Genomic DNA, 72,089 nt, shown 5'->3' on the forward strand with positions numbered 1-72,089 from the left:
AATTTTTTTAACCATTTAAGCCATTAGTAATACCTTCTAACATGCCTTCAGCATATCCTGAACCTAAAATTTCTTTACCTCATTTACTTTCATCTCTATTTGGACCACTGCAATCACCTCTAAACTCATCTCCCTTTTCTTTTCTTATCTTTTATGTTCTGTTATCTGCAAAAAGGTTAAAACAATCTTCAACATCTGTGAATTAAATTCCTTGACTCTTCTACTCAATAACTTTCCGTGGCTTACCAGCATATTTGGAATGAAACCCACATTCTTTGCTGTGACAAAGACTAGTAATTGGCCTCCATTATCAATCACCTTCCTTTCCCGTCTTTCTTTTAAAAATATGGACACTGAAATTTTAGCTAGACAGTGGCTACATTCCCTAGTTTTCTTCATGGACTAATATAGATACAAATGTATAAAACCAAGGAGTTATACTATGTAGTATAAGTCTGTTTTCCTTTTTTCTTCTAATGCGATGAAACCCAAACACAGTGGATTAGTATATCACCGTTGGCAGGGCAACGTGTTTCAAAGACCCAGATGCACGATGCATCAGGGCCACCCACCAGCCTTTGATTGCTCATCTCAAGAACATAATAGGAAGGAAAAATAAATGTTTTCTGTGTCTCAACCACTGTATTTTGGAGTTTCCTACTTACAGTGGTATAGCCTGCACTTACTAATGTCCTGATCAAGATCTGCAGCTATCTACTATTCTTCTTTTGCCTTCTCTGAAATCAGTTTGTTGCAAGCACTCCAAATCAGAGACATTAACTTTTGTCCTCTATGTATACTGAATTTTCTGCATTATTTACAGGTTTCCTATAATTTCCTTATATGACGCTTCCACTTGGATAATTCAGTTACTAAACATTGATCTAGGCCAGCATCAAGTAGTCAAGAACACAATCCTATATGTGAGTAATATAATTAGGGGTTCTTATCAGCTAATAAGAGTGTCGGCTGTTAACAAAATCTGAGACCAGCGCAGTCATAAACAATGGGTCAAGCATGACACAACATAAGTAGGCAAGACAAAACAGGTGTGTCAACACAGAAGACACCCGGGATACCAAGAAAATGGCATGGAAAGTAAGACGAGTGTTACAGATTGAAACATGTCCCCCCAAGATTCATGTGTTGAATACATAACCTCCAATGAGCTTTTAAAAAGGTGATTAAGGCTCAATGAAGTCATTAGGATGGGGCTCTAATCCAATAGGTGTGGCATTCTTATAGGAATATGAAGAGACAAGAAGAAGAATAAGAGGAGAAAGAGAGCTCCTTCTCTTTCTTTGCCTGCTCCCAGAGGTAAAGCAATTTGAGGACACAGAAAGAAGTCAGCTGTCCAGAAACCAGGAAGAGAGGTTTCACCAGCAGTCAACCCTGTTGGTGTTTGTGCCTTGATGTACATATTCGTTACGTCTTTCTGGAGAATATTGGTTAGTACACAGCCCAAGTCAATTAATACAACCAGTACTCAGCATTTTTAGAGATACCCCCTTTATGTCATACATTGTCTTACATCATCTCACTTAACCTTCTGGACAACTCTATGAATAGATGCTAATGTTAGTATTCTGATTGAGGAAAATTGAAGCCTAGAGAGCTAGATAATATATTCAAGATCACTCAACTAGAAAATGACAGAGTTGGAATAAAAGCTCAGGGCCACATGGCTTAAAGTCCATGTGCCTGGGTAGTATGCAACTGCATCACCCTCGGACTGGCACACCGTTAGGGAACATGTGTATTAGCCTTCAGAAATGAGTGGCAACCTTAAAAAGATTCACACGTTTCCAGTTAAATTCCAAAATACAATTACAGCAGTTTTCTCTCTACGCATTTTATCATAAGTAATGAGCTCACATACATTTACTTAAGAATGTTAAGATTTCGCCTGTGCCCTTCTGTGGGTTAGTGCACATGAGGGTAAAAACCCCATATCTACTATTACCCTTATCAAACCAAGAATTTGTTTTCTGAACTAATCAACAACCTTTTCCTTTAGCTGTTGTCAAAACAGCAATGTGACCAAAGTCAGGAAAAGTGAGAAATGGACAGAATATGAGTCTCACCCTACTCTTAAGCTAACTGCTATTTTATGCCTATCTGATGTATTAACAATCACAAATAAAGTCCTGCAATTTAATAATTTGCAAACAGTTAATAGCATTTTTTATTAAATCAGTGAAGCAAGAGGTTGAGTCAAATTGTGATATAAAATTTGAGAACAAACAAATTTCAAACGATGGTTAAATGTTTAATCAAGGGGTTTCAGTGATGTTATAAATGTCAAAACAAGAGACTTATGCAGCCAAACCTTTAAAACAGCAGGGTGTCTTATTATTTTTAATACTTTTCAAAAAAACATGTATTTTTTAATCAACAGCTTCTATTACCTAACTTTATGGTTCATAAACTGTTATAGTTGTCAGAAGATCTACACATTTCTCTTTCTATTCAACTAATAAAAATAAATGAGAAAACTGAAGATATTTTTATTTTTGTGTGGTGTTATCATTGAAACTTTTAAAAACTTTTCCTTTCTCTAACTTCTCTCATAAATGCTTGTATTTGATGCAACACATATGAAATGAATGTTCTCATGGGATAGCATGTGCATTTCTTATATACTGATTTACTTAAGATTGGATAATTTTGCCTGAAAATAACTTAATTGTCTCTTTAGATTCTTCTATAGATCTAATAAGACAGTTTCTTAACAAATATAATAGCATTTACATTTGTGCCGTCAATTGCTTTCTGAATACTTCTACCTCCTTTCAATGTTTATTCTTACAACAAACTACTCAGTTAGATAAGGCAAATATTATTTTCTCCAATTTATATAGAAAAAATGACTTGTTTAGTAATACCTTAGCAAGTGGTCTATGGCTTTCTCTACCATTACATGCAAGTGTTCAAAAACAGGCTCTTTATTTTTTCATATAACATATTCTTTTTGCATTATATTTTTTTAAAATTCTACAACTACCAAGAAGGACATAGTTTTAAGGAAAAAATAATGAATTCTCCATATTATCTCTCATAATACCAGAGTTCCAGAAATACCTCAACCATCACAGTAGCTCATTTATTGAGTACTGAATGTATGTTCCGAACAATGTGCTGGTTGACGCTTCACTTAAACACATAGTTTCCAAAGTTAGCTTAGGTTGTTGAAGGAGAAGCCTCTGAAGTTGTCACTGTATAAGATAATTTGTTGGACTCAATAATTTGTACACAAAGACATCTTCATCACTTTATAGTTATCTACATTAATACAAATTATCTAAGGTATTAGTGTAACTAACATCTTTCATTAGGTAGTACAGGGCTACTACACGTACAACAAAAAGAGTAATTGTCACGATATTCAAAGGTCATTACTGGCTAGATGTATAGAAAAAAATTATTCAGATGATGAAAGCATTGAGATAGTCCTTGCTTATTTGTTTTATATTTCTCTGCTTACTCATCTTTCAACATCTGAGCCATCTCTGCCATTCACCTCAGTTAATAAATACTTGTGCCTGTCTCAACCAAGCAGTGCTCTCAGAAAATTCAGGAGGAAACCGGCTCATATAGCTGAGGTCAATCATTAGTCGATCAAGCATTGTTGTCATGCCCAGAAAGTTACTTGGATAGTGCCATAGGGCATTTGATAAAACAGTTCAAACATAAAATGCAGAATTGGAAAAATCTTACCTTTGCAATGATTCATATATTTCTATAAATGCTACTCATCCATACTTTAGTATAGATTAGCCCTACTATATTTATCTTAAAGGCATATTTTGTCTTCCTGGACTCTGGGTTAGAATACAAAATATTGTAATACATTTCACTCAATTGTGGCATATTTTAGTTTATTATAATTATTATCTTTTTAGTTTGCTTGAACCAAGTATCCATAGTGCTTATCTGCCTCAAGACATTTCTTATACTTTAATTGAATAACTTCAAAATATATCAGGACATTGTGCATAAAGAAGGATCCACAGTACATTGAGATGGTTCAAAAACTTTTCTACTTATCTCAGTTCAGGGACTTGTTCCTGTGAATAGCTGTGTAGAAATAGACATCCACCTAAGAGGGAGTGTCTTCTGTTGAATTTTGGAACATACTGAATATAGTCCACATGATTTTATCTACAAATCGACATGAAAAATTTAAGAATTTCTGACATTTTCCAGGCCATTCTGGTTCAAACCATAATATGTTCCGAATGTCTTATGTCTCACCAGCCCAGATGACTGTCTTACCTTGACCACTTAGCATGCATACCTCAAAATACGATTGTGATTATGTTCCCTCTCACTGGGCATTCTCTTTTCATGGACTCACACATGACTCGAGTGTTTAATTTTCAATATCACACAAACTCTGAACCCTCATCAAAACTGTGAATTTCCAACAGACTTACTGACATTTACCTATAATCATCTTTCAAATGAACTGTCATCACAGTCTTAATCTCTATTTGGCTGCCCTAATTGTTCCCACCTTACCTGCCAAGTCTTTCACTACTTGAAAACTTTTGCCAAGACTTTAAATTTATTCATCAGTGATGTTTTAAAAATCTGTGTAAAGGTATGTTACTCAGCTAAACATATAGAAGGCTTTATCCAAGTACTTCAGCATGAAAACAAGTTATAAAACGCCAAACATTGGATTCTGAGTCTATTGCCAAACATTCTACCTTCATCTAATTTGGAGGAAGAATTAAATATATGTAGCAGCTACACAATTACAAAAGCAAGCACAGTGATAATCAGTTATCCAGATGTTTTGCTGATTTGTTGCCCAAAGTCCACATGTTTGGAAATATCTATGATTGGCATGATGTAAACCACTCAAAGACTATTAGTCCAGTCTGCTGAAAGAAGTAATGCCACTCTCAGATCATCTATTTTGCTAATAATGCTTTTACATAATTTCCTACAGAGCTCAGTCCAAAAAACTAAATAAATAAAACCCAGAGATTCAAAAATACACATTAGCATTATAGCTGCTGCTGAAAGATCCTACTAGACATACACTTATCCTAATAGATTCTTTTTGTTTTACTGGCCTAGAAAATAACGAAAAAATAAATGAGGTAAGTAAAACTTAACAATCAGCATTTGTGTCACTGGAAAATATGATTTCAATATAATGATTTCTTAAATTCATTTTCAGGCCCAGAATGGCAGTTCCTGTTTTGAATACTTATAGCTAAAATCTATTCTTTTCTTAGTTATATTTTCCAGGAAATTTTGAACAGACAGTGCAAGAAAAAGTTTATATGTATCTCCTTGGCAGCTCCAAACATTATTCCCATTGTGTCCTTCTTGAATGAAAAATTTAAAGTGCAGAATTAGCACTGGAAGATTGACTGGATTCTAAATGAACTTTCTAATAGTAAATGTAAAACTAGAGGGAACAGAGCACCAATAATGAAGAGAAACACAAGGCTAAGTATTGCAAAGTAATTAGCGAGCTCATCACTGACAACCCTTTGATGGCCTGAATTGCTTCCAGAAAGATAAGAGTACATTGTTTAAAAAACAATTAAGTCCCACACGCACATTCGTAGAATTATTTTACATTCATATGCAAATAGAGAGGCTCATATTATTTGAACATACTAAGTATCAACAGGGAAGCATTAATATTTGGCATTGGTTTATGTGGGGGTGTTAAAAGCACCCGTGGTAAATACATACACCATAGACCTATGGATTTTATAAGGTCCCTAGGAACTCTGGTTAAACTTTGCAATTTAACTAAGGTCCACTTACAAACAGCATATGTGTAGATTTGACTAGGTTTCTCAGGAGGTATCTCATTATTTGTATGGACATCAGAAACAAAAGAATAATGGCAAACCTGCTATCAGTTTTTTCCCCTTTATGTTAATAGCCCTTATTTATATGTCAGTAGAATCTATGTGTATATGTTTAGTTAATAAAAACATGATATTAAAAATAGAAAGTAAAAACACTAATAGTCTGGGATCTATGCAAATTATTACAATAAAGTTGAAAACTCTTAGTCTTTTCTATGTCTAATAGGATCTTACCTATTCATCTTGGTAATCACTTTTCCTTCATAATCTGGTATTGACTCATCATTCTGATTCCATTTAAGCTCTTGTTTTCAACAAATCAATATATCGAGTTATCTAAAGTCACGCCTTTTCTATTTATTTATGCTATTCTTGTGCTTATATTATTATCCACTCTCTTCCTAGCCATATCTATGATGGTTTTGAAGGCCCGTGCCAAGCTTCATGGCTTACTGCTCTCACACTCCCTACATACCACATCACCCATGGATCTAACCCCCAACATCCCCTCTTCTACTTCTTGGTCAATGTTTGATATTTTCACGGGTTGTATTTTTATTATTTAGTATTTATTATTTCAATTCCTGTTTTTATTCACTTTGAGTGAATATATGTGTATTTTCTGGTGGGCACATGTATACACAGCAACTTATATATTCATTTAGGTTTTAAATGCTTGGCAGTACAATCAGTGTCTAACGTCTCACTTTTTTAGTCCTTATAATTCCTAACTCAGTGGCCTGTCCAAACTTATCTATTCAATAAGTATTTGGGTATATTTTCATATGTTCTCAAATTATTACACTTAAAAATGTGTAGCACAGAGCCAGTGACAAATGCATATTTTATTTAGAAATACATACTTTTTATTAATCTTAAGAATATCCACTTTAATGTAAACCAAGCTATTACTTCTGAAAGATTTTTATAATTGAGAGATTAGTGAATAATATTCAAATGTAAGAGACAGTCACAAAAACAAGAAAGAAGAGCCAGGGATAGTTTGCATAAATAATCTTAATTTCCCAACAGTAAAAATAATTTAGAATATGGAAGGAAGCTCAGTGACCTCCTAAATTAGGAGAAGAAAGAACTCTAGAAATAGGAAGCTACCTGCCTACTGCTTTGCAGTTTGCTGGAAGCACTAGTACTGGTTCTAGAACCATAGTCTGCTCAATCAGTTCACTCAGTTCAGTTCTGACTGAGTATTGTAGACTCTTGACTGTCCACTAGACTCTCAGTAACTACAGTTGTTTTCTTTGATTTGAAAAGTGAACCAAGAGTACCTCTGCTTCTTGTGCAAAAAGCCAGAGGCCTAGGTCTTCATTTTGAAATCTTCATACATACTGCAAAATCAGTACTCTTAACAGCCCCTCTCCTAGTGTCTCATTGCTGACGTCACACACATCTCTTCCACCTAATGTGGCTTTTCTTCTTGAGTCCTTTATCTCTGTTTTGTTGCTGGTTAAGTTTACCTTTAATCCCAATTGCTTAAGTTTACAGACCGTACCTTTCTGTGTTTCTTTCACACTGCCTAGGAGAGTGTTAGGCCTAATAGTCTACAATAAATATTTTGTTTAATTGCTTAATTTTGCATAGCTAATGTTTCTATCATTACTGCAAACATTCCTGCTGCAATGCCCAAACAAGAAAGTTAGTTTCTTGAATTAGGTGCTTTTGAAACCCTGTATTACATCCTCTTAACACACCTCTAATTTTGTCTGAAGTAAGGTGTTTACCTATTTTATGGCAGAGAGCTACATGAGATATTGAAAAGCAGCTCCTAGTGTATGAATGATCTTTAGTAGAGACTCGGTGTCTGCCAATTGGCATCAAAGACCTTGTGGCAGAATTCTTCATTATAAGCTGTAAACAGTCATATGCACCAGGCCATGACGTTGAGCAGACCTTGTAGCAACCATTATACGATAAAAATGTGCCCGGAGTGCACAAGTCAGTTATAAAAGCACTGGTTCCAAACGTTCTGCTGCACTCTCACCTCTTTCTCAACTCACACTTGTATTCTCTTGGGATTTTTCCCAAAATCAGCTGAAAGAAATGAAAAATTCCAGACCTGGATCAAAACCAGGACAGCTCAGTATGTTGGTATGAAATGAATCACAGTCTCATGTAGGGGTGATCCTAAAAGACAGTTGGAGAGATATCCTTATAGTGGGCATTAAAATTGATGAGAAACTCTCTAAGGAGGGAGACATGAATGAAGGGAGTACATGCAGAAGCTCCCAGGCAGTGGCACATGGGTTAGCCCATCAGTGAGGGTCCTGGAAGAAGTAAGATTAGAAAGTCAGAGACAAGGAGATCTTGGGAAGAGGCATATGGATAAGCTCTTGGAATCCAGCACATTGTGTACCAATATGTTCCTCTCACTTCAGTGGCCACCAGAAAGCATCACTGTGGAGGAGGCCCTTAACCATCATGTGAATATAATGGCCTGTCTACTGGCTGTTAGTTAGCACTATTCTCAGCCACTGCAGTGTTTGCAAATAGACCCTCGGATGAACTAGCAGTGGTTTCACAGATAGATACTCAAGATGAGCCCACATTTGGACTCAATTTCACCAAGCTGATACGGCTATTCTTACCATTAAATGTTGTGTTGTTAGCAACAGAGACATGGTGAGACCTAGTCATGACCTTATTTTGAGAAAACCAGTACACTGCCTGACAATGGATTCTATCAGTCTCCTCCCACCGTCTAGAGGATATCAATTTAGTCCTACCATACTTTTTTTCTCCTCAGGATATGATTGCATTTCCTGTTGGCCATGCCTATTCTGGCACCACTTTTAGACGGCTTACAGAACAATTCAGAGGACACCGCATACAATTGTCTCTGAATGAGGGATCTACTTTACAGTGAAGGTGATGTGGTAAGTTCACTTTCCACGGTCATTATGAGGATTAAAGATAATTAAATATATCACCTAACCTTTAGGAACAACTCATTAATGTTTTGAGTTATGGCAATAAGTACAATGACATGAATTATTTAGTGAGCTCTACATTAGGTGCTTTGGAAAACACTTTTTAAACATCAAAAAATAAAGGAAGTTAGTATATAAAATTAGCCTAAGGTCATGTAGCCAGTAAATGTAAGAACTGGATGTAAACACAATATCTGATTTCAGAGCCTAATATCTGTATACTGTACCACATTTCTCCTTCACTATAATACATCATTGAACAGATGCCATCAAAGCTGGCCATTTAACAATTTAACATTTTCATATATGAAAATGCATTTAATTGGAAAACCTTTTAACATGAAAAAAATTAATGATCTTAGATAAAACAATACAAATTTTTGCCTGTTGAAAGAGGGACAGATACAAAACTTTTAACAAATGAAAATTTACTATAATCATTCAATTCACTCTTTGACAGTTTCAAACTCAATAGTAAGGGCAAATCATGTTTACGCAAAAGTTTAGATTAGGTAAATTTGGTGACCGTCATAATTAGAATATCAGAAGGGTACGTAAAAGTTAACCTGGAAGAATGGTGTTGGTATTAATTCCCAGGGCCAGACTCCTACGAAACTCAGCCATCTAGGTTTGACCACATATTCAGAAGTTAGGATTGAGATCTGAGTGCACAGAGAGTAATATTGAAAATTTATAAGTCTTTGTAAGGTATGGAAGATCCTCTGTCAAGTAGGCAATTAAATATGAAATTAGTTAATATATCAGAATCTGTGAAGAGGAACTATGAACTGTGAGAAGCCAATGAGAATGCTAGAAAAAGACCACTTAGTGTAGGAACAAATGCTCCTAAAATGTACTCCTGTTCTGAAGTGCAATATAATCTTTATACATATAGTGATGATGCATACAAGTTATAGATTCCAATTCTCCTTAGCAATGTGTACAACGTCAGGATGTTTTATTTTAATGCACACATAAAATATAAGGCTTTATCTTTCTCTGTCTGTATACATATATATGCACTATATATATATGTCTTTAAGTCTTATGCATTTAAATATATATTTAAATAAACATTAGTATCTTAGAAATAGAATTTTGAAATGTTCTCCAACTTACTGGAGACATAAAGGAGCTACCCTACCTCATGAGTCCAGTTTTCAAAGGATTTTCCAAAAGACTAAAGTAATCACTAAAAACGTTCTGAACAAATACTAGCGCCCAGTTCTGTCTTTTTCATGATGTGGTTCAAAGGTTTCTGTTTTATTTTCCCCCCATTAGACTGGGGGCTGAGTATGACAATGTGACACAGAAGCCAAACCAAAAGATATGTGAAAAAAATGCAATGAATTTATGTGTGGGTAAAAGTCAATATGAAATATAGGTCATGTAGGACTGGGCACTTTTTCTCAGAAACGTGAATTCAAAGCTAAAGTAGTAAAAATGAAAATAAAATAGTGTTAGAATGCTTTAAGACTTGAGTTGCTCCCCAATGACCAGATTAGCTTTCCAAGCCCCTTCAGTTGTCTAACCTTTTTTTTATATTTCAGGATACTGATCAATAGAGTTCCCCTCCCTTAACTAAATAAGCCTCACAAGGTGACAAAAAAAGTCACTAAATTAATATTTATTTTGCAACATAAAAGAGGTAGTGCTATCTACAAACAGTATAATTAATTGGGATTAATTTCATGTGCAAATTTTGTCATTGCAGGTGTTGATGGAGCAATACATCAAAGGGACTTCACCTCTGTAAAAATCAATGCTAACATAACCTTGATTACTGTTCTTGTGGATGTCACATATAACACTAATCAGTCATGGTTTGTAGCAAACATCTTATAGAACAAATATAATTTGCTTTTTTATTGGCATTTTTCACGATGAGAGATAATATGCATTCATGGGACAAGCAATTCTCTCCAAGAATACAGTCTCTAGGGGAATTGGTAGAGACAGGATTGGTGCAGTGGGAATGGCTGAGAAGAAAATGGCATGAGTGTGAACAAAAATAATTATTCACACTGATATGGAAACTACTGATTCTGTTTTGTGAATACAAACTTCCAGGACACTTTCAGAAAAGCCAGAGACCTTCATTTCTATAGAAGAATAACCTTATGTAGTGCTTAAAGGAAAAAAAAAATAACCTAATTTTATGGTAACAGACTTCATTTAATCTTTATCCCTACTATTCCTAAATAACATAGATCTTCCATTGTATCAGATAAGGCCACAATGGAATAAATGAAGGATACACCTTCAATTGGTTTTGTCTTGAATTGACATTTAATGATCCACTACATAGTAAAAACTAGTGATAGTTTTCATATTTGTAGTTTTGAACATTTCTTCCTTTTAGGTGACCTTCATTTCAGCTTTTGTGTCATTGTCAACATTAAGAGAAGTATCAATGCTAGGACTATTATGCTAGAAAATCAATCAGCATATATTAAAAACCTACTGTACAAAGAAAATTATTTTATAATTAATAACATTCATAGATGGAATCTGGTGCATAGAGGTGAGATATGCAAGGCAGTAGAGGACTATGAGCAACTTAATGAGGCTGATAGGTGTGACTTGAAAGATCTTAAGCTGGGTCTTAGAAAACATTTTGATGAGTAGGGGAGTTTAAGTGAAGACATTGAGGTGAATGTGCAAACATTTTAGAAAGAGGATAAAGCAGAAACAAAGTCTTAGAGATGAGAATAATGTTATTCCATACTGTATATCTTCTTTTCCATTTTCTTATCTCTTCCAGACCTTTTTGCTTCCCATATGTTTCCACGTAATTGGAAGTTTAGAAGGCCAAGTTTCTAATTTTAGTGATAAGAGTAGTGCTAAAATAGAATGTTAGGAAAAAAGGCTTTACAGAAAGCAATTGTATTAAATACATTTAACAACAGAAGCTTTAAATGTTTTTCTTTTAGTCGCTTTTAATGATGACAGAAAAATCCTAGTGATATTTGCAGCAATTGCCTTTTAAGTCACTTTCCTCCAACCCAAGTCATTCCCCATCTGATCCCATAAATACATCACATAAACTCCTGCTTCTATAACCTCAATCTTGATTCAGTGAAGACTGTATTTGGACTTGGTCTTTTGGTATTTGAAATACACCATTCTGCTTTGAGTTTATGCTTGATGACTCCCTCCGGTTCTTGTATTCTAGGTTGCATTTAGCGCATACTCCATCCAATGTTTTATTAAATTGCAATCCCATCCACACGGCTGATACCTTGTCTAGAATGTCACCACGGGGAGGCGGAGACGCTCAGCAGAGATACCTGGAGTCTGATAAAAATCAGGATAAATTTTGATAGTGAACAACTTTGCAGTTGTTCAGGTCACCTACTTTTTTCTCACCTTTCTCTGCCATCCTCTACCAATTTTTTCAAACATCTTTTTAAAAAGGAAGGGAATGAGGAAAACACTGTAAGTTCTTACCCTTTCATCTTTTATCTTTCATCTTTTATTTCATAGGCATGCATGAATAAATCATTTGGAAATGTCCAGAGTCTAGAATATATGTTATAGTTAAAACTTTTAAGTTATGTGTTTTTCAAAATCATTTTTCTTTTGCACATCAATCTGTGGAATATGAAGGAGCAAAGATGATACTAATTTATATAATATGTTTTTATGAGAATTTTTGTTATTATTCCAAAATCAAGTATTGCCTTAACAGAGTATAACCTGAAGGGGCTACACTGTGGCAGAAGAAGCAGCTTCTCACTTTTCCAGTAGTTTACACCAGGTTTGTCTATAATGCTCTGAAACCAATTTGCATCTGAGGCTTTTCACAGTGATTAACTTCATGGAGACAGTAAATGGAGTGAAATCAGTGCCTCCACAATTGGGGCAATTCTCTTGATGTTCAAATACAAATAAAAGGTTGCCATGAAATTTCTCAGTTATTTGTGACCCAGGAACTGCTTAAAAGCAAGCCACAGTAAAATCAGCAAATATTCTCAGGGCAAAGTAAACACAGATGCCAAGCTTAGCCTTCTGGATTTCTGTATTTTCTGGGACCCCGGACTAAACATTTCTTACCAGGTATTAGTTTTTTCCAAATTTTGATAATTTTTGGAAGAAAACTTTTTTCCCTAGCTTTTTTCTTCAATTATCTTTAATAGGCAGATAGATTTAAGCCAAAATTTAGCAATCATATTAAATACAAATAGGCCAACTAATTCAGTTAAAGGAAAAAAAAAATAAAAAAAAAACTAGACATTTATAAGACACACATTTAAAATATGGAAATGTTGAAAGGATAGGGATAGAAAATACATAACACTAAGGCCATATAAAAGAAATCTGACACAATTATATTAATATCAGGCAAAATAAACTTTAAGACAAAAACTGCAATAATAACGTCATTTAAAAAGGCAGATAGCCTAAATTCGTTTGCATCAAAAATCATAGCCTCGACAAATTAAAATAAAAACTGGTAAAAAAAGTAAGATAAATAATTACATCTTCATAATTACATCTACAATCATAGTGAGAGATTTGAGCAAACATTTTAGAGCAACATATATTAAGAACATAAAATATCTTGAAGTAAGAAGGTAGAAGATTAAACGTATATTATTGGTCATATACAGAACACAGATACCCCAAGAATCCTTTTCTAGCACTCATGAAGTATTTACAAAAGATGATTATATACTGGCCATACAATGCTTTTTGTTTTATTTTGTTTGAAAGGGAGTTTCGCTCCTGTTGCCCAGGTTGGAGTGCAATGGCGCGATCTCGGTTTACTGTCACCTCCGCCTCTTGGGTTCAGGCGATTCTCCTGTCTCAGCCTCCGGAGTAGCTGGGATTACAGGCGCTCGCCACTACGCCCGGCTAATTTTACGTATTTTTAGTAGAGATGGGGTTTCACCATATTGGCCAGGCTGCTCTCAAACTCCTGGCCTCAAGTGCTGGGTTTACAGGCATGAGCCACTGCGCCTGGCATGAGCCACTGCGCCTGGCCACAATTCTCAACAAATTTCCAGTAACCTCTAAAAGGAGCCTAAAGCAAATAGCAAAAAGTCCTATTAAGAAATATACTTTTAAATGACCCATAGGATAATATAGAAGAATCACAGAGAAAATTAGAAAATATCTTCAACTTAATGATAACTGCAAATACTACATTAGAAAACTTAAGAAAGGTGATCAAAGTGGTACTTAACTGAACATTTACAGCCTTAACTGTTTGTGTGTGGGAGAAAAACCCTAATATATAAAAAGTTAAACATTCAAAAAGTTTGAAAAAGAAAAACAAAATGAATCCAACAAGAAAAAATGAAGAAAATAGGAAAGAAAATAAATGAGAAAAATAGTATCCATGTATCTATCTATATGTAATTATTAACAATGCTGAAAGTTCATTTTTTGAAAACACTGATAAAATTAGTAGTCTTCTTAAAAATCTGATCAAAAAGTCGAATAACTAGTATCAGACATGTTAAGAGGAGCATGATTATATATCCAACAGATAAAAAAAATAAAGAAATATTGCTCACAGGAAACTCTTCTGAAAGTATCAGTGAATGGACATACTTGTTTTTAATGTGACATAAGCCAGATCCACACAAAAATAGAAAACTATTAAATTCAGTCAATAAATAGAAAATTTCTCATAATCAAAAACTGTAGGCCTGGAGGGATTCACCAGAAAATTCTATAGAATATTTCAGAGGGAAATAATGCTTGGTTTTCACACAACGTATGAGATAATAGAAAAAGAGCGAGAACTCAATAGCTTATTTTGCGAGGCTGCAAAAAACATTGATATCGAACCAGACAAGAGCATTAAGAGAAAGAAACGTAAAAGTAAATATTCTCAATAATATATTAACAGACTGACTTTAGAGGTAAAATAAAACCAATACAATAAACACATAATGAACATGTTATGCTTAGTCTATGAATGCAAAAATGGTTTAATACTTAAAATTCAATAAACAAAATTTATTATATTTAACAAATTAGAGGAGAAAATATCTATTATTCTATTAATAGATATAGAACTGTATTTAACAACATTTAGCATCCAGTGTTTATAAAATCTCTTAACAACCTACGAGTAGCAGAAATTTCTTTATCTGCTAAAGGCTGTCAAAGAAAATAACAGTAAACTTCATGCTAACAACTACAAGTGGGTTATCGACATGAATGTACACAGCAAAAAACAAAAACAAAATTCAAGTTTCTAGAAGGTAATATAGAAAAAAAATTCCTAAACGAGCCATACAAAAATATAGTTATGGACATCTTTTAATCAAAGAGAGAGCATCAAGAGAATAAAAGACAAGTTAAAGAGTGAGAGAAAATTATGCCACTCATATTACCAACAGAGGTAGCATATCATATATGAGATAATATATGAGCAGGATACATAAGTATTATGACAAAGAAAAATGACAGAAAAAGAAAGATAATTTTCTATAAACTAATACAAAAAGATAACTAACTCAGTAGAAAAATGAGAAAGGGTATTTAGAAGTTCTTCACACCAAAAATGTGTTTATTGAAAGACTAATAAACACATTAAAAATGCTAACCTTTTTTCATAATGAGAAAAACTAAAATTTATAATCACCAGAATGACTAATACATAAAGGATTGACATAAATGTTGGCTACTATAACAATAATAATTTTTTATGGTATTTTAGGAATTTAGATTTCATAACCAGTTTGGAAAACTCTTTGGCGGTTTTTAATTAAAACTATACATATATATAAAATAAATAATGAGCAGTAAGTATATCACGCTAAAATGCTTGTACATACATAACAGAAGTCATATACAAAATGTTTATAAAAGTATTGATGGAAATAGTCCCCAGTTGGGAACAACTCAGTTATCCATGTTAGTAGAGTGAATGTGCGGTCATACAATAGAATACTATAAAATGAAAGTGAATGGGTTCTAGTGAGATAAATGAATAAAAATGACTCTCATAAACCAGACAAAGCTAATGTAAACAGTTTAGAGGTACACACAAATTTGTTATGACTGTGAGAGAAAACAAGGAAACTATTAACATAGAAGTCCAAAACATCTTTTTTTTTCTATTTTTTTATTATACTTTATGTTCTGGGGTACATGTGCAGAACATGTTTGTTACATAGGTATACACGTGCCATGGTGGCTTCCTGCACCCATCAACCCGTCATCTACATACAGGTATTTCTCCTCATGCTATCCCTCCCCTAGCCCCCCACCCTCCGACAGGCCCCAGTGTGTGATGTTCCCCTCCCTGTGTCCATGTGTTCTCATTGTTCATCTCCCACTTATGAGGTGAGGAACCTTAAGTTTTAGTTTTCTGTTCCTGTGTTATTTTGCTGGGAATGATGGTTTCCAGTTTCATCCATGTCCCTGCAAAGGACATGAACTCATCCTTTTTTTTTTTTTTTTGAGGCCGGGTCTCCGGCTTGTCGCCCAGGCTGGGTGCAGTGGCTGGATCTCAGCTCACTGCAAGCTCCGCCTCCCAGGTTCGCCATTCCTCCTGCCCTTAGCCTCGAGGTGGCTGGGACTGCAGGCGCCACCTCGCCCGGCTAGTTTTTGTATTTTTAGTAGAGACGGGGTTTCACCGTATTAGCCAGGATGGTCTCGATCTCCTGACCTCATGATCCGCCCGTCTCGGCCTCCCAAAGTGCTGGGATTACAGGCTTGAGCCACCGCGCCCGGCCGATCTCATCCTTTTTTATAGCTGCATAGTATTCCATGGTGTACATGTGCCACATTTTCTTTATCCAGTCTATCATTGATGAGCATTTGGTTTGATTCCAAGCCTTTGCTATTGTGAGTAGTGCTGCAATAAACATACTCGTGATGTGTCAGTTCAGCAGAATGATTTACAATCCTTTGGGTATATACCCAGTAATAAGATTGCTAGGTCAAATGGTATTTCTGGTTCTAGATCCTTGAGGAATCACTACACTGTCTTCTACAATAGTGGAACTAATTTACCCTCCCACTAGCAGAGTAAAAGCATTCCTATTTCTCCACATCCTCTCCAGCATCTGCTGTTTCCTGACTTTTTAGTGATCAAGTTCCTTGTAGATTCTGAATATTAGCCCTTTGTCGGAGAAATTGCAAAAAATTTCTCCCATTCTGTAGGTTGCCTGTTCACTCTGATGATAGCCTCTTTTACTGTGCAGAAGCTCTTTAGTTTAATTAGATTCCATTTGTCAATTTTGGCTTTTGTTGCCATTGCTTTTGGTGTTTTAGTCATGGAGTCTTTGCCCATGGCTATGTCCTGAATGGTATTGTCTAGGTTTTCCTCTAGGGTTTTTATGGTTGTAGGTCTTATGTTTAAGTATTCAGTCCATCCTGAGTTAATTTTTGTATAAGGAGTAAGGAAGGAGTCCAGTTTCAGTTCTCTGCATATGGCTAGACAGTTTTCCCAACACCATTTATTAAATAGGGAATTCTTTCCCCATTGTTTATTTTTGTCAGGTTTGTCAAAGATCAGATGGTTGTAGATGTGTGTCGTTATTTCTGAGGCCTCTGTTCTGTTCCATTGATCTATATATCTGCTTTGGTACCAGTACCATGCTGTTTTGGTTACTGTAATCTTGAAGAAATCGAATCTCAGAATGCACCAATAACAAGTTCTGAACTTGAGGCAGTGATTAATATACTACCAACCAAAAAAAGTCCAGGACCAGATGGATTCACAGGCGAATTCCACCAGAGGTACTGATACTATTCCTCCAAACAATAGAAAAAGAGGGTCTCCTCCCTAACTCATTTTATGAGGCCAGCATCATCCTGATACCAAAACCTGGCAGAGACACAACTAAAAAAGAACATTTCAGGCCAATATCACTGATGAACACTGGTGTGAAAATCCTCCATAAAATATTGGCAAACCAAATCCAACAGCACATCAAAAAGCTTATCCACCACAATCAAGTCAGTTTCATCCCTGGGACGCAAGTCTGGTTCAATATACACAAATCAATAAATGTAATCCGTTACATAAACAGAACAAATGACAAAAACCACACGATTATCTCAATAGATGCAGAAAAGGCCTTCGATAAAATTCAACACCTCTTCGTGCTAAGAACTCCCAACAAACTAGGTACTGATGAAACATATCTCAAAATAATAAGAGCTATTTATGACACACCCACAGCCAATATCCTACTGAATGGGCAAAAGCCTGAAGCATCCCCTTTGAAAACCGGCACAAGACAGGGATGCCGTCTCTCACCACTCCTATTCAACAGAGTGTTGGAAGTTCTGGCCAGGTCAATCAGGCAAGAGAAAGAAATAAAGGGTATTCAAATAGGAAAAGAGGAAGTTAAATTGTCCCTGTTTGCAGATGACATGATTGTATATTTAGAAAACCCCATCGTCTCAGCCCAAAATCTCCTTAAGCTGATAATCAACTTCAGCAAAGTCTCAGGATGCAAAATCAATGTGCAAAAATCACCAGCATTCCTATACACCAATAACAGACAAACAGAGAGTCAAATCATGAGTGAACTCCCATTCACAATTGTTACAAAGAGAATAAAATACCTAGGAATACAACTTACAAGGGATATGAAGGACCTCTTCAAGGAGAACTACAAACCACTGCTCAAGGAAATAAGGGAAGACGCAAACAAATGGAAAAACATTCCATGCTCATGGATAGGAAGAATAAATATTGTGAAAATGGCTATACTGCCCAAAGTAATTTACAGATTCAATGCTATCCTCACCAAGCTACCACTGTCTTTCTTCACAGAATTATAAAGGACTACATTACATTTTATAAGGAACCAGAAAAGAGCCCGTATAGTCAAGACAATCCTAAGCAAAATGAACAAAGCTGGATGGGCATGATGGCTCATACCTGTAATTCCAGCACTTTGGGAGGCCGCGGCTGGTGGATCACCTGAGGTCAGGAGTTTGAGACCAGCCTGGCCAACACTGTGAAATCCCATCTGTCGTAAAAATAACAAAAATTAGCTGGGCATGGTGGTGGGCACCTGTAATCCCACCAACTTGGGAGTCTGAGGCAGGAGAATCCCTTGAACCCAGGAGGTGGAAGTTGCAGTGAGCCGAGATCGTACCATTGCACTCCAGCCTGGGCAACAAGAGTGAAGATCCGTCTAAAAAACAAACAAACAAACAAAAAAACAAACCTGGAAGCATCACGCTACCTAAGTCCAAATGATCTTTATTTTTACTTTTAAGATGGAGTTATTGGGATGTGTCTTGTAAGGGCATTTGGGGTGCTAGCAACTTTGCATTTCTTGGACTACTTAATGAGTTTCACTTAATAATAATTTATGTTTTATGCACTTTCAGTGTGTCACATTTCAAAGTGAAAACAATTTTTTAAAATACCTTTATCTCATATCCTATCATAGATAACTATGTACATCTAGGGACAAATGACTGTCAGGGAGGCATTCAAATACTTTATGAAAGATTTATGCATTCATCAACTTGGTGACACTTGTATCACTGACTAATAGATACACTTGCTTTCGAACAAGTTTACTTAATTAGACTTTAGACTTCCTGCTTCCATGCTGTAACATGTCAGAGGCATCAATTATTTGTTTCTGCAAAAGTCTTGGTAACAAGGTTGGGAATGAATTTAACTGTTGGGTGTATAGAAATCGGAGATTCAGAAATTAAAATGAGATATTTTGCAGCTGTAATATCAGGTTGCTATTCAACCCCCATTTGCAAATCGACTTCCTCTGAGGTCTGATTGGGTTATAGCTTATTATTCAAGCTGGCCCTGAGCAAAATATTAATGTGTGGGAGAGCCTTTGGCAGCCTCTGTTTCTGCTCTGTGTCCTCTTTGACTCCTAGTTCTGCTGTATTTCCCATGGATTTGAGGCTGTCTGTCAGGAGAGAAGGAGATGATGGATTCATTCACAATTTAAGGTGAAAGACCAAAGTGTACCCTTTCCCACAGATGTTTGCATATTAAAAGAAACCAGAATAGGGCAGTTGTCAGTGCAAAGGAAAGCTCTCTCAGAAGAATTTCTGGCACTTTGATCATCACTGGTCTCATTTGAGTGAGTTTCTATTTCATCTGTGCCTAAAACTAGTCCTTATAAATTTAGAGTTTGTAGGGACATGGAGAATTACTTACTCCAGTTACATACTTTATATATGTATGGCAAAACAAGCACAGAGGACCTAATTAATTAGCCAAACATCATGAAACTATGGTTAGAACACCATTATTTCAGCTTACATTCTTCTTATTTTTCTGTATCTTGCGGGTTTGTGAATATGAAAAGGTAGATGTATATTAGGAATAGCAATACTATATTTTTGTACAGAAATATGAAAAGAGAAATAAGTCAGGATAAATTAGGTAGTAATCTCTGTTTCTGTGCTTTGTGTATTAAAATGTACACTTTTCAATGAAGCCTTTCCCTAGTTTCTTAGGGCTTAAAGATTCCTTTCTTCTGTCATTCTTATGACATTTTTTAATCTTTAAAAATTCATTTATGTATTTTGTATTGTTTTAATAAAATGTTGTGTGGTATGCTTCCTCTACTTTTCTCAGATCATACATTCAAGTCTTTCTAAACATCTGGATTTTAATCCCATTATGGATCCTATATTTTCATTTTTCTACACAGTCTTCTGTCCTAATTAATTAATCATAATGATTTGATCATTTCTTTATAGTAACATGGGAAGTTATAGAAAGAATCAATGTTCCTACAAATATATAGTAGCCCCAAATTATACTTCAGTAGAAACAACAATAACAAAAATCTCTAGGGACAAATATTCTGATGACGAATTTCCATGTATATCCACTTATCCTGATCTTTCTCTCTTAAATCCCCACTGTCGCCACTTGTTTAGGATCTCACAGATTTCCTTTGAGGAGTTAGCCCAAAGAGGAGGACCATCTTTTAACTGTATCTCATTAAACATACATGTATTAATATTTTCAAGAATGAAATACATTAAACACCAAGGCAAACAAAAATGCTGGCTTCTCCAGTTCCAGGATAAGAAGAAAAAATCGTTAGACTTAAAACTACTAAATCCAAGTGTTGTAGCCCCAAACGAGGCAGAATTGTGTTAATAACTTTACTAAATGTTCTAGTTCTCTTTAAACCAGGTGGCATTTGTTAAAAATTAGACTCAACAAGTGTCAGCTATTGATATCTAAGAAGATGCTTTGTGAATATATTTTCTACTCTTTACAGCAACCTTGACTTTACGGATGAAGAAATGTTTTCAAAGAAGTTAAGAAAAACTTGTTGAAATTCAAATAGCGGGTAAGTGACAGAGCTAGCATTCCATCCCAAGTGATTTTGGCAGCAATATTCACCTTCTTTTCAAACACCACGCATTTTCTCCATTTTTTATTCCTGATCCCAGATGCTAGTAGACCTGTCATTTTTATCATATCCAAATACAAACCCTAAAATCATTTGCCCTGATTCAATTCCAGTCTTCTTACTTAATTTGAGGTTCTTATCTAAAAAACATTTCAGTTCCCAACTGATTTTCTTAGTGATTGGCAACACTGAGACCCAGTGAACACTAGAAGAGTTAAATGCATGGTGTGGATAAACCAGTCAACTTTGGGATGTTCTCTGATAACTTGCTCATGACAGTGCCTTTCTCTGAACATGGGTTTGTTGTGATCCAGAATGTATAATCACAAAGTAATTTGAAAAAGTAGTAGAATCACAACCAGCCGAGAGTAGGGATAATATTTGCTTGTTGGTTATGTGTTTGGATGGTGTAGATTTCTGTGGTTAGAGACACCTTCTCCACCCTCCCTGCCATACCTACTCTGAGTTCTTAACAGAATGGAGTTGGCTACATAGAGCAAAGATAGATGAACCATTTTTTAAAGCAAATTGGCTCTTAATTCTGTTTCTTTACTGGGTGTGCAACTTCCATGACTGTGTAACCAGATTTTGTCCTGCTACAGTGAGGAAAAGTAAAAGAAAGTAATTCTTGATGTACCACTGGCTTGTATACTGTGGACAACATTACTGTTTAGAAAGTAGCTGCACTAACAGACTTGACACTTCAATCAAAGTGAACATTTACAAACATCGAAGCTTCCCCAGCTCTTGAAGCAAACCCAGGATCAGCAAAATCACAGGAAAGAGGGTTAAAAATATTTATTAGCATACATGTTGTATTTGTGTAAGAAAAATCAAAATGAATGTGGACCTTCAAGTGATAAAGTTATAATAAAACTATCAATTGTTTTCTGTATTTAAAAACAATGTTATTCACATCACATTCTTTCTTGTAATGTTCTCTGCTTTAAATATAATTTGGTATTTTATTCATATTCTCAATATTAACATTCTTCACTGGCTTTTTGGGGGTTAGTATGTATCTTTGTATATATAAATTAAATGCACTTAAATATATCAACCTGTTCATCCTCCTCCAGATAGAGCCAAGACCTTAGAATTCTATATTCTCTGCCAGATCCTTTTCTCTTCCTTGTAATGGGTTTCTTAAAATGGATTCTTTGCTGTTGGATATAAGAAAATTTTAACAACCCTTTTTCTCCTTCACGAATTGGTTTAAGAATGGACATGGGCTCTGAGCTTGGTCAATAAATCATCAGGGAATATCTACCTGAAGCTTCTGGAAAAAACCTTACTCACTACTTTTTGTTTGTTTGTTTTCCAATAAATAGGCACAGAATAGGTTCAGTTATTCCTCTGAGCTAGTTACTCCTGGATACCATTTATGGAACTGCTACAGTTAATACATGACTGAACACTTGCAGTCAAATTCAAGTCGCTCTTGAGGTCAAAGCAATAGCTCAAAGGTCCTTGTTAATATCAGTTAGCCACTGATGTACTAACCTAGTACTGACCTTACCTCTTGATTTATATTGAACAGTCATTTTTACAATAATTTAAACCCCTTCAGTTTCCTGTTTATTGAAACCCAAAGCATTGAAAACATATAAATAATTAGTTTATTCTGCTTCTGTCTCCTTCTTGCTTTCTTGATCTCACAAGAGCAAGGTCTTTGAACCAAAAAAGAAAACTTAAATGCAAAATTCTGAACTCCAATCTTTATCGGATCTTTGGGGAAGACTTGTGTATGGTAACTGTTTCAGTGTCTGCTTGAGAATGGCTTTCTTTCTCATTACTGAATGATAATGCAACTGCATACATAATTATATTTTTGTAATGATTTTCTTTCAGTTCTCTGAATATATTATTTTATTTTCTTCTTGCATGCTAGTTGCTGTTAAAAAGGACTAATGTTTGTCCAGTTGTTAGCTGTGAGTGGCTAATTTTCTTATGAAATCGTATTTGGTTACATTTATTGTGCTCTCTTTGCCCCTGATGTTTTCAAATTTCATTTTGATATGTCTAGGTGTAGATTTATTTTTATTTATACTTCTCAAGAAACTAGGATTATTTCAGGTTGAAGAAAAATCCTCGTATTTTTCTTGAAATGTAGATAATCACCTGTCGTTATCCTTCTAATCACTTAATTTTCTTCATTTTATCTTTTAATGTTCATTAAATTAAAACTTGACCTTTTCATCCACTATATTTCTTATTTTCTTCCTTATTTATTTATTTATTCTCTTTGTATTTAAGATGTGCATTCTGGACAACTTGTCCAAATCTCTCTTCTAATGTATTGTCCTTTTTGTGTGTGTCTGAGACTGAGGCTTGCTCTGTCTCACAGGCTGGAGTGCAGTGGCATGAGCTCTGCTTACTGAAACCTCTGCCTCCCAGGTTCAAGTGATTCTCCTGCCTCAGCCTCCCAAGTAGCTGGGACTACAGGTACATGCCACCATACCCAGCTAGTGTTTGTATTTTTAGTGGAAACAGGGTTTCACCATATTGGGCAGGCTGGTTTTGAACTCCTGACTTCACGTGATCCACTTGTCATGCCTCCCAAAGTGCTGGGATTACAGGCCTGAGCCACCACACCCAGCCCTAATTTACTGTCTTTTTTATTGTATGTGTAATCTACTCTTTACCATAACTATCAATTTTTTAGTTAACATTAAAAAAATTAGAAATTAAAAATGGTAGTTTTCAAAAAGTGGCATTTATTTATTTATAAATATACTTTTCTTACTTTATTTTTCTTAATCTTGCCTTTGATTAGAAAATGTTTATTGGCTACTCTATCTAATGTACATTGAGCATCTATTTTGCCTTTGTAAAAAGGATATCTGTTGATATCTTATGGAGGTTGCAAAATTTTACTGCAAAATCATTTTCAACAGGTTCTGCGTTTCATGGAGATTCATAAGCCTGACCTCGGGAAGCAGTTTAAGGTGCATATTTTTATGTGTTTTTCCAGATAGTCTCAGGTTAATTAAATCTGGGCAAACATTGTTTTAATTTAGCCACTTAAGCTTCTTGTTACAGGTGAGCAGTATGAGTTCCGACCTCATGTTTTCAGATGAAGCAGTTTTGATTTTCTAAAGGTAAATGTATGATTTTTTTTCCTAGCTGCAGCCCCGGTCATCCAGTTTTCAGCCTACCCATGGCTAGAGAATACAGTCTTTCAAGAACATGATTTAATAACTATTAATCTGTCTACACACATTTCCTTGGTGATTTCATCCTGTCTAGTGGCTTTAAATATCATCTATACACTAATGATTTCCAAATTTACATCTTTAACCCAGGCATTTTCCATTTTTCCAAACTCATATATCCAGCTGTCTACTTAACTGCTACATTTAGTTTTCTAATAGGCATCTCAGCTTTTACATAGCTTATGACAGAGTTTGGATCTTTCTGACAAAAACTGCATTCCCAATAGTCTTCCTGATTTCAGTTAATGACTCTCTGCTTTTATGTCTCAAACAAATATTTTGGGTCATCTTCGATTTTCTGTAACTCTCACACACGTATATAGTGTGTTGGCAAATCCTAATGACTATGCTTTTAGACTAATATCCAAGATCTGACCATTCTGATCACCTTCACTGTTACATGCCTGGTTCCAACTCCCATCATCTCCAACCTGGATTAGTACCATACCCATGTAATTTCACTTCTTACTTTTATCCCTAACAACCTTAAAAGTATACATATGACCTGGCAGCTCATTAACAATATGATCTAGTTTATTTATATTTGCTTACTCATTATATATTACTCTTTATATTTGCTTTGTTCCAGCCCTAATGGTCACGTTACTCTTTCTTGGAAGGTTCCTTACTGCGGATTTTATATTTGTGGTTTCTTCTGCTTGGAATAATTTTTCCCTGGGAATACATCTGGATATGTCTTGCAAGTCTTGACTCACTTCCACCAAGGCTTAATTCGGTTATTTTTTAATAAGTCTTCTCAAGTGACTCAATACAGATTTGCAGAAATCCCCATATTCCTCATATCTTTTGCCTTTTTATTTTTGTCGGTATCACCTGTCACAGTCTCATGTATAATACCTTACTTTTAATCTGCCTCCCCTTTCCTCCACAGCTTAGAATACAAGCTTCCCAAGAGCAGGGAGTTTTGCTTTCTTTTCCCACCCTCCTTTCCTTTCTTCCCTCCTTTCTCTCTTTTCTATCTCTTTTTCTCTCTTTTTCCTTTCTTCTCTACTACAAGTGCTTAGTACCCAACAGACCCTCAACCAATGCTTGTTCAATGGATAAATTTAAAACTAAAACAAAAAGTAATATAGCAGTATGCAGACCTTTGCCTGTCCACCCAGATTTAGGGAACTCACTTTCTGTCCATTCCATGCACCAGTCTAAGCTTTGAATATAAAGACTTCACTTCCTGAATGTATGCTGGGTTTAATTGTCCCAATTAGGTCTTACTCAGGCTCCAATGCCCCTTTGGCATTCCTTTGTCATACTTCATTCAGAATGTCTTTGTGTTTAGAGTACGAGAAGATAAGTTTCTCGTATGAGCTCAGTCTGACACACTGACACATGGACAAGTCTTAGTGTTTTCTTTATAGCAGAGACTATATCTAGAGATTGGAAACTACCTGGACATTAAGTGCCGCTTGCACAATTACCTGAATAACCCTCATTTGTCACAGAGATGGTATTTATAAGACACTGTAGGCCAGGTGCGGTGGCTCATGCCTATAATCCCAGCACTTTGGGAGGCCGAGGCGGGTGGATCATGAGGTCAGAAGTTCAAGACCAGTGTGGTTAACATAGTGAAACCCCGTCTCTATTAAGAATGCAAAAAATTAGCCAAGTGTGGTGGTGTATGCCTGTAATTGCAGCTACTTGGGAGGCTGAGGCAGGAGAATCATGGAAACCCAGGGGGCGGAGGTTGCAGAGAGCCGAGATTGTGCCACTGCACTCCAGCCTGGGTGATAGTGCAAGACTCCATCAAAAAAAAAAAAAAAAAAAAAGAAGAGAGAGAGAGACATGTCATGAGGCAGAAAAAAACAAGCAAAAAACAAATCAAATGTGAATCCCTGAAAAATGTGTATCAGATTTCTTTAAATTAGTTAATCAATTCTGACATCTGTTTTTCACACTAACCACCATTTAGCACTCTCTGATTAACTAAGGAAAGCCTCTAATATTGACTAAATATCAGTCAACAAAAAAATTAAAAATGCATTAAATAACTAAGTTTGTCAATTTGAAAACACCCTAAATTTAGAGGCTAAGTCAACCATCACCACAACATGAATTCTCTTAACTTAGTTATACAGCAAATACGTTTTATCTCAGAAAATATTCCATTAATTCTATTGAATAATCAACTTCTTGTTAAAGTCAAGAATAAGTTAAGATGACTGGATTTGAATTATTTGTTGGATATTATTGGCAAAGAACAGTGTAAATGTAGTCAAGCAGCCAACTTTAATCTGTATTCTAGAGGTTCTCCAAAGGCCTAAAATTCCATACTTAAAAAGTAAACACAGAACAAAGAAAGACTGGGACGAAATTCACTTTTCTCTTAATTTATTGTGTATGTTGAGTCCTTTCTCCCCTCCTCTCCTTTGACTTGGTCCAGCAACAGAAATGGCATCCTCCATAGTTACAACTTAGTCATACGTTCCTCTTGTGCTCCTTCTCTATGCCTGACCAAAAATTCCTTGGAAATTTTTCCTTTAAAATTTAGTCCATGTTACTCTCCTTCTTTAAATTCCTAAAGCAATTTCTTGTTTTAAACCTGATATTGACACATGTATTGACTTATATTGTGATTACTGTTTGTCTTTGTGGTTTAATTTAATGGTGCCAAATGTATATATTTTACCTCATCTTCAGTTGTGCTTTCAGATTCTTTAGATCAAGGACAGAATATATTTTTCAGTAAACAAATATTCTGATACGCCTACTCTGCACAAGAAACATTTTTCTCTTTTTATTTTCTTTTTAAAAATTCTAAATTTTTTATTTCCACAGAGTATCAAGTGCAGAAAATTCCCACGCAACCAGCTTGAAATCAATTACTTTATGCTCTCGATATTTTAACTAGTGCTAATTTTCAAAAGCTGGGGTAAAGTGGTTGAAGACTTGGGAGTGGGATTTCGCAAAACGAATGTTTGCATCACGTGTCTAACCGAAACAGATATGAATCAGCAGGGGATAAATGAGATTCCAAACTCAGCAGATAACTTCATTTTAGCATTCATTCTGTTTTTGCATTAGCAACATGAACAACATCCAATTTATTTTCTCAACATTGCACAACAGCATCAAACACACATTCCGGCATTCACTGTGTTTGTATCTGTGTTCACATCTGAACCTGGAACTATTCCATACCTTATTGCATTTCTTCTTAATACATTCAGCTTGGGGATTTCATGGTGAGCAAAGAGCTCTCAGAACATAAGTTGCAATATGTTGCTTTTAGCAATTCAACATATTCGTTCGTTGAAAATTCCATCTTTTTGCATTTATTTTCCCACCAACATGTGCATATACATCAACACATTTGCATAAAGTATTCGAAGAACAAGCCTATAGGAATGCTTTTTCTCCCAAGAATTTTGTAAAGTTGCCAATAGTCTGAAGTTGCCATGTTTCCCGGTTGGTCAAATTCCCTTTTCAGTGTTAATAAGATATTCTAAAGTGTGGGATGTTTTAGGGAACTCTTTGTGATTGAATTATTTCGTTTCAAACAAAAGTGGGCTTTGTTTGTTTGTTTGTTAGAGTTACTGGGTACCCAGAGCTGAATTTGTTTTCCAGTGAAAACTTATCTTCCTTATCCTTTGACTACAACAATGAAATAAAGAGATAACCCCTTTATGCCCAAAGGGTTCAAAATTTTTAACACCAAGTTTTTAATTTCAGTTCTCTGATAGATGTGAACAAAGCCACATTTAAGTTAGCAAAATGCAGGTACAGAAACAAAATGCTGGTAATGTCTATTTTTGGTTTCTCTTACCCACACAGGTATCTCATTCTCACCTTCACTATTTTCTACAAACTTTAAGCAATAAGCTAGGTGTTTTTTTGTTGTTGTTGTTGTTGCTTCGCTTTTTTTTTTTTTTTTTCCCTCCAATGTCCTTAATTTGGAACTCTGCTCTTCTTGGTCCAAGGCCAAAACTTCTTCCCAGACTTTTGTCAATTCTCACTTTAGTCCCACTGATTTTTTGATTGTTATCTCTTATCTGTGTCTCCAGTTCAAGGCCACTGGCAGATTTGCAGAGGGGTTATAGATTTTTATTTACTTTCTGGCGTTTTTCTTTCTGACTCAATTTGCTGGTGAAAAGCCATGAAAAATTCTTTAAAAATTTGACTGATTTCCCTGAAAACTCAGGGAATGTGACATCTTCTCCATTCATTCATTCTGTCCTTCATAAATCACTTCAGCAAAAAATCACTGCTAATTTTTATGAGCACCATACTGGGCATAAGTAATATAAATTTCTGTATTTAGGCCTTATTGTAAAATTAAAAATAGTGTGATTTAGTTGAGCTGAGCAGAAATATAATCAAATCATAATTTGGTTTATTAAGTCCCTAATAGAAGCAACTCTAGAAATATGGAAAAGGGAACAACTTACTGCACCTGGGGTAAATAAGTAGACATTACCAGGGTTGTTGTATGGAATCTGTGTCTAACAGGGTAAGTTTGATTTTACCAGGCGTTGTAGAGGGCAAAATTATTATAAGAGTATCCTCAAGGAGACATGAAAGTACTTGCCACTTCAGTCTAGTAGAGTGAGAGTAAAAACATGATTATTAATCTACAAAATGATGATTATGGAAGCCAATCTTATGTATTTTCACAACACACTAATTGACTGAGATAGAACAAAATCAGACTGTGCTTGGCATAGTTAAACATACCTACATTCATCATCATACCTTTTGAACTGAAGTTGTGGTAGGTATTGCAAAACTGACAGCATTTTTGTTCACTTTATTTATCTTACTTTGGTGAGAGAACTCATGATACTGCGGGAATCTTTTGGTGAATGGAAGCTCTTACGAGTGAATGAAACGTCATATTGAATAAATAACATTGAATAAAATAGGTAAAATCTACTCTGGGACAACATGGCCTTATTGACATTTTTTTCCTCACATAAATGATAACTCCCTTCATGTAAGATTTCACTTCCCAAACAGAAATGACATGACTTTTGTTTTGTGGCCATGTAATTTTGTAATCAAGCAGTCATTATAGTCACTTGTGAAATAAAAGGTATTGAGTTATTAAAAGAAAATGTAAAATTTACATTTATTCTTGTCTTTGTAATTTGCTTTTGGAAAAATAAAAACACTTTCAATCTGATAAAAGAAATCTATGAAAAACACAAAATGTTTTGTCACTAAGATCAGAGACAAGACCAGGCTGTCCACTGTCACCAGTTGAATTCCACATTGTATTGGGGATTCGAAACAGTAGAATCAGAAAAAGAAAACAAGTAGAAGTCATCTAAACTGGAAAGTATAACTATCTTTAATCTTAAATGATATAATTATCATTTAAGGTAGATTAAAGTAATTGTCATTTAAGGTAGAAAATTCTTTGAGGACAGGCAAACTACCACTCCTAGATCAAATGTGGTCTGTTTCCTATTTATTGTATGATGTTTAAGCTAAAAAGGTGAGAAGAAGAAGAAAAAGAAGGAGGAGTAGGAAAAGAAGATAGAGATCTTATGTTGCCTACAAAGCCTGAAATAATTATTGTCTCCAACCTTGACAGAAAAAATTTGCCTACTTCTGGATTACACAAAAAAGCTACTAAAACCTGCAAGTGAACTTAGAAAGCACTGTAGTCATTTCACTCCTAGATAGTTTCACAAGAGAATAATTATGGATATATTTCCATAAAATTGCTCATAGCCTAATTTTCATAGCAATTTTATTTATAATTACCCAAAATAGGAATCAATCCAAATGTGCATCAATATGTAAATGGTTAAGTAAATTATGGCATATCAATACAATGGAATGCTACTTAGCAATAAAAAATAATAATAAACTTGTGATATACAAACTGACATGAATGAATCACATGATAAGTATACTGAGCAAAATGTGTCAATCAAAAAACAGCATATATTCTATGGATTTAATATACATAAAATTATGGAATTTGAAAATTAAACCACAACAGTGGAAAGAGCAGTGGTTGCTTGGAGATAAGGAGCAACCAGATGTGAGAGGCTAGAGAAGAAGGAGAATCAGGAAACCTTTGGAGGTGGTGGATAGTTTCATTATCTTCATTGAGGCAATGGTTTCACAGATGCATACTATGTCAAAGGGCATTAAGTTTTATACTTTACACATGTGTGGTTTATAAATATATCAATGAAATTTTAATAAAACTGTAAGCAAAATGATTGGAATAAAGTTAAGGCAGAGCTTACAGGGAAATTTATAGCCTTATAAGTGTATGTCAGAAAGGGCCACTTTTACAATCAATATTCTATTCTTCCACTTTGAGAAATTAAAAAACAAAATACAACATGAAATCCAAACAGAAACAAGAAAATAATAGTCATAAAATAGAAAACAAAAAGTAGTAGGCAAATTATCAAGGCCAAATTGCTTATGTAAAAAGATTAATTAAATTGAAGAACCTCTAGTTATAATGATCAAAAACATAGAAAAACATAAAGGGTAGTACCAATAACAAGCACGAAAAAAGAGGCATCAATGTAGGTTCTACAGTCATTACAAATATATAAAGGGGTTATATGTACAAACCTTATGTCAATAAACCTAAGAACTGCTATGAAATTTTTAAAAATATTGATATGTAATTTTTTTTTTTTTTTTTTGAGATGGAGTCTCACTCTTGTTGTCCAGGCTGGAGTGCATTTTTTTTTTTTTTTTTTGAGATGGAATCTCACTCTGTCACCCAGGCTGGAGTACTCTGGCATGATCTCAGTTCACTGCAACCTCCACCTTCCAGGTTCAAGTGATTTTCCTGCCTCAGCCTCCCGAGCAGATGGGATTACAGGTGCCCACCACCATGCTTGGCTAATTTTTGTATTTTTAGCAGAGATAGGGTTTCACCATGTTGGCCAGGCTGGTCTCGAACACTTGATCTCAAGTGATCCACCCGCCTCAGCTTCCCAAAGTGCTGGGATTACAGGTGTGAGCCACTGCGTTCGGCCAGTATGCAAAAATTTTTAATAAGACAGAAGAAATAGAAAATATGAATAGTGTTATATCTATTTAATAAATTAGATCTATAATTTAAAATCTCTCTCAAAGGAACACCAACCAGTAAGATCTCATTGATGAATTCTACAAGCATTTAAGCATTTCAGGAAAAATATAAATTTTCACAAATGTTCTCAAAATTTAAAAGAAAAAAGCATATTTTATCTCATTTTACTTGATCAGTACAATCCTAATATCAAAACCTGAAAAGCAAACTTAAGTAAAGAAAATTACACATGCCACTTCCTCTTATTTCTGTGTCTTATTGAAATAAAATTTGTCTCCTTGCAATTTCAGCAGAATTATACATTTTAGAGGCATTATAATACATGTAACAGAAATTTTTATATGCACATGTGTTTATATACATGTGTATGTACAATACATGATCACACATACATTTTTTTCTTTTCTTTTTCTGGATGATTGTCTTACATTACAAAAATAAACTAACTCTATATAAGTTACATATATTTACCTATAGTGTTCAACCTAGCTATTTTGAAACCAAAAACCACAAATGATTTTTGTTTCGCAATTAAGCTTCTTTAGTGTCTCCCCAAATCGATTCTATCATATATCTTTCTTTTAATTATTCTGAATCCATAAGCTCAGTATGAAAATATTATAAGCTAAATTAAAATATGCAAAAATACATTACAGAAGTATTTTCTTCATGTCTTCAAAATTATCAATTTTTTGGCCTCAAATTTTTTTTCTGTAATTACAATGTTATTAGAATAATTATTACAGCTGAAATATACAGGTGTATTGGAAGATTTTTAAATGACCATGTAAAGAAAGACTTATTTTATGTATTGTCATTTGACAAGCATTAAGCACAATTTCCTCTTGTTCTGGGCAAACTCTGGCCCAGTGAAGAACAAGTCTGAAATGATTATGGCATTTACACATGCTTATCTGTACAGATATAATTGTTCAAATACACCTGCTCTATTTGGACATCTATTCAGAATCTAAAAAAAGTGGAAAATCCTATTCAGTGTGAATCCTTCTAAGAGTCTATAGCCCTGGTATAAAATGGTACTGTTGGAATGAGCAGTCTCCTTCAAGATATTCTATAGGGAGAAAATCTGGGGCTGGTGTGTCTTTGAGCGAGATTTTGGAATGCAAGAAATATGTAAATATCTGGAAAAGTTTTCTAGAGTCCATCGCTGTCTCAGTCATGGGTGTAGAGAACTAGCCATGACACTCCACCTTAGAATGCTATCCTGTTCTGGTTTTCTTTGAACACCTGTGAACAGTCTCACCTGCCTTTCTACATGTTATGATCAGAACATCCCTCTCTTCAATATGATGACCTCTGTCAGCTGAAAATTTGAAAGTTTGTGTGTGACACACCATATACAGCATTGAAAACATTATTGTCTTTTATATTCCTCTCATTTTTCTTCTTTTTTCAAAAATAAACCAAAATTTTTATAATTTGAGATTGCATCATGTCTCCCATGTTAGGATTCACTTTTTGTATTAGTCTATTCTCACACTAATAAAGACATACCCAAGACTGTGTAACTTATAAATAAAAGAGGTTTAATTGACTCACATTTCAGCATGGCTGGAGAGGCCTCAGAAAACTTAACAGTCATGGTGGAAGGGGAAGCAAACATATCCTTCTTCATACAGCAGCAGGAAAGAAAATAATGAGTGCCCAGCGAAAGGTGAAGCCCCTTATTAAACCATTAGATCTTGTGAGAGCTCACTCACTATCATGAGAACAGGTTGGGGGAACCACGCCCATGATTCAATTACGTCTAACTGGTCCTTCCCATGACGCATGGGGATTATAGGAACTGCAATTCAAGATGATATTTGGGCGGGAACAAAGCCAAACCTTATCACTTTTTAATGTTCAAAGAGAGAGAATGTTAAGAAGTCAAAATCTAACAAATGGAGTTTAAGAGATTACAGATGGGGGCCAGGTGCAGTGGCTCACGCCAGTAATCCCAGCACTTTGGGAGGCCGAGGCGGGTGGATCACAAGGTCAGGAGATCGAGACCATCCTGGCTAACACAGTGAAACCCCGTCTCTACCAAAAATAAATAAATAAATAAATAGCCGGGCGTGGTGGGGGGCACCTGTAGTCCCAGCTACTCGGGAGGCTGAGGCAGGAGAACGGCGTGAACCCGGGAGGCAGAGCTTGCAGTGAGCAGAGATCGCGCCACTGCACTCCAGCCTGGGGACACAGCAAGACGCCGTCTCAAAAGAAGAAAAGAGAGATTACAGATGGGTTCCTAGGAAAGATTTCTCCCCTAATTAAAAAGGAATCAGTGAAGAGAAATATATCTTTATGATGATTCTGGATCTGGTTATGTAAGAATATGTTATCTTAGACTTTCCAACTATCTTAGAATCATGAGTGGTGGGCTGAAGAGGTAGCCTGCCAAGCTCAAGATGATGGAACAGAGAGATAGAAGTTCTGTAATAATATTGTTGAACTGCTGATTTGATCAATCAATCCCTAATTCCAAACTTCTTAATAGCTATAATGCTAATGCTTGCTTTCTTTAAGGCACTCAAATTTTAAAGCTAACTTAAACGAATAGCTCTTTTTCATGTCAACACAACGTGACTACACTGGCAATGGTTCAACTTCATTAATTCAACCTGGCAGTGATGGTTCAATATTTTGAGTCATCTCTCTACATAGCAAGGGTCAGCAAGCTTTCTCTGTAGATGATGAGGTAGTAACTATTTTGGGCCACATGGTGTCTGTCACAATTATTCAAGTCCATCCTTAAAGCATTAATATGAATGCAGCTATGGAAAAGGCATAAATAAATGAGTGTGCCTGTGTTCTAATAAAACTATTTAAAATCTCACGGCAGGCTGGGTCAGAGTTTGCTAATATCTTCTCTATAACACTTGCACTGGGATAGAAATAGAGGCATTCAATGTTTTACGTAAAAGGAACATTATTATGGGAATTTCAGAAAATATATCAGCATCATTCTGTATTGGCTTACAAGGTAAGCCAACCATGATACATGCTCTGGAGTTAAAAAGGTTCATTGTACCTGGACAAACACAAAGATCAAATGTGTACTATGACAGGCAGGAAAAAAAGCAGGGTCGTTGTGGGACAGGGTGTTGTCTACCATAAAGGGCAAGGGATAAGATTTTCTTCATGGGGACAGGCATGAAGGATGCACAGGGAAGAGTGTAAATATTCAAAAAGAGCAAAAAGGTATACAAAAGAAAACAGTGAATACTGAAGTCAAATGTCAGCTTTGTTAGCAAAAAACTTGCTATGAGAACAAATGCTGAGACTTTCAATTTTCTATCACCTTTCTTAGAAGACTTCCATATCACAAATACTTTTTACTGTTACATGTGAATAACATGACAAATAATTGAACAGCACAGGCTTCAAATATTATTTACCTTATTTTTTAGTTCTTTTACCTCATGTCTCCATCTAATGGAGAGGTAACTTTTAAGAAAGATAGGCAGACTATAGATGTGATATGAGACGTCCTTCTTAAAGACTCTCATGCACCCGATTAGATCTTCCTAAACTTTTTGCCTCAATGATTGCAGGAATCCTGGAAGAGTAACAATAATTTAAAAGATATATCCACTAAAAAAACATATTAATTATGCAGATCATAGTCAACATATGAATCCTTCTTCGATATGAAACACTTTTTACAGTACACTTTTATTCATTTACCCATGTATAATAAAAATGATAATAATCATTCATAGATTCAACACAGTATCAACAAGCTGATTTTAGGGCCTGCCACAGAATGCTGCTAAGGTTACATAGAACTCTATTAGGAGTTCTTACCTAAGGAGACTCTGGTAGAGGCAAAGCAAGAAAACACAATTAAAACACAAGTTCTCTAAAACCTTAAGTTTATGGGAGCATGAGTCAATTAGGAAATTAATCAGAAGAGAGCCTCCCATTTTTTAACATGTATGAAGTGAGTGAAGCATGATATTCTTCCTTATATTTCCAGAGCAAGCCAAGTCTTCTGCTGATGGAAAAAAATATTGCTCACTCGGTACTTTCTTTGTTTTCCTCTTTGTAGCACTCCTGGCACCACACTCCAGAATGGATAAATTAAAATGGTTTCTGCCTAATCCCCTCAGAGAGATTTGATTGTGCATAGACTATAGTATTTTAGTTGAGCAGGCTTAAAACATTATGCCTTTGAAAGCCTAATAGTTGTGTTGGTGTAATCAATTCTAATATGTAACATTTGGGATGTATGTGCAACTCTCCCAGGCCTCGTTTTTGCAATAAGAGAGGGAAGGCAATGAGTCATTGCTGGTCTATATAGGAACATGAAGAAGAGCTGCTTACCAATCAGAAAAAAACACACTCTATTTCACAGCGGGAAATGCTTCCACCCACCCCCTGCCTGGGGAGAGAAAAGGACAGAAAATTTAATAAACCTGGAACTTAGGAAATGCAATGATCAGCACAAAATAAAGTGATGAAGATAAAGTTTGTCAATGGTTTTGCAGCAAGACAGGTGGGGTCCATCCAGGTAGTCTGGTACCAGTGGTCCGAAGGAGTCTTGGAGGGAGAAGAGCTAACTGGACACTGGACAAGCCTAACAACCAGTCTCTGCTTGGAAAGCATGTAAGCCAGGGTCAGAAAAATAAGGGTTTGTTGCCATAAGACCTCTCCAAGAACTTGAGATCTAAGAGCTTCTGTGCTTGCATTTTCCTTCTGCAAAACACAAACCATTGTGCAAGAACACCTAAAAGATTTTGCTGCTTGAAAGTCCAAGATTTTATGTGCAACAAAGCTTTTTATTTTTAAAAAATATTTCCTTTATTTTAAAGTTAAACATCATATTTTGAGATAATTGTAGAATCGCATTCAGATGTAAGAAATAATACAGAGATATCCTGTATACCCTTACCCAGATTCTACCATGATAGCATCCTACATAGTCTTTAATACAGATCAATATCACAACTGGAAAACTGACATTGATTCAATCCTTCAAACTTGTTTAGATTCTACCAGTTTTATATGCAATCCTCTATGTATGTGTATATGTATTAGCATTATGCAGTTTTATCACCTGTATCTATCACCACAGTCAAAATACTAAACAATTCCCTTATAGCAAGGATCATACCTGTTGGCTGTTATAGACATGCCACCATTCTCCTTCCTCTCTTCTGACTACTGTTAACTGCTTTACATCACTACAGTATTGTTATTTCAAGAATATTATAGAAGTGAAATCGTATGGTATATTTATCTTTTGGAACTTTTTTCATTCATCATAATTATATTGAGATTCATCCAAGTTCTGTGTGTATCAAAATATGTTACTTTATGTTTTTTCATGGTATTCCGTCTGAGGATGTATCAGTTTGTCTAATCATTCACTCACTGAAGGACATTTGAATAGTTTTCAGTTTTTACCCTATTGAGAATAAAGTTGCTTTAAACATTCGTGTAAAGTCTTTTTTCCTTTTCTTTTCTTTTCTTTTTCATTTTCATTTTTGTTCTTTTGGAATGCATACTTCCATTCATCTGTAATAGTTAGCTAAGAGTACAATTGTTTGGCTAGATGATTATTGCATATTTAGTTCTATAAGACATTGTCAAACTACTCTACAGAGTGACTTGTTCATTTTACATTTCCATCATCAATATATGAATGATCGAGAAACTGGAATGATCTAGTTTATTCACATCCTCCCTGGTATTTGCTATTACCACTATTTTTTTTTTTTACTCTTTTTGACAAGCAGGTAGTGATATCTCATGGTTTTAATTTCACTTCCCTAATGGATAATAATGTTAATATTTTGTTATGTGATTCTTTGCCATCTGCAGATCCTGTTTAGTAAAATGTCCTATCTTTTGTCCATTTTCTAATTGAATTTTTTGTTACTTTGAGTTTTGAGTATGTTTTATGTATTCTAGAAACTAGACTTTAGCTAGATAAGAGATTTGAAAACATTTTCTCCTAATCCATATTTTGGTTTTTCTTTCTCATAACAGGATTTTTTTCTATGGAGAAATTTTTTATAATTTTGATGAGTTTAAATTTATCATTTTTTAAAATTTTATGGATCATGCTTTTTAGGTCTAAGGAAACTTTGCCTAGCCCTAGATTCTGAAGACCACCTCATGTTTTACTTCGAAAGTTTTACAGTTTCATGTTTACATTTAAGTCAATATTTCCTGCACTAAATTACTTCTGCATCTTTTTAAAAAAAAATATTCATTTGTGTTAATTTCTTTCTGGATTCTCTATTTTGTTCCACATATCTCTGTGTCTATTCCTCCATCAGTACCATGCTGTTTTTATTACTTTAGCTCTAGAGTAAACCTGGATATTGAGAGGTGATTCCTCTTACTCTATATGCTTAAAATTTTTTTCCCTAAGGCCATTTCATTTCCATGTAAATATCAGAATCAATTTGTCTATGTTTACCAAAAATGACTAAGATTTTGACAGAAAGTGCTTTAAACTTCTAGGTTAAATTGGAGGATATTGACATGTTTTCCACATGAGTCTTTCAAACCATAACTTTAGCATTTTTCTCCATTTATTTAAATATCTTTTGATTCCGTTTCATCAGCATTCAGTTCAGTGCATACTTTGTTAAGTTTATAATTAATTTCATTTTCTTTGGCATGAAAGACTTTTCATGTGTATTATGCCCATCGTCCTACATATAACTGCTTCGGGATTTTCTCCCCAGCATTGATTCCATCTTCTGTGTATTTCCTTACAATAGTAATTTAACATGAAAAGCTCTCTCTTCCTCTGTCATGATGGCTTCAATTTTTTTCATGAAGGTATTCCAAAAAAAGTGGGCCTTTATGATGAGTTCACGTCCTTTGTAGGGACATGGATGAAACTGGAAACCGTCATTCTGGTCAAACTATCATAAGGACAGAAAAACAAACACCGCACCGCATGTTCTCACTCATAGGCGGGAATTGAACAATGAGAACACTTGGACACAGGGTGGAGAACATCACACACTGGGGCCTGTCGTGCGGTGATGGGAGCGGGGAGGGAGTATAGCATTAGTTAATGGGTGCAGCACACCAACATGGCACATGTATACAAATGTAACAAACCTGCACGTTATGCATATGTACCCTAGAACTTAAAGTATAATAAAAAAAGAAAAAAGAAAAAGAAAGAAAAAAAGTGGGCCTTTAATAAAAAAATCTAGAACTGTGAGATTTTTAAAATTATAATTAAAATTCTGGTTCTGCCTCTTTGTGCATTCTAAGCAAGCCGGTTCACTTACCTGAATGTTAATTTGAAAACATTGTTTACCACACAGTTACTGATGTGTGTGCATGTCTAAATTTAAAATCATATTCATAGCACTAATTAGAGAAACAGACACATATAGTAGGTGTTCAATAAACAGCATTAATAGCTCCCCCATCTTGATTGTCAATGGCATTTATTGCAGTGTTTATGGATTTTGGCACAAGCATTTTATTGTTTTTTGTGTGTTTTGTATATTTCATTTTTGACATATTTCGTGTTGACGTTGTAATTTTTGCTTTGTGTGTGTGTGTGTGTATTGTTTTTATGGAGAATTTGTAAGCTCTACAGAGAAGAGAGATGATGTTATTTTTTACATCTATTATGGAATATGATCATCTGATATGTGGCATTGGGAAATGCTATATTCTCTGACCTGTAGTGTTTTTCATCCATAAAAAAGAGATAAAGAGATAATAATACTTAATAAGATTCTTCAGAAGATATAATGACACCATATGTGAAAGCGGATGTGTAATTTACATATACAGCCATGAGTCACCTAAGGGTTAGGATACATTCTGAGAAATGTGTCATAAGGCAATTTCATCATTGTGCGAACATCATAAAGTGTACTCACACAAACCACAATAGTACAACTCACTACACACCTGAGCTGTATGTTATAGCCTATTGCTCCCAGGCTACAAACCTGTACAGCATGCTACTGTACTGAATAGTGTGAGTCATTGTAATGGTATTTATGTATTTAAACATCTCTTACTATAAATACAGTAAAAATATAGTACTCTAGTCTTATATATGAGATTGCGTGTCTGTGTTTGGGTCTGTGTGTGTGTGTATGTGTGTATATATATATTATATATATGCACATTGTACATATGGTCCATCATAGATCAAAACATTATTATGTAGCACATGGCTGTTTAATTTTAATAACATTAGTAATTGGAATGTTTTGAGGACCCTGTAAGGCAGCTTTAGGTACATCCTATTTCACATGTAAATAGATAATATTGAGGTATAGATACATTTTTATATATATATATATATATATATAAAATTTACGGAGTAAAATTATTTGATAACACAATACTATTTAAGAATCTTTCCCTAAGAATTCTGGAACTGAAAGAAACTGTACAGACAAACAAACTCATTTTGTTTCACGCACAGAAAAAAAAAATCTCCAAGACAATATAAATAACTTCTCCAAGGTCACTAGCTGAATGGAGGCAGAGCCAGAAAAAACTCAGGTATCCTGATCTCCAGCCATAAGCTGTTTCCTCTAAACCGTTTTTCCTCATTTGTGCCCTGCTCTCCCTGGCAGCCTGGCTCAAATTGTTTCCTTACCTATTCATATTTGCTGCCTCCAAACTCATCATACTCTCCCTTCCAGCTCTGAGTCCATATGGCCATGCTCATCTGGGAGGTGGATGTCTGAAACTGCCACCATCACGCCATCCCCTTCTAACCATGTGAGTAGGCCAGAAAATGACTTTTGGGCACTATTAACCTGAGTTGGCTGGGATTCAGGGACAGCGAGGTGAAGCACCCTCCATTGTGTTTTTAAGGCCTGGAGCCAGTCTCCGGCCTTCTGCAAACCATGACTCCTCTGGGAACTTAGAATGCAGTTTCTGTATATTTTTCAGATGACCCCATTGTAAACAGAAGCACAGGGCAGAAAAAAAAAAGTCTCCTATTTGTGAGGAGTTACAAAGGAAATATATTCTGAGTGCCCAACATGGGTGAAAAACTTTGTAAATAAACAAATGTAACCTAAATCCTTAGGTCCAGTGAAACATGAAGGTCTTCACTCAAACATGAAGGATATGCTGTTTACCAGTTACTTCTTGCAATCTCTAGGGCAAGACTCCTGTGAGCTGAAACACCCAGGGAACACTCTCCAAAAGAAGTAAGAACTGAGATATGTTAGAAAAATTCTATGGTATTATGTTTTGTTTTGTTCTGTTGTGATGGCAAATTTCAGAGCCAGCTTACCACAGTCATAAAAGTGGTATGATTTGCAGTTTCCAAAATTTCCCTTTGCCAAAATGTGTTTATTCATATCCTGCCATGCCACCTAAAATTTCCACAAACATTTCTTCTCTCAGTTAAAATAATCAGAGGCCTTGCTAAACATACTTATCTGATCTATTTTTTCAGGTAATTCTCACTGACAGGAAATTCCGTAAGCAATGACTCAAAGGAGAGGGTAGTTTTGATAAGGAGATGTAGAGAAGGATCACATATTCATGGTGCTACTTTGGGAGAACTGTCATAGATGAGGTTCTATGGTCAAGGGACAGAGTCATGGGCAGTGGAGGAGGGTGCATTAAGTTCCAGGGTGCCTGACAGGAATAGAGAAAGACAAAGGCAGAGTTAAGGTTAAAAAGGACATTAAAGACATACTTTTTGCATTTTGAAATTCTGCCTAAATCTGGGGAAGAGACCTTCCTCCTGGCCATGGCTCAGCTGGAGCGCAGCTGTTCACAGCATGCCTGGCATTCATTGGGCTAGTCAAGGACCAAGGCCACCTAGACCAAAGACTGCTAGAGGGCACTGGAAAATAACCTTCGTTCCCCAGAACAGGAGTCAAAGGGCTTGGGACAGATGAGTAGAAAATGTGGCTGACTTCCTGTTCTCTCTGGCCTCAGCTAATGCCTAGGGAAATGAAATTTGTTTGCCCTTTTAACACTTACCTGACTATTTAACTACAAATAGTAATGCTAGCCCTAAAATGATCCTTCATGCTTCAGAGAATCGGCCATTAATGTGTCCAATTGACCTTCTGCAGTAGTGAATTGTCTCCATTGACTACATTTTCCATGTACAAATCTTTAGTAATAAATTTACTGATTCCAGAAGTCAATAAACGGAATGGTTTTGTGTCCTTAACAGGTATGAATAAATTAGATCTCTAAGCAAATGAACTTAGTGGTAGTTTGAACATTTTCTTTTTATAAAAGATGGATCTTTGGGGGCTTTCTTTTCTGCTTTCCCAAGTCAGCAGAGGATTGCTCTTAAGGCTCATCAACATGCATGTGCACTCCCCATATAAGAAAAGACTTGGTTTAGTCTTGCTTATTCATCACAAAGTCTATGCCTACATATGGCCAACAAATTGAGCATTTTGTGCCTGATCCAAATTTGCAGCTGCCTTGTGACTCAGCTGATTGACTCATCAATGCTACAGACTAAATTGGCCACTAAGATACCTTTAAGTCACACACAAAATGTGTATTTATTTCTTTTTTCCACCAGGGCTTATACAGGTAGAATGCATGGTGGTCACTTTTATATAAAACCCAGGTATCAGTAGTCACTATGCAAAGAGGACTTGGATAAAATATTATTACCATTAACTACATAATCAAGATATATGAAGGAAATCCCCTAATGTTTCCTTAATGATCCAAAGGGGATAAAATATGAATGCCTTTAAGTTACGGTCTTAGCCTTGTTGCTAATGAGGATGTTTGGCTGTACAGAATCATTTAGAATCTTTGCTTTGGATGAATTGGGTTACTTATTAACTCTTTAAAATGCTTTACATTTTGCCGTGCAGTTTTTCAAAAGTTTCTTCTTTTCAGGAATGACTCCCATTCACTACTCACTCACATTTTCTAATGCATTTCTTCTTTTGGTCATTCAGCAAGCATTTTTGTAAGCTCACTGTGCTAAATGCTGAGAATAAAATGGTAAATATATTTGACTCTTCCCAAAATAAAAATTTAGTCTCCTAGGAGAGCTAGAATTAATTTTGTGTGTGTGTGTGTGTGTGTGTGTGTGTGAGAGAGAGAGAGAGAGAGAGAGAGAGAGAGAGAGAAAGAGAGAGATTCTTTGAAAATAACTGCAATAGAATATAAGTAATATGTCTGGATACAATAGCTCATGCCTGTAATCCCAGTACTTTGGGTGACCAAGGTGAGGGACAATTTGAGGCCAGAAGTTTGAAGCCAACCTGGACAACATAGCAAGACTTTAACTCTACAAAAAATAAAAATAAAAAATTAGCTGGACATGGTGGCAAATGCCTGTATAGTCCTAGCTACTTGGGATAATTGATTGAGCCCAGGATTTCAAGGTAATGGCAGCTCCACTGCACTTCAGCCTAGGTGATGGAATAAAATCCTGCTTCTGCTGCTGCAAAAACAGAAGAAGTAATAAAAATAAGGCATGTGAAAAATAACCAGTAATTACAATAAAATTCTCAAAACTCTACTCCCCACCCGACAATAAGTGACATTTAGAATGGAAGGGAATACCTGGGCTTCAACTTGAACATGTTTTCAAGCCAACTAGGAGGAAAGGATAAATCCAAGTAGCATAAATGGCACAAACATCAGCTCAGAGGCATGAAACAGTATGACATATTTGGAAAACTGATAACAGTTAGGCATCACCGGAACACAAACATTGTGAGGAAGCATGTGAGAAAACTATGAAATGAGAATGGAGAGAGGCAGAGTAGGAAGTGAGAGGTACCAAACCCTGGGGGTGCCTAAGAGCTTAGGCTCTGTTCTCCAGTGAGGAAGGGTAGTAATGTGCATTATTATATTTACACTCTAGAGAGATCATTGAATTAGATATGAGTATACACTATATTCAAGAAAGCTGATTGAAAAATCACTCCATAGATAGATAAAGAGACTCAAATTAGAATTGTGGTAGGCCAAATGCAGAGAACAGCTAGGTAGATGTCAGAGACATGTATGTTCAAAGTAAAAATTAATAAATAATTGGATCTAGAGATAAGAAGAGGAAAGAAACAGTTGAAGGTGATTTGAAAATATCTGGCCTGTGTGACTGGGGGCAAGTTAATTCCATTAATTGGCATGGCAAATATCAGAGCAACATTGTCAGAGTTGGGGCAGAGAAGAGCACAGAAAATGAGTACAAGTTATGTTTCCTTTAGCATATCCAGGTGAAAATATCCACTTGATCACTGGAAACACCAATTTGGAGCTCAAGAAACATGTCCAGGGTAGACATACACTTTAGAGAAAATTATACTGGAGAACATAAAAGCTTTGCTGTTATATGAAAGCCTCCAAATATTAAGAATATATGATCAAGGTAGCCTCAGACAGAGAGGCAGTTGCAAAATTTCTGTGGATTAGACAGTTAAATAAACACCAAATGGATATCAAATGTCTGTTTCATTTTGTACTCCAGAGCAGTTATTCTGCATATTGCTTTATATTTTTAATTCTTACTTTCCTTAAGACTGGCTATTCCCATTAACAAATAGAATTGGCATGATAATCTGTTAAAACAAGGCTTTTGTTTCAGAAAAGCATGATACGGAACCAAGCATACTATCAAATGAAGAAAAAAATTAGAAGATGAGGAATATGCTCCATGTCATTGATTGAATTCTTAATGTTTTTAATCAAATGTAACTCCATTTCCATAGAGCAACGTGAGTTGTCTTGACTACTTTATGCTGAATTATTCACAGAATATTTCTCAGAAAAGGTGAGATGTGAAACCCATTTAAAGAATGGGCTGGATGAATAGATAGAGAAAGAGCTTGATAGTTACTTGAGAGAATGAATGTATATTGTCAAGTTTTTGCATCAGGCAGAGAAGACCTCAACAAAAAGAACCTAGAATCGAAGATTCATTAACAGAAAACACAATGTCCATCCTCCTGTTTATGGACAAAGTCTTATAAGAAATTTCTATAATTTTTGATTCCATACTCTTATCTCTGGCTAAGGCTTCAACTGCTTCTATGAAACTACCATCTTTAGTGTCATCCAGGATTGCTTTATTGCTACATACAGGGGACATTTATGCTGGATCACTCTTTAGCTTTTCCCGTTGTAAAATATTCTTCATTGTCGATTCTTTCTTTCATTAATTTTTGTTATGTCTTACTCTTCTATTGGTCTTTTAAACCTGTTAGACACTTGTTATCAGGCTTCTCTTTTTAAATTATTATTCTTAAAATCTTTTTATTACACAATAAAATATAAATACAGTTGCAAAAATTCCTTGTAACTAACACCTAAGTCAAGAAACAGTTTTCCCAGCCACTCCAGAAGCCTATCCCTGTGCTTATCACACTCTTTTCTCTTCCACTAAGAGGAGCCACTATTTTGACTTATAGAATCAGTGCCCATGGTACATCCTTAAACACTAGGGTTTTCCCTTTATTTAAACGTCTTTAAGTCTGAATGTTCCATAGACTCTCCATGACCCCACCCCCATTTGTGGCAGAATCTGCCTTATTCAAGGAGAGAATTATTTATTGAGCCTCTATTGTGTGCTGTCTTATAATTGACTCATTTTATAGGTCAGGTAAGAAGTAAAGAGAAGTTTGACTTCCTATCTCCCTAACTAGTATTAGGGCAGGGAGGGGATAAGGAGATAGCAAGACATTATTCACTCCCCAAACTCAGTGTTCTTTCCATATACTCCTGAAATTTCCAACCAAATGATTAATCTCTTGGACAAAGCTTCTAGGAGAGGAAATGGAAATGCCAGAGAGGGGCAAAAGGAGCCACCTGGAATATGTGCTACAGGCTACTGTGCTTAATCACTCCCAAGGATGTGGAGATGTGCGGGTCCATGAAACTGAATGCAGTAGCAGCACACAGTGAGTATGCCATTACTCTGTTCCCTGTGCAAACATGATGGAGATTAGGTGTGTTTTTCGAAACTCTTATTAGTTCTCCTGTAATGGTGGAAATAGCAAGACCAGAAATGCCAAAAGATTAGCTCAAGGTCACCATCTAGGTACTGATAGAGAAAGAAACAGAAATTGTCTCTCTCAGTGCCTCACGGAGGTGACCTCAGATATCTGAGTTTACAATATCACAGGAATTTAAGGGATTAATGGTTCTTGATGCCTCTGTCCTAGCCCAGTTTGTCTCTGCTCATTACCCATTGCTCTGGGAAAGCTTTTTCCTTGATTGCAAGGTTTCCCATGACTCAAAGTGATAGGAATTTCCCCCAACCACACCACAAAAGCCTTGCATACTCATCACAGCTCTGTCATAGGGGAAGCAGGTCTTGTCATGTGAGGAAAACAGAGTGAACCAATGGGACAGAGAACTAAACTGCTCTTTTAAACATCGCTTGTCCAAAAAAAAAAAAAAAAAAAGTGGTCCCTTTTCAGAGAGCTGACCTACATGACTACGGGAGCACAAAGTCATTTGTAAGCTGGAGAATGCCTCTCATGTGAGACTGTTATGGCCTCAACATAACATAAGTCCCAAGAAGCTTCTGAGAATTCTCAAATGCTCTTGAACTCTAGGGGAGAAAATATATTTCTTTCTGATGACAGCCACCCCTCCAGAGGCACTTTGGATGCCTCCACCAGGGCTGCCACATCTGGACACCTAGGGTTCACATTGCCAAGCTCCAGAAGAATTCACTCGCATTGACTTCAGTGTGTGTGGCACTCTTTGAAGATGTGTGATGAGAAATCTGCACAACTGTATTGGTGGCCCTGGTCTCCACCTTACCTGCCCACTCAGCTGATTTTACCTTAGAGCAACAACGAGAAAAAAATTTAAAATATTTGAAACGATTCTTAAATTATCTCAGCAATTCCAAATAATCAGAAATTGCACGCTATGGTAGTAAAGGAATGGAATGAATGAAAGTGAGCAGGGCTGCTGGAAAAAAGTTTCAGAAAGAAGGAAATGTGGATGGAAAGGAAGCAAGAGAAATGGTGAAGCCAGGTGGCCTAGTAAGGAAGAGATCAACTTTTCCGTGGCTCCATCCAGAATCAGGGGTCTTGTGACTGCACATCTCTCGGGATGCCCTTCACATTCCATCTGTATAAACAGAAACTCCTGGAGATGTGTTTTCCGCAGCCAGTGTGGCCATAAGTGGAAATATCTATTAACTTTTCAAAAATCATGGATGAACTTTCTAGCAGAAGGAGAGGCTCAAATTGCCTCAGATATTTTAAAAAATACCCAATATATTAAATTGTAAGTAACAGTGCACTACTGAGGATTAAGATTGAACTACTGCCAGAGAGGACACCAGCCTAGTTCCTCCCTTCCCTAACTCAAGTACCCTCCCACCCATCCTCAGTTCCCATCACCTGCAGGAAAGTCTACCTGTGGCCCTGGGCTGAAATCTTAATAGCCAGTGGAAGAACAAGGCAAAACACTCTTTTGCTGAGAGGCCAAGGCATGAGTCAGAGGAAACAGACTCAAACTGAATCTTGGGAGAATTTCTTCTGGTGAGTGATGGCCAGTCCAAGGGAGACCTTCCCTGGAGGTCTAGTCCCTACAGATTCTGAGCCAGATTAAAAGCAGGTCTAGAAATGTTATAGCCCAGAACAGCAAATTATTATTGGAGATTTTCATGTGGATGGAGTGCCCATCACTCAGAAGCACATAAAAACCACACAGACTGAAGGGATTGGCATTTGCTTTCCGTTGTCTTCTGTTTTTCAGAGTACTAGGGGCATGAGGGGTGGTCTGAAAGGGAACTGTCAGGAAGTGAGCACTGGCCAAGCCTGGTGAGAAGCAACAGTGAAGAAGACTTCAGGCTCCCTGTGTGCATCCTTTACCTCCTAACAAACTTGATTTATCATTATCTACTTTATAAATGAGAAAATAGGCAGGGTGCAGTGGTTCACGCTTGTAATCCCAGCACTTTGGGAGGCCGAGGCAGCTGGATCACTTGAGGCCAGGAGTTCGAGACCAGCCTGGCCAACAGGCAAAACCTCACCTCTACTAAAAATAAAAAAATTAGCCAGGCGTAGTGGTGGACACCTGTAATCCCAGCTACTTGGGAGGCCGAGGCAGGAGAATCACTTGAAGCCGGGAGTCAGAGGTAGTAGTGAGCAGAGATCATGACATTGCATTCCAGCCTGGGCTGTAAGAGTGAAACTCCACCTCAAAATAAATAGAAAAATAAAATAAAATAAAATAAAATAAAATAAAATAGAAAATAAGACTAGGTAACATGGTTCCCCCAAACTTCCCAAGCAAGTAAATATCATAGGCTGGGAGTTACTCAGGCAATTTGTTTCTTTTAAGCCTGGAAGTTTAACCACAACACTAACTACGACTTTCCCTTTAATATTTCTGTTGTGCCTGGGACAGTGCTTTTAATTTAATATGTGCTTAATGAATTATTACAAAAAATTATTGAATTATTCTCTATTCTGGGAGGCAAAAATTGAGTCAAGGAGAAGAATATCAGCAATATGAATATCTGAGAAATGCCAAACACCACCCAAATGAAAATTTAAAAATATTGTTTTGGTGTAAAACCATTCACACTCCTTACCCAAAATTGCCAATCAGATGGCACTTTTGGACTCATAGGAGCAAATTTTTTTTTGGCAAAGGGTGTATACAAATTTAAAAACATTGAGCCACCACTAGCATTTTTTTATTCAAAAATGATAGATTAGATAGATAGATGATAGATAGGTAGGTAGATAGATAGATAGATAGATAGATAGATAGATAGATAGATAGACAGACAGACAGGCAAACATGGTTCCTGCATTTTATCATACTTGTAAAATTCTATGATGCCTTATAATTCAGAAATTTGAATATGATTCCCCATTCTGTCTCATAATTGTGCTACTATAGATTTAGATAATATATCCCTAACATATGTGTGATATTAAGGAATGCTAGTGTAGTTGGAAATAGGAATAATATGTTATGTTATTGCTTTATTTGTCATTATGAACAGAATTATGTCAAAATGCTCAAAAAGTGCTTTCCATTTTTCTTTTTCACATATATTTAAAATAATGATTTTAACACTATCAATACACAAATATAACTTTGTTTTACATTTTAATGAAAGCATACCTTAATTCATAATTTCAATGCTCATTCAACGTAACAACTTTATTAAGCTTTCAACTGATATTTTTCTCATTCTTTCTGCAAGCTAGAGGAAAAGGCCTTATCACACATCCCAGTTCTATAATTATGCCAGAGGAAATCAGTCAAAATGACCAAAATATGGAGAGATGTTTGTATAAGGATAAACTAACAAGTGAAATTATCCAGAAGTGTTACATGAATTCTTAAAGGTGGTGTAATTTATACCTATACGATCATGAAGGGAAATAGAGTAGGAATTTGGAGATATCAGAAAAGATAATCCAATTTTGTTGTTTATGTCATAAAAGACACTCTCAAGTTTCTAAATAAAACTGTGTTCCCTGATGTCCTCATGAGAGAGAAGGCCCTATACTTACTACATACAGACACAAGGACACTGCCCTAGTCATTAATTCTAACACAAAGGATGTTGTATTGCTCATATTCTGATACTCATTGCTCCATTGAAATTGGAAGAACCCATGAGAGTTGAGCTCTAGAAATGAGTGTTCTAGAGATATAAGAAAAAGGTATGGTATAGATGACTTCATTAAGGAATTACTAACATTAACCACTAATGTTATTATTATTTTCTCCATAATAATAAATCATATAAAATGCATTTCTTTTGAGGTTTTTACACAGGAGAAAGGAGGAGGGGAAAACAGGGAATACATCTGGCCCCTGAGTTGTGTTGATCATTCACCTCCTTTCAATACTAATTTCCCCAAACTGGTAAGTTCCCAGCTGCTGCCACAACAAAATGTTCCAAGAAGAGACCTTCATATGCTGTTGCAAAGCTGCTCACACTCATTTGCTGTGGGAAGTTTGTAGTTCTGAAGTAGTAGCTGCCAGACACTCCCCAAGTATACCACAAGACCTGATGTCCCCGCTAGCCTTATATTTGGCAGGTCACCTTTGCCATTGGACTGAGTTATAGCCAAGGAAATGTAGGTGGTTCTGATTTATCTTACTTCCAGGACTGGCACCTAAAAAAGTCACTCACATAATAATGCATGTTATCTTTTTACATTCATTTGGTTGCCAGATACAGGTAAATCATTGACGGACTCCAAGACCTCTGTAGGATGTTGCAGTTTCTGTCCCTGAATAGATTCATGAAGGAGAATCATATTAAAAGAATCACCTGAGCAGGAACACCCACATCTGACTGTAACATAATTGGGGAATAATTATTTTTTGTAATGACTTAGATTGGAATGTTTTGTTACAGCAACTAACCTAACTGAATAATGCATCCATCTTACCCCCCAAAATAACTTAATTTTACTGAAGTTAAAATTATTGATTTTAGGTTACAGCATCTTTGCTGGAATGCCAATTTAAATATGTCCAAACACATACACACACACACACGCACACACACAGTGTAGACTTCTATCTATTTATTTACGATTTGATTCATGTAGGAGCCAATTTTCTAAAATGCTCCTTTATCCCAAGTCACATAATCTCAGAACTCACAATGGTGGCTCATCTTTCGGGTAGAGGCCAGGACAATGTCTGCAAAAACAAACAAATCAAGCAATTGTGATAATAACATTGCAGTGTCATTTGATGGGTCAAAAAATTACTCACAGAAAATGGACCACAAAAGCATTACGGGACTTTGTTGCTGAAAAAAATGAATGCCTGAAGGCAACCATAGCAGGTAAACAAAAGACTTGTTGTCTACTTTTTTCCTCCCATCTGATGTCATCATGGTAAAAAAAGGCACCACAAAATAAAGGCCCTCCAAGGATACCTTTATCTTTCAAATTCTATGACTACAGAACACTGCATTTTTAAAATTCTAGAGGAAAATTTGTTTAAGTAATTAATTCTTAACCAATTCTATCTTAGAAACAACATAATCTGTAATTGGGATTTTAAAAGAAAGAAAAGAGAAAACATGACTGATATGAAAGCAAGCAATCCAAAGAGCAGTGCAAGAAAACAAAAATGTGAAATCTCTAGCAGGGCTGTTCGTGAGCCTTGTCACCTATCATGGTAATATCATGTTAAACTCCTTGGCCGGGCGCGGTGGCTCAAGCCTGTAATCCCAGCACTTTGGGAAGCCCAGACGGGCGGATCACGAGGTCACAAGATCAAGACCATCCTGGCTAACACGGTGAAACCCCGTCTCTTCTAAAAAATACAAAAAACTAGCCAGGCGAGGTGGCGGGCGCCTGTAGTCCCAGCTACTCGGGAGGCTGAGGCAGGAGAATGGCGTGAACCCGGGAGGCGGAGCTTGCAGTGAGCTGAGATCCGGCCACTGCACTCCAGCCCGGGCGACAGAGCGAGACTCCGTCTCAAAAAAAAAAAAAAAAAAAAAAAAAAATCCTATTCGTGGCTAAACATAACATCCAGAAGCAAAATAATCAAATCAGTCTTTTATATGTACCGAATTCTTAGCAATTTGATTTGAAATGTGGTAGTCAATGCTAGAAACACGGGTTTGCAATTTAAAATCTTCCCGCAAAAATGTCTAAACTAACAATGGTTGTTTACCACAGTGGAGGCTATTCTGCTTGCTACCTAAATAAAACCAAAAAATACATGAAACAGCTAAAACAGAATGGAAATAATCTCAGAATAAGTAAATGAATCTGTATCTTCATAAAAATACAATAATTTCAAAAGAAAATCAGTTAGCAACCTAAAACCGCAACAAGCAGTATTTGGATATGAATGAGGGCTGATTTGCATTATGGTCAAAATAAGGAAAGTCTTGATTATGTCCAAGCAAAATTAATCTAGATTCCCCTAGCGTATGTATTCATGTTATAACAGTACAGAATCCTAAGTCCATGATGCTAAAACTGTACATCTGAAATTGATCAGATAACAGGGTGTGATAGAGAGAAAGGAAGAGAAAGAGAGACTAAATCAAAATCCCATAATGATTGTGTTTCAAGAGAATGTAAGAGCTGGGCACGCTGGCTCACACCTGTAATCCCAGCACTTTGGGAGGCTGAGGCGGGTGGATCACCTGAGATCAGTTCAGACCAACATGGAGAAACACTGTCTCTATTAAAAATTGCAAAATTAGCCGGGCATGGTGGTGCATGCCTGTAATCCCAGCTACTCAGAAGGCTGAGGCAGGAGAATCGCTTGAACCCAGGAGGCGGAGATTGAGGTAAGCAGAGATCGTGCAGTTGCACTCCAGCCTGGGCAACAAGAGAGAAATTCAGGCTCAGAAAAAAAAGAGAATGTAAGAGAAATATAAATAGAGTAAGCAGAAAATTTCCTAGCTAATGGGTGCAGCTCACTAAGAAGAGGCATGGGTTGTTATATATGTATATATTTTAGATACTAAATGTATTTAAAATTTGTAGTAACCTAGGTTATTGAGACTTTAAGAGAAAACATATTTTTTCTCCCTTCTGTTTTAAACCAAGAATTCATTCAAGCCATTGAATTTCTTTTAAATTTCCACAAAAAAAAAAAAAAAAAAAAAACTCTTATTTTTAAATCGTAGTTTTTGTTCCAAAGAACAAATCAGAGAAACAACCTTTTATTTCAGGTTGAACTTGGAGACAATGTATATTTGTCTCCCAGCTTTGAAAACCCATTGCTGAGAGCCAACACACAAAACTATGACACATCCAAATTGCCTGTGAGATTCCTGTCTTCAAATATATTCATCCAATGATTCCCATTTTATCTTTTTTAAATAAAGGTTTTTTGAATCATAAAAAATAAATACGCCATGAGTTTGGAGATTGTTTTTGTCTTTTTCCTGTTGGTTGGTTCATGCTGCGTTAGTGGGATAATTCTTTATCCAAAGCGCTGGCACTCTAGTGCCATCAAGCAGTGACGATTTTTGCCTTATTGCATTTAGCAGCGCTTCAGCATTATGGCTGTATACTTCCTCAGGGAACAGGAGGGGGCTGGAAAAAAATAGAAAAAAGCAAAATAAAGACAGAAAGAAATAATCATCGGAGAACATCCTCAGGGAGTACAGAAAAGCAAAAGCCAAAGAAAGTAACAGCTTACAGTGTCGTGAAAATTGTGTGAACCTGTAACAGGGGGAAATATGTGTTTGATAGAATTTAAATTATTTAAGACCCTAGAAAGAGATTTTATTCATCTTCTGCTTTCAGAGAAGAAGCATCTGCAAATGATTTTATTTACCTCTTTCCCTTATTTTTTCCTACCTTTAAATCTTACTTTCAATCTTTAATGCTAGATTCAAATAAGTAAGGTTATTATTCTGCATTGTTGAATTGCTTTTTTATTTATTTGTTTTTCTGTGCTACACCTATTTATAAGTGTTGTGATGATATAAGTAGATATCACAAAGTCAACCAAAGTGTAGACAATCTTCATGTCTTAAATTAACTTCATTTTTGCAGTGCCAAATAGCATTGGATTGTGGCTTTTTGTTATTGGTACCATTGTTTTTGTTGGGACATCATTGTATATGAATGTAACTTTTGGGGGTTGGGCATCATTTAGATACCTTTACAAGACCAGAAAAAGAGTTGCCTCAACTTCTCCAATTTTTGAAAATTGAAAATTGTCTAAAAAGAAAGTGAATGTAGTAGATAATGTTTTAAAAATTTAAAATATGAGGAAGCACAGAGAGCACACTATATATTAGTAAGAAAAAATAGTATCAGCACCAGTAGGAAACAAGTGGTTGTTTTGATGTCAAATATTGTATGTTTTTTTTCTTTGTATAGCTATTTTGGTCTGAGGTGGCTATTTGTCTATGACTTAGAAGAGACTGAAGCCATCTGACTTCTTTGGAGCTGTATTCATCTTAGTAAAAGTTAACAACATGGTTTCATGGAGGATAGGGAAACAAGTCTTAATCTTCAAAATGGGTTGACTTTTTATAGAAACACGGAATCACAACATGTACAGTAAAACATAAGGAAACTCTAACATCATCTCCTATTTTCCTATGACTCTCAAAAAAACAAAGTGGAGGTTTCCACCTCAAAGAGTAGAGTTAAAGGTGACATTTTCTCAGCTGTCTAATTATATTGACAACAAAGCAGGGTTGTGAAATCAATTATAATATACTGCATGTCCTCAAAGAAACTGGATCTTTCCTTGTCTGCTGTGGAAGATCTTTGTAAGTGCTGAGTGGTATGGACCAAATGGACATCTTCTTCTCTTACGCTGTCATAAAGACAAGGATATTAAGCGTTTCCTTTGTTAGAGGATATTGCATGAAATTCATGCCCTTGTTAACGTAGCCAGATATTTAAGGTATTTTTCTCTTAGAAACAAGAAATTCAGAGTGAGCCATGGTGAATGTTTAGCAAAAGATCAATATTACTCACCTGGCAGATATAGCACTGGCACCTAAAGTTTATATGGAGTGGCATCCACTGGCTTTCCAGTAAAGACATTCAAACTATAATTAATTTAAGGGCATTTCAGTCACCAACAAAGTGATATCTTTTTAGGGAGTAAGAGACTCATTGAAAATGGTCATCCCAAAGCCTAATAGGAAGTAGAGAATAAATTCATACTTAATAAGGAACTTAAGTATCTTAAGTAGATACAGTGACTTTTTAAAATAAATTTTAGGGTGCTAGAAGAACTACACAAGCTAGTTTGTTTTTTATTTTTAATTTTTTAATTTTTATTTTATTTTATTTTTTTGAGACAGAGTCTTGCTCTGTTGCCCAGACAGGAGTGCAGTGGCGCAATCTCGGCTCACTGCCAGCTCCGCCTCGTGGGTTCATGCCATTCTCTTGCCTCAGCCTCCCGAGTAGCTGGGACTACAAGGCCCGCCACCAAGTCTGGTTGATTTTTTTTGTTGTTGTTGTGTTTTTTTAGTAGAGACGGGTTTTCACCATGTTAGCCAGGATGGTCTAGATCTCCTGACCTCGTGATCCACCCGCCTCAGCCTCCCAAAATGCTGGGATTACAGGTGTGAGCCACCGAGCCCAGCCTCAAGTTAGAGTCTTAAAAAACATTATACATTAAGTTTTTAAATAGTATTTATCTACTGACTATATCCTGTTAGTTTGATAGAAACGTATTCTCATTTTGTAGAAAAGGAAACAGACTCCAAGTACTTATGAGATTTGATAACGATATCACATAATAATATGCTAAGTCAGAATTCTACATGGCATTCTAACATACAGCATCAGACTTGGAAACACTGACCCATATTCAACTCCATGAGGTATTTCCTATACCAGGGAAGCTGGGTGTCTAGTGGGGAGATTTAAGGCTTTGGAGAAAGGGAGATCTATCTTCCAATGCCAGCTTTTCCATCTTCCAGCTGAGTGACCTTGGTAGGATACTTAATCTCACTTGGTTACGGGTCTGCTCATCTATAAAATGCGGTAAATTGGATGCTTATTAGAGGGTTGATGAGGATTAAGTAAAATTGTTGCCTTTTTTTGTTTTTGTTTTTGTTTTTTTGAAATGGAGTATCGCTGTGTTGCCCAGGCTAGAGTGCAATGGTGCAATCTCCACTCACTGCAACCTCTGCCTCCAGGGTTCAAGCAATTCTCCTGTCTCAGCCTCCCGAGTAGCTGGGACTAGAGGCACATTCTACCAAACAGGCTAATTTTTATATATTTTTAGTAGAGATGGGGTTTCACCATATTGATCAGGCTGGTCTTGAACTCTTGATCCACCCACCTTGGCCTCCCAAAGTGCTGGGATTACAGGTGTGATCCACCACACTCAGCTGGTTGTCATTTTTTGTCTATTTTCATTCCACCATTTCCCAGGAACAGAAGGAAGAGCAACACTAACTTTACTTGTTCCCATTATCAATGTCTTGAGAGAAGGATAATATTCTCTGCCTGTGAGACATGGATGCCAAGAGAGGGTAAAGAATGTGGCAATTCTTCTTAATAGAGATCTTACGCCAACTGAGAATTACAATAATAGCTATAATTTATTACTGTGAAAGTATGTTTCATGCTCTGTGGAAAAATGTAGAGTTGGGAAGCCAACAGATATATCTTGCTATCCTGACTTCAAAGTCCATAGCACTGTCCTCTAGGTTGTATCACCTAATTGCAAATAACACAGAGATAAAAATGATATAGTTCACTTCAGCTACACACATTTTTCCCCGTCCAGAAGATCCAAGAACTGTTTTTAAGATATGACACATTACGTTCATGTTAAATTGACCACTAAAATGAACACTATGCTCTAACATCAAAGTCTGGGAATATTGCTTTAGAAATAGTATTATAGGAGACATCCAATGAATTGTGTTATGCAGGGGAGAAGAAACAGTACCTGTGTTTTGTTTAGCTACCCTGCAACATCCTTGAACCATAGACTCCTGATTAACAGGTCAGTGGGATTATAGACAGCATACAATATGACCCACTCAGCTTCATAAATGGGAAAATTGAGGCACACAGGATAATATAACAGTAAATGTCACCTATAATGTGTATTGCTAATTAACCTTTCATATATTTTAACTTATTAAATATTTTTAAGATTTTTAATAATGGCTATGCGAATCCCAGAATACTTAAAGTACTCTTTACAGTCCTTGCCCACATCTGGTGATATGGTTTGGCTGTGTCCTCACCCAAATTAAGTCTTGAATTGTAGTTGCATCATCCCCACATGTCATGCTGTGGGAGGGACTAGGTGGAGATAATTGAATCATGGGGGCGATTTCTCCCATCCTGTTCTTGTGATATTGAGTTAGCTCCCATGAGATCTGATGGTTTCATAATGGACTTCCTCCTTCACTGGGCACTCATTCTTCTCCTTCTTGCTGCCATGTGAAGATGAAGTGTTTGCTTCCCCTTCTGCCACGATTGTAAGTTTCCTGAGGCCTCTCCAGCTATGCTGAACTGTGAGACAATTAAATCTCTTTCCTTCATAAATTACCTTGTCTTGGGTATGTCCTTACAGCAGCATGAGAACAGACTAATACAGCTGGAGATTCTGAAAATGTTTTATGATTGATTATAATAGAGTTATATTACTCATCATGTAAGTTGGGTTTAAAAGAAAGGTGTTTTTTTTTTTTTTTTCTTGTAGCTTATAATAGTTTCCTATGGTTACTATAAAAAAAAAAAAAACCTCAATCTTAGAGCGTTAACATATCACACATTTATTATCTTACTGTGCTCAGGGTCCACAGTCTGACATAGATATTCCTGGGCTAAAATCAAGGTATTGGTAGATCTGTATTCCTTCTGGAAACCCTAGGGCAGAATCCATTTATTTGCCTTTACCAGGCTCTATAGCATGCCTGCATTTCTTGGCTAGTAAGCCCCTTCCATCTTCAATGCTAGTGATGGCTAGTTGAGTCTTCCTCACTGCGACACCCTGCCTCCATATTTCACTTCTAAGAACCTTTGGAATAACACTGGGCCCACCTGGATAATCCAGGATTACCTCTCCCTCTCAAGGACAGGTGTAGCAAATGTAATTCTATCTATAACCTTCATTCCCCTTTGCCATGTAATATAACATATTCATAGGTTATGGGGCTTAGGATACGTAAATTTTGGAGAGACCATTATTCTGCCTACCATATAAACCCTGCCAAGAGGATTCAGACAACAAGAAGAAAAACCTCTAGCCTCTTCAGAAACAGCTCATGCAGCAAACTAGAAGTTTGTGTGAATGAATTAGCAGAATTACTACAGTCATGCTCAGAGTGACATAAAACTTAAAAATGGCCATAGGATGATCTTATAGTCAATGATACTGATATCCTGCAAAAGAACCTCATCACTTCTAATTATTGCAAATTGTGAGAACTGGGATAGGGGAATGGTAAGGGAGAGAGATTATTCTCATCCAGAGCTTGCCTAAAACACTGGCTCTGGGAAGACCAGAATTTTTGACTCCTGGGCCTATCCCCTCAATCCATAACATATGAGCACACTAACCACTAGAATTGAGCTTCCAGCTGTCTTTGACCAGAATTGGATAGGTAAGAAAGTATATATTTTAAATATGAAACATAACAGTTAATTTGGACTAACCTGATCAAGGTGACACAAGGTAGATATACAGGCAATGATGGTACTAATCATTGATGGTACTAATAATGGTACCTATGGTACATTAGGAAGTCAATGAATGTGTATAAATAAATGAATGAGCAAGACACCTTATCTTGTATACATAAAAATGTTATTAACATAGCAACAAATGTTTGGAGATAAAATAGTTGAAACCTGTAAGACGTCTTTGTGGCTATAATTAGGAACTGAACATGCAGATGTCAAACACATTCACGAAAGTAGAATAACCACCCAAAACTAACTCAATGATAAGATTAAAATTTCTTCAATTGTTAATGCAGTTCTAATCAAATACACACAAATCCTGGGGTTTGACAAACAATGATCTCCAAAGATGCCCATGTCCTAATTTCTGAAGCCTGTAAATATATTACATTATATAGTAAAGGGACTACACGGATGTAATTAAGTTTATGGATCTTAAGGTAAGGTGATTATCCTGAATTATCCAGGTAAATTCAATCCAATTACATTATCTCTTAAAAGCACTTGATTTTGCCTGTTGATATCAGAGAAATGTGATGGAAGAAGAGGAAGAGGCAGGAGAGATTTCAAGTGTGAGAAAAACTTGACCCATAATTGTTGTCTTCAAAGATAGACAGAGGCCACCACAAGTCAGAGAGTGCAGAGGCTTTTAGAAGGTGGGGATAGTCTCATGCTGGTTGCTAGTAAGGACGTGGAAACTCAGTCTTAAAATTGCAAAGAACTGAATTTTGCCAAGAACCTGAATGAGCAGGACATGAATTTGTCCCTAGAGCATTCAGAATGGATCATAAGATTGCAAACACCTTAATATTAGCCTGGTGTTCGCTGTATTGGACTTCTGACAGAAGTGTGAGATAAGTTTGTGTTGTTTTAACTCTGTGGTTGGTAACTCCTCTCACCCTAAAATTACACAACTTTTCAAGGTCTCTTCAGCATCAGTTTTTTCATTCAGGAGAGCGTGGGTTTCATTCAGGAGAGCGTGGGTTAAAAAAGAGCTTTCAAAGCAGGGAATGACTCACTCTGAAACACTTACCTTGTCTCTATCATTTTATTCAGGCAGAATCAGATGATATTAAATATACATTTGAAGGTGAAAAGATTTCACAAGTGGGTGGTTTCTCCCTCCATGGTGTGAGCATGGAAGGGTTGCCTGACACAACTCCCTGTTTCAACTTAGGAAGTCCTTTCAGATGTATAGCTGAGCCTTGTTTCCTTCTTCCTACCTCCCTCCTTGAGTCACTGACCCAGAGTTACCAGTTCAGGGACTCTTGAAGTAGAAGCTTGGAATTAATTGCACCAATTTTCTGGGTCTAAGTGATGTCTATCTTGTTGACCCAGGGTTGTAAAGTGAATAGTTACCTGCCAGGATGCGAGAGGTGCTCTGCAAATTCATCTTGGAGGACATTGCATTACAAAGAAATCTAACAGAGGAAACCTCTACTTTAAATGAGGTTTTGATTTAATCAAGATTTTTTTCATTGCTTTTATTCCAATCAGAAGTTCTATGTTATGAAATTGAAGATAAAGAATATAATTAAAGCTAAGCTACTCATTGCAGAGCTACCTTGGTCCAGAAATGATATCGGATATCTTGCTACTAAGGATCTTAAATAACTGACTCCAAGCACATTACTTACACTACAGTGTTCTGGTTTGCAGATAATGCTAAATTGGGAGGAAAGGTCAACCCCGAAAAAAAAAAAAAAAAAAAAAAAAACAATCCTCAGGTAGGAAAAGAATAAGCTCACTTAAATACTTGGGCTAATAGATAGAAAATTCAATGCAGATAAATGCAGAATAATGAGTCTTGTAGAATGTAATAAAAGAAAATAATATCTGCCTAATAGGAAGGTACTACAGCATATTGACCTGGAGAGATATATGAGTTATTTTAATAGAAACCTATATTAAAGATTATTCAGCTCCATTATTATTAAAAAAATGCAGTATGTTTTGTTAGACCTTACCTAAAGCAGCACATTCAATCTAATCACTATACGTACTCCAAGAAGCATATTTAGAATGAGGCTTATGGGGCGATTTGTAGAACAAGCTAAATGAAAGCACTTATCAGAGACATAAGTTTGGAAGCAATTATAGGGAAAACTGACCGCTTACTCTTTGGTAAGTCAGACGCATTAGGTAAGGTTGGAACAAAGGGGTGTCAGGACTCAGATAGCAAGTGTATTGCATTTTGAGGACAGAGGTGAGCTGCTCATTAAATCTACCTCTTGTTCTTCAGGATCCACTTTTATCAATAGTCTGACAATTCCATTAACTTCTTCAGCAATTACAAATCCTGGGTAACAAATACAACACACACTTCTCTCTGACAGTCTGGCTTATCTGGGGCCAATTTACATAACTGAGGCTCTGGAGTCCAGGCTTTAGATTCAGCCAATCTCAAACGAGACCGTTGGGTGATTAGATTACTTACAGAGCTTTTGTCTTCCTGGTGCCCTGCTTGGATTAAATTCATCTGTGGGTTTCTAGGAAAGTTTAACATTAGAGAGGGCAGGCTGATAAGTACTAATCAAGATCAAAGGTAAGCGATAGGTCAAGACAGAAACAAGAATATGGAGTAATTTGAAAGCACCTAAAGATAGGCATGGTTCTCCTACAAACATAATAATAATAAACTTTTATAATCAAAGGAAAAGATAAATTGCTAATTACAAAACTGCTGTTGCAAATAGGTGAAGCTCTCCACTGCTTACTAGAATCAGTTGAAGCACACCCTCAAATACATGTCAGAACACTAATATCTCCACATAACTGTTGTCATGGTATATTTCACTCTTTAGGAAGTCCCTGAGGAATAGAAATTAAACTATTATTACTGACAAGCAAACTAGTATAACATTTGAATCTAGACTCTGGAGTTGAATATGACCTGTTTTCTAAACCTGGATTTTGTAGCTGTAGGACAGGGCTTCTGAATCACAATACTATTGAAATTTTGGACTTGATGATTCTTTGTTAGGCTATTCTGTGCATTGTAGGATGTTTGGTATCATCCTTAACCTCTATCCACTAGATACCAGTACCAGCCCCCTCCCCTGGCATTCATTTGCGGCAACCAAACATTTCTCGAGACATTACCAAATGTCTTCTGGGGGACAAAATTACCCTTGGTTCTGAATCACTTTTCTAGGGACATGTTACATATAATCTTAAATCTCAATGTCCTCCTCTGCAAAATAGGAATAATAACATTGCCAACAACCAAGTTGTGGTCAGACTTCTAAATGTCTTAGAACTCAAAATCAGCCTTGTGACTCTCCCAGTAGAAAAAGAGAGGGGTAGTTGACTTGTCCTCAGACTCACCAATTTTCAGTTTTGGACTTGGAACTCTAACCCAAGTAAGTGAAGAAAACAAAGAAAGGGAAAGATGAATTCTGGGATGTAAAGAGAAAATCATTCTGATTACAAGCCCTCTGGCATTCTAAGTGTGTCTACCCAGTAAACCATAACCTATCATTAAGGAATGACTGTGGACTGTTTATTCTGATAATTCCATCTCTTCATGTAAATGTAAGAATTATCTTGGTTTACTTGCTACAGATAGCTGAATATTTGTCTAATTTTCACATGTTTTGTTTTCCATATGCAAAAGACAATTTTGAGTAGTTAGAAGAAGCCACAAACTAATGGGCCCAGTTGAAAAAAATATTTGTGTTGTACGGTATGACACACTCTACAAATAGTTAAACAAAAAAATAAAACACAGAAAAGGAAAGACCATTTGTGTCCTACAAGCTTGCAAAATTGTGTATTTTCTTCTCTTTTTGAATTTTTTTTGGGGGAAAAACTTGTCACTCACCATGCAACTACATATTCTACCATGAGGTTTCTCTAATTTAAACAGCCTTTTACCAAACATTAAACAAGCCATAAAGCAGGAACTTTGGAACTTCAAATGAAGCTGTCAGAGATTCTTCCTGCCATCAGATGATTTGCAGCTGTGTGACTCATCTGTATCTTTGTAAGAATTCAGAAAAAAAAAAAAAAAAAAAAGATTATTAGCATTTCAATTCCTGTCAACTGCTGAAGCTAACTAGGCCTGAAGATGTGCCTGGCTTCACTGTGCTGGCGCTGAGAAAAATGCAAAATATAGGCAGCAATGTCGCAAGGACTTATAAGAGGAAGGTGGGTGAAACGAAAGCGTCATTGGTATTGAACATTCTTATAATAAAAAAAATACCAAGTGCATACGAGAATTGTCATGCTCAGCTTCGCTCCATACAGAATGTGAACAGACTGGTTATTGGCAGATCCGACCTGCTTCCCATGAAGAAAGACCCGGGAAGATGAGACATTACAACATAGTATAGCAATAGCATAGATGTGTATTCTCACATCAAGTTCCAACATCCCTCCCCAATCTACTGTTCTAGCCCTGAGTCTCACTGAAGTCATGCCATTCTATGACAGTTCTCAGATGTATACACACTGTATATACTAAATACCATTTCCCTAGTGGTTCCCTCGGCCGAGAATGGTCTTGTCCCCACCCACCCTGCCTATGTTACAGATTTCTTCTGAACCCTTCATAAGCAGATCATCTACACCACTGAGGAAGGAACCCTGGTTAATTTCAAAAGAGCACTTGCTCTTTCCTCTGTTCAAGGAGCTACAGCTGAAACTCAGTGCTGAAGAGAACAATCACTTCCACAGAATAGGTTTCCAATTTTGTCATTTGATTAACTGAAAAATATATAAAACTTGGATATAGGACAAACCCATTTTTTTTCCATACTAAGATTTAACATCTCCGAAGACCTATAAAAAGAACACAGTTTACATGACTTCCCTTCAAAAAGATTAATGATTTCTCTTTATCTGGTCTTACTGCTGTTGAACACATGCTCTCCTACCCCTCATCTTTTGATCCCAAACTTGTAGTTTCATTATATGAACTAATGCCATATTCTTTGTACTCATGGGGCAGTTTTATTTTTAAATATTTTAAAAACTAGAAAAATAATCTAGAATAATGTAATCATATTAGAAAAATTCTTATAAACATGTGCAAATTTAAAAATTTTTAGATACAGTTTCATTCTATTTATTTATTTGTTGAGATAGGGTCTCGCTCTGTCACCCAGGCTGGAGTGCAATAGTACGATTATGGCTCACTGCAGCCTCAACCTCCTGGGCTCAAGCAATCCTCCTGCCTGAGTAGCTGGGACTACAGGAATGCACCACGACAATCGGCTATTTTTTAAAAAAGAAAAAATAGTAGAGACAGGCCCTTACTATGTTACCCAGGCTGGTCTCGTACTCCTGGACTCAAGCAATCCTCCTGCCTGAGTAGCTGGGACTAATGCATGCACCACCATATTTGGTTATTTAAAAAAAAATTGTAGAGACAGGGACTTACTATGTTGCCTAGACTGGTCTCAATCTCCTGGACACCAGGAATCCTCCTACCTAGGCTTTCCAGAATGCTGGGATTACAAGCATGAACTATTGCACCTGGCCAGATATAGTTTTAGGTATTTGTATAATGAGAAGAGTTACCAGGTAAACCAGGGCAGATAATGTATATTTAACTTTTTTCTTTAAATTCTAAAATAATTCATAGTAACTAACAATAACTTAGTTATGTCAGTGGTTGGGAACAGAATTGATCAGAACATAATTTCTTCATCCCCAACCCCTTTGGAAACTCTATAAAGATTTCAAGTTGGGTAGTATTAGAAAAAACGTTTGTGTGTAAATAATTCTTATTTTTAAGAAAGACCCTTGGTTTACAGTTTCTTTTTTCTTTTTTTCTTTTTTGACACGGAATCTCACTCTGTCACCCAGGCTGGAGTGCAGTGGCGTGATCTCAGCTCACTGCAACCTCCGCTCCCAGGGTTCTAGCAATTCTCCTACCTCAGCCTCTTGAGTAGCTGAGATTATAGGTGATTGCCACCACACCTGGCTAATTTTTTTTTTGTATTTGCAGTAGAGATGGGGTTTCACCATGTTGGCCAGGCTGATCTTAAACTCTTGACCTCAGGTGATCCACCTGCCTCAGCCTCCCAAAGTACTGGGATTACAGGCGTGAGCCACTGTGCCCATCTTGTTCACAGTGCATTGTTTGTGTTTGATTCATTTGTTTGAGGGTAATGTCAGCCCTTCTTTGTTCAGTCATATATACATACAATTGCAAATGGTGATACACGGGATGAGATGCATATTGAATTTTTAGTACTTTATAGAATTATAGAATAGAAAGCAATCTTATAATAATTATTATTCTCACAGAGGGAAACTGAGGTTCTTATAATTTAAAAGACTCACTTAAGGTAAAATAACTCAATAATGGCAATGACTCTGGTCTCAGTTTTACAGTGTCTCCAAATTCCCACATGCTCTAAACACTTGGTATGCTTACTAGTGCTAAGGTCTTCCAACAGTCCCATTTCACCATGCTGAACACTCACTCTCAGTGGGCATTGCCCTGAGAAAGATTTCCTTCTGAGATAATGCTCACAGTTGCTTTATGCCTCAATATAATAACTGCAGTGCCAGATACTAGTCAAGTGCTTTGGGCCCAGCCTGAGAATTCCCTCAGTAACACTCTTTGATTTATCTAAAATGTGGGATCTGGTTTAGCCAGAGTGGTCCGCACCAAGTCTGCCTTTAATTAAATGGTCTATGGACTCAAGCTGCCATCACTGACTGAAGATGGAGGCAGGCCAGAAGCCAGAAAATGCAGATGACTGTGGGACCTGGAAAAGACAAGGAATGGGATTCTACCCCAGAGCCTCTAGAACAGATCACATTCCTGCTGGCATCCCGATTTCAACCCAGTAAGACCCGTGTCAGACCCCTCACTTACAAAACTGTAAGATAATACATTTGCATTGTTTCACGCTGTGAAGTTGTGGTAATTTGTGACAGAAGGAATAGGAAACTTAAACAGCAACATTATAGGCTGAGCAGTGGACTTGTCTGTGAAACATCTTTATGGCCTACGCTCTTTTTGTTCACCTAAAGGCTAGCTAATTTCCCAAAATAGGACACTCTCCACTGCCCTCCCTGTTTGCCATAGAACCGTCTCTCATGACAGCTGAGGGAAAGACTAGGTGTCTGAGGCCATATTCAGAAAGCTAGACTGTCTGCCTTGTTGCCTAGCCAACAACTCTGGTATCCTCAGCTGCTAATATTCTGCCACTAAATCTACTTTAAAAAACATAAAAAGAAAAATAGCGGCACACTAAGGAAAATAAATGTTTAGATGAATTCATGTGCTTTCCACTAGAGAGGATAATAATAAATCTGCTGGGCAGTACAAATTGCCCTCCAAGTTTAGAGTCGCCTCGTCATTCTCAGGGAGCTCAGCGGAATTAATGGTCAAACATGTTAATAGGATAATGGAACGTCCTTAACCATTTCTAGAGGAGGAAGAAGAGGGGTGTACCAGATGCTTATTTTATGGCAATTTATGTCAGTGTAAAAGTTATAAAGATTGCCAGAAAGTAAAGGAGCATGATGTAGAATCACTGGAGAAACTGTAAAATCAATATCTCTAGGGTTTTCAACACTGTACTTGGCAGGTCCTTTCAAATCCATTGCCTGCATGATATTTTATGTATGTAACTGGCAACAGTGATGGCGGATGATGTTCAACTCATGGAGTTGGCACCAAATCAATCATCAAAAACGAAAATGCATATGTCTCTCTGCATTTTCTATCTGCTTTCTCAGATGCTGCGTGAGATTAGATCCTAAACCCAAGAGAAACTTATCCACAGCAAAGGCTGATATGAAGGGTTCTAAAAGTATGTAAATAGATGGAAAAATGCAACGAGCACCATACATTTTCCATGGTTAGAAAACAACAATTTACTGAAATAGCTGGAAAATGGGTTTAGCTTTGAGACACTGTTTTAATCCTATTATATTGTCATATATTAAATAGTTAAATCCTTTTGGTAAAAATGTGAGAAAATGGAAATTCATATGGTTATGAATATAAATTGAAAAATTATGTGTAAAGATTGGTAACTCTAACTTAATTTCAATTGAGCATCATCCGACCCCCTGTAGGCAACTAAGCAACTAAGCACAGGTTTCCTAGAGTTTCTATATGTCCTTATGGCTTCCCAATAAACCCTTGAAGACTACCATTTTGATGCTGCAAATTGACATTATTGGTGATAACTTGCTTGTATATAACTCCCTAACTCATCCAGTGGTTGTGTAAACCTCTAATTTCGTACATTAAAAGAATAGTAATTGCTTCTGACTTACATAGTAGGTCATATGGAAAGTTGTTTTCCAGAAAACAGAATCTCAGAAATAAAAATCTGGAATAGGGGCTTTGTTCAGATTAGATTTGAAATCAGATTAGATTTGAAATCAGAAATGGATATTTGCCCATATAAAATGTCACCATGATGGTCAATTGCAACGATGAAATAATTTTCATTACCACATGTAGTGTCTGAAACCAAGCGTCTCTGAAGGCAATGCAATGGCGACAAAGTTGCTGATGGAATAGAACACTTTGGTGGAAATGTGATGACATCTGAGTCCAAGGACTGTGAGCAGATTACCTTAAAAAGCTTGGAGAAAGAAAATGACATATGCATGGATTTAAAATGATAGGGCCAACGCTTGGTCAGAAGAGCACAGTTTTCTTTCTTTGATCCGAAAGGATCTCTTACCTCTTAAAGCCTTAAGGTTGACATTTCTGAATATCACACCCAATATTTGGTCTTGCTGATGGCTAAGTTAACAGGATATGTTGAAGTCAAAGATATATCAGATGTCTTACATCAAAAGTACAGTACTAATCAAGAAAGGTTAGGATTCTGATAATTGGAATGGGGCATTTGGATAGAGTCCAGTGAGTTTGAGTACTTAGAAAGCCAAAATGCTATGGGGCTACATATAATATTTGACCAGTAAAGTAGCTCTTCTTTCCCTATCTGTAATAGTCAGCCTCTCCCTGCATGAAGACTTGTATTATACAGAGCTGAGGAAATTGCCTTGCAGTGGTGTGTCCATTATTCTCAAGACCCACCAGATCTATTGTACTGCTATGTTGATTCATCTCCCTGCAGAACCCACTAGATAGGCCTTTTGCTTCCCAAGAATCTCTTGTAATCAACATTGTGGTGCAGAAAATTAGTATCATTGGCAACAGCTTCCCTGATGTTCAATCTCCCTACTCTTCCAGTGTTTATACAAACCTCTCATTCTCTGTATTAAAATATACACAAAGTCTGACCCAGAAGGAAACACCATCTTCGCCGGGCGTAGTGGCTCACACCTGTAATCCCAGCACTTTGGGAGGCTGAGGCGGGTGGTACATGAGGTCAAGAGATCGAGACCATCCTGGCCAACATGGTGAAATCTCTTCTCTACTAGAAATACAAAAATTAGCCAGGAATGGTGGCATGTGCCTGTAGTCCCAGCTACTCAGGAGGCTGAGGCAGAAGAATTGCTTGAACCCGGGAGGCGGATCTTGCAGTGAGCCAAGACTGCACCACTGCACTCCAGCCTGGGCGACAGAGCGAGACTCCGTCTCAAAAAAACAAACAAACAAGAAAACACCATCTCCACTAAAAGAGTCACAAAGTTTTATATATATATATAATGTATATTATATAAATATATAAAAACATAAAATATTAAAATGTATATGTAAATATATATAAATATGTGTTTGTGTAAGTGTATAAAATCACAAGAATAAATCTGCCAATATATATAGACAGAAACTTCCTGAATACTTGTGGGGATTGATCCTGAAAGTGTACAAATAAGAAAAATAAAACTCTCAGATCAGGATGAATGTGTCAATACAGGTGCACTTATCAAGGATTCAGGATTCAGTGATTTGGCCTAAGCAGTGTGAGGTTTTCAAACATTTGCTTGGTTGGTTTTGTAAAATTTAACTCATAATCTCTAACAACAATGAACAGTTAGAAGGTATTTCCTTTTCATTTTATGATACAAGGAACATAAACACTCAGGAAGGGAATGTTGGATTGAATTTGTTGCACATGGCTTGCTTATTCATTCCCAAATACATATTTGGGAAAGACAAAGAATACATGCCCTTCACCAAAGCATTGAGAAACATTGTTGAGGAGAGCACAAGCACCTCCAAATAGCTCTGCAGAGGCTGGCCTCTGAAAGCCAAGGAAGTTAGTAAGAGATGTCACTATTAAATGGATTTCCTGATTTCTTGAACCCAGAAGTTTAGAATCTGATGGGAGCTCTGAAATGCTGGAAGCAACGTGTATCTTGCCACATAACGGGAAGTGCAACCGTAACAGAGCTCAAAAGGACTTAATCACAGAGATATTTTGATGGGACTAATTGACTGTGGTGTTTCTAATACTGACATAGACCTCTAGGTCAACGATTAGGCATATTTCTACAATAGGCTCACCATCCTTTATTCAAACTCAGTCCTGAGTTTGTCTGCAAAGCCAGAAACATTTAAATAAGCAGATGTCATAATTACCTTGAGAAAAATGACCCCACAGTGCTGCCACAGCTACAAAATTATTTCTTATCTTTTCTGAGATGGATGTGTAGTCATTGACTAGGATGACTGCACTGAAGAAAAGGAAATTTTCAAAGTTTTCAGAGATTACCGGATACTGAATTTGAACTACAGATAGTTTCTGGGAATACAAAAATACACTGTGATATACCAGTTAGAGAAAAGCAATGGAGGTCAAGAGAGAATTAATCTTTTCAGCTTGCTTTTCTTCAAACACACGGTAGAAATGTATTTCTCTACACTCTTGAAAGTAGGCATAGCAATGGTCTGCTTTAGCCAAGAATATGTAAGTTGTAGTAATGTGTGTCACTTCTGGGTAGGCAACTTCAAGAGACAGTGTATTATCAGCTATGTTTCCTCCCAAGCCATAGTGACATGCAACAATCCAGATGATGTTTCCTCTATTAGCCTTAATCCCAAAGCAAGGGATCATGAAGCAGACCTCCCGCTTATTAGAGATGGAAATGTATCATGGTGAACAAGTTTTCTTACTTTAAGTCACTAGGCTTTTTTGTTAACGTAGGATAACTAGCTCTATTCTGACTAGTAGACTGTGACATATGATTTAATCACTAAAAAAAGAGCGATAGATATGCATACTAAGACGGAGAGATCTCCAAGGCAAATTAAGTTAAAAAGTAAACAAAAATCTATATGAATAAATTGATCCTTTTACTGTTAAAGCAAGACAACATACAAAAAAATACAATAACATAAAGACTTTTTTGCAATATTTATTTATGTAAAATATGTAACTACATACTAAAAAGGTCCAGAAGCTCATGCAACTAATTTACAATACTGACTACCACTATGGAGAAGAGTGAAGCGTCAGGGGATAGGAACAGTGGGTGTAGCGTGAAAAAGATTTTCGCTTTTATTCCGTGTGTTTCTCTAGTGTTAGTTTGGTAGTAGAAAAATATACTTTACATTACTTTTAAAATTAAAAAAGAAAGTATAAACAGAAAGATAAGATTACTGGAGAGGATTTTTGGCATTCATGACAAACATGAATAAAACCAAGAAAAGCAAAACAATAACCAGTTGTAAAGCTGAATTTTTTTCTCCTTTGGTCTCTTACATGGGGCAGGTTATTAAAGATGAGGTAAATCATAGATGGTCATACAACCCAAACATTCATATAAAAATAGAGGGGTAGTAATAGAAAAGTTCCTATTGCTATATTTTCTTTGAACAAACTTGATGTCACATTTTTTTTATTCCATGCTACAGCAACATACCCCTCACAAGAAAGCTTGGCTCTATTCTGGTCTGCTTCTTTCTCTGTATTTCATACATCAAAGTGTGTTTCTATTCTCACTTGGAAAAGTCTAACTCCCTTGTTATCAGTGAAAGATTGTGTTTGGCTACATGGAACAGAAACACAATTACAGTGTCTTAACCAAAGAGGAGTTATATTTTATTACCACAACAGGAACTCTGGAGGTGAGCAGGGTAAACCTAGTACAGTCGCTTGAGTAGATCGTCAAGAAAGCAGCTACTTCTAGCTTCCTTCTCTGCCATCTGAAGCGTGTAGCTTTTATATGAGTATTTTTATCTGAGTAGTTTCCTCAGTGGTTTGCCTTACTTCTAGAATCACACAGGTTTTTAAGAACAACACAGCCATAAAAAGCAAATATAATTTTTACTAGATTTTTAAAAATTTATGGAAATATCCAGTGTATTTTCCACTTCCATCTCTTTAGTTACATTTATGTCAAATGTTCTTCACCCCATCATTAGAAGGAAGGAAGGAAATTGTAGTTCCTGTAAATAAAGCTGAAAATGATGAGGTCTGTGGTCTATTATAAAGAAAACAGAGAATTAGGATTGGGTAGCAACCTAGCAGTTGAGCTTTGGTGCAACTTCAGAGATAAAGCCTTCCCAACTTAATTGCAGTATCTATTGGTCCTGAACCAATTACTATTTGTAGCTCACGTTTTGTAAACTATTGGATATCAGAAGGCTTTGCTACTTGAATTTATTTACTGTATTTTTAAAATCTTCTAGAGAACAGGGATCACACCTGTTTCTTTTGTGCCTAAATAGGTGGATAGTTCTCAGGACAGGAAAGTGAATAAATACATTTGGTTATATGATCTGATGGATGTCTAAGGCAGAGTAAGTATTTGAGGAAATTTTCCAAATGATAAAATCCAAGCTTACTGGGTAAGTTAGATTTAGAGATGTTAAACAGTATTTTTATGTTGTGTTCAATATTAAAATAAATCAGATTGTTTTATGAATGACTCAATTTTTGTCACTCTCTGATGACCTCCAGAGACTAAAATTATAAGCATGAGTAGCAAAAATGGGGGGGGGAAACACAATTCTATGATAACATTTTAATCCCATATGTCTAGTCACTGAATGATACATGGACCTAGAGAGTACATTGGCTAAGAAATGCTTAGAAGAGTTCAGAATAAATGGTTGTGAAACATATACTCAAGTAAGGAAATAGAGTGTTAAGATAAAAAGACATGATAGTAGAATTATAGACAACACACTTCCCCCCCGACCCCCGCAAAAGCTTTGTTATTTTGGAGGATACAAAAACTACGATATAGACTCATCTCCCATGCGTCAGCTAATTAGAAACCTGTGGTTTCAACCTTCACTTAGGAGTCTGGAAAGTGAAATTTGATGGTATGTACATTTTTCTGCTCCATAAAGTCCTTCAGAAACATTCAGGCTATACGTCAACAACAAAAAAAGTAAGGCTCCTGAGCAAGTCACGCTGGCCACAACGTAACTCCTTTGTTTTAGAATCCTTTAGAAGAATTGTTTGCACAAAGATTTAAACTCCCTCTCTCTCTCTTACTAGACTTCCCAGTTCTGCTCTCTATTCCTCTCATTTTGATAACATTTTTGGTGATGGCCGCTTAAATGTGACAAAGGAGGAAGTGGGGGAAGAGGTCAACTTTCCCTCCTTTTCTTGATTATTCATTTTCTATCCCAGATAAAACTGAAGTGTCAGTCTGAGCTAGTACCAACGCTGGGGTAGGAAAACAAGACATAGACTTGAAGTCCTGAGGTAAGTGGACTACATCAGAAAAGTACTACTTTCCTGATTGCTACATTATGTAAGGAACACTTGGTTTATGAGAGACTTTGATTACCCAAATGATCATGCTTCATTGAGAGCAGTGGTTTCCAAATGATTTTTTTTTGTTATTGTTATGGAAAAAATCAAATAAATAAAATGTTGTATAGCAGCTCCATATTTAAAACGGAAAAAGTATCTCTCCTCTACTTGGAGTGGAGAAAATCAAGTCCACCTGCTGCCAGCTCTGCTCAAGAAGAGCCTCCTTTACTCTGGCAGACAATGAGTAAGGTATAATTTGCCAAGTCTGATTCTGGTTTATGCCTGTGGGCCTAGTGTGAATTTATGAACAGTGACTGATATCATTTTCAAAAATGACCTAGTATAGACAATAAATTGTATGCTCATGCTACCTGTGAGATACCTTAGGGAAAACTTCATACTTAAGGAGCCATCTAGAACAGCACTAAGTCAAAGCACTGAAATAGCTATGATTTAACTGATACATATAAAGAAATAACTTTAGCTTTATTTACTTTAGCATTTTACATTCTTGTTGCAGGGAGATCTGGTGAGTCAAGTCATAACATGGTATAATGTTTGCCAACTGCTTTAAACATGTGAATGTCAAGTATTTGGAATTTGTAATGAATGAAATATAAGACAGAAAGTCAGTGTCCTCGGGTACAATAGTGCCACTTCTGATAATAACTTTTGTGAAATCGGGGAGTACTTTGCAAACCTGACCTCAGTCTCCTGTCCTGAAGATGATGGGGTAGTATATAAAAATCCCCTCCATCTCTAATCTTTTATTTAATGAGACTAGTCATATTCTTACTTAAGAAATCCATTCTCTTCCACTCGTTGGCACAATAAGCTTCCACCTGTTTAGGTGGATTTCAGGAACAGTTTGTAGCACTTGGCAGCTGTACTCATAGTAACTTGTTCTCACAGAAAAGGAGCAAAGAATTGATAGGAAAGAACAGTCCCCTATGAAGTTTTCTTCAATAATAATTAACTGGGGTGTTGAATGTTGCCAATGGGATTACATTGAGAACAGAGCTATTTTTGCCAACCACTTATTTCACTTGGATGGACTCTGAAAAAC

The sequence above is a fragment of the Papio anubis genome, chromosome 19 (genome assembly GCF_008728515.1).
Source record: "Papio anubis isolate 15944 chromosome 19, Panubis1.0, whole genome shotgun sequence".
NCBI classification, from domain to species: Eukaryota; Metazoa; Chordata; class Mammalia; order Primates; family Cercopithecidae; genus Papio; species Papio anubis.